Source organism: Nyctibius grandis, chromosome 4 (assembly GCF_013368605.1).
Source record: "Nyctibius grandis isolate bNycGra1 chromosome 4, bNycGra1.pri, whole genome shotgun sequence".
In the NCBI taxonomy this organism is placed as follows: Eukaryota; Metazoa; Chordata; class Aves; order Nyctibiiformes; family Nyctibiidae; genus Nyctibius; species Nyctibius grandis.
In genome coordinates this window covers 15,423,013-15,485,229 of record NC_090661.1, presented here as the reverse complement: position 1 = coordinate 15,485,229, position 62,217 = coordinate 15,423,013, and the positions used below count along the sequence as shown (strand labels likewise).

Below are 62,217 nucleotides of genomic sequence, written 5' to 3'. Positions count from 1 at the left end.
TAATTTAGATGCAATTTGATTTTTTGCTATGAAAGATTTCATTATCCAAAACTAATAAACAATCATAATTGTACCATCTTTTAACATGACATATTTGAAGTAATGGAAACTTCAGAACCATCTCATATATTTTCTGATTATCAAACTTCCAGTTTTGGTGCATGGGATAGCTTTGTATTTACGCACAGTAGAGCACAGGAGTTCATGTAACAGAGCAGACTAGCAGTCCACCACGTTTGTTATCCTTTCTGTGGTGTGTCCTTTACCTGATGATTCAGGGCAGTTTTCACATCACCAAATGAAGTTAACTCCACACTGTTGTACTACATGGAGCTGTTTCTGACTCCTGGAAAATTTATCTATGTGATAAAAAAGTCACCTTCTTTCAAATGGACATAACTTTCAGCTTGTAAAAGATGTATTCCTGTAAAGTCTTATAGAACTGATTGATAGATATCAATGACTGTTATAGTCTATGTGTAGATTCAAAGGAAACATACGTGGCATTTTATGTGTCCTTTACATTTCACATATCTCCTTCCTTTTCAAATATAAGACAATTCTGTTTTGCATATGCAGGGAAGAAATTCTATAGCTGTGTGTCTAATGCTTCGATAGAATAACTTTTCAATATTGTGTGGTACTGGAACTTAGGTAGAAGACAAATTATTTGTGTACTGTAGTTGCATTTCTAAAATAAAATTGTTTTCTGAAAACAGGTTTTGTATTTGTTTGTACACAGGCTTAAAATGCATTCCTCTCTTATTCCTGACACCTGATCTGAGAAGTCAGTAGTGTACATAGAATTGAAATGTTTCAGTACAGCAAAGCCATCTTCTGAAAGGGGTAAGAGCAATTTCTAAAGGAGCTGGTATAGCTTACGAAGGTTATCACACAGAAATAATAAAACAGATTCCAGTTTGTATTTGGCAGTATGGATTTTTTTTGTCATGCCCTTATATGCATTCATACAAGTTTCCACTCTGTTGGAAGGAGGAACAGGTAAGCTACCTGTGCTTACGTAAACCCCATTCTCTCTGGTGTTATGTGGGTAAAGCTGATTCTGCAGGGAGACTAAGGGACACAGGTTAGCTGGTCTCCTCCGCTTGCTTCCAGCCTTGATTGCAGAAGTCTTTATTATTGTGTGCTACATTAGGGAAAGTGGGAGAAGAATCAGCCCAAGACAAAATTACCTAAAAAAAGATTAGTCTGAAATAGGCTTCTTTTCAGGTACTCTGAGCTTGATTCTTGTGCAAGTTACTCTCAGCAGGCATGTCAGAGGCTACATTTGTAAGCAACAATATTCTGTTAGTGGGAACGGCTGGTGGAAATCAGACTTAGACAGTGATACATCAGATTCACTCAGCTTACCTAAAAATAAATATTGATATTATTTGCAGTAGAGCAATTTATTGAAGAAAATAATATTTTTTTGTTTTTTTTCCCCTCCAGTTGTTAGCATGCTTGAAATTCTACATCTTCGTGCTTTTCTTGACTAGTAAGGCTAGTGACACACATACCTACAAATACAAAAGAGAAGTTTGGGTGTGAGCTCTGTGCTGTATGAGAAGCATCAGTTGTAAAAATCAGCCCGTGGGAAAGGCGCTCGGTGCAAGGCCAGGTAACACGCGGGGCGGGGGGGCTTTTCTTTTACTTTTTCTTTCTCTTTTGCTTTGGCCTTCAGCAGCCAAAGCCTGGGGTCGCAGGGAGGTTAGCGCTGCCCGGGGGCTCGTACCGCTAAAACACCGAGGTGGCGGAAGGCGGGGTATTACACGCGGCACCGGGCGCGAGCCCCGGGCGCGCCTCCGACCGCCCCGGGGCGCGGCCTCGCCGGCGCAGCCGCTCCGCGCAGCGCCCGCACCCGCGCACCATGGAGCGCCGGGTCGCCCGTGAGTTCCGGCACAAGGTAAGAAAGCGGGGCCGCGGGGTCGCCTCCCGGGCGAGCACAGGCTGTGGGCAGAGCTGCGCCCCCACGGCCTGGAGGGAAGCGAAGCGCTGGGCTGGGGCACGGCTGCTGGCGCCAGGAGGGCCTGGGCCGTGCTGCAGGTGCTGGGCGCTGCCTGTGTGCCAGCGAGCGACGGGGACGGGAGAAGCTCGGGGAGCTTGGCGCTACCGTGCCAATAGCGCGGAAAAGCTGGTGGCAGCCTCCTGTGAGAGGGTGCTTGTAAAACTTAAAAACCCTTTAAAAGCGAGGGAGAGAAGAGGAAGAACATTCACCGATGCATGAGCTTTTCCAGGGCTTGATACAATTTATTTTATTTTAATATCGTGTAAAAAATGTTGCACCCGATCAAGTTCAGGGAAGGCAAAAGTGCAGGTGCTGAAGTCCAGGCCCAGGCAGTTCACGTTTGCAGTCCTGCGCGCTGCCAGCCGGTGCTCAGAAGGCTTCAGTTGCACCTTAACATTCACGAGTGTAATTGTGCCTGTGCAGTCATGTGCAAATGCACTTGGTACATGGAGCAACTCAGTCTGCCTGGCACGTCCTTTTGTCGTTTACCCAGTTAAATAAGTGCTCAGCAGAGTTCAAAATTGTATAAGCAAAGTAAGCTCCAAAACTCTATTTACAGAAAGGAGGGGAAAAATGGTTTATGCATTTAAGAGATGTTTTTGCATAGCCATGTAGGACTCTCTCAGACTAAAGTTTTCAGTGCTATTTTGTGGATGTTTTTGTGGGGGAGGTTGTGGTTGGTTTGGGGTTTTTCTTTGTTGTGTTTTTTTTTTTATTGGCTAGGGAATGGAATTTCTTCGAAGTAGTGTAATGTGTTTTATGGAAGTATCACCTGATAATAAAGCCATTAAATTCTTAAAGCAATTAAGAATTGTTAGGATGAAGTAGAGGGGCTGCAAAAAAATACCTGTTTGGCAAACTGAAGTTCAAAAACTTCAGTTTTTGAAAGACCTGGACACTGTGTAGTTATGACTATAGCCATCTAGCAGGTTATTTCTGCCTTGCTACCTATTACTGTATAACTCAACAATGGGTTGTGCAACATAACTATAAAGACGCTGGTTCCTAGGCAGATTTTTGCCATCTTGAACTTTAAACCTTTTCCCTTTCATTGCTGCTATATTCATAAATCATTCTAGTCCCACCCCTGGTAAAGTAAGACTTACTGTCAGCGTTTGTTGGTGCAAATAAGTAGGATGTATGTCTGAGTGAAAACTTTATTCCAGAGGATACTGGAACAGGTATTTTCTTTAAATTATTTTGTATCTTCCTGCTTCTAGTGGTCTCTGTGGCAATTAATGTCTTGGATACTTACTTTTTCTGTGTCAAAGCAGTAAAAATGCTCAGCCAGAGGATCTGAGTTTCTTCCAATGATTTGCCACTTTCATATTTTTTTCTTTAATCAGTTCTCCCTATCAGGCAAGCAGCAATGCAAAATATATATGATATATGCAAATATATTGGTCAGTTCTTCCGTTTCCCTCAGTAGTTTTTCAAAAGCTGTGTAGCTTAAATAGAACTTTGTATTATTCTTCGGAAGCTGGCAGATTGGGCTAGTGCTACAGTAGTGCATTACTGTAATCGGAACTTTTTCCATGCCAAAAAGTGCTTTTTTCCCCCACAACTTCTATTCTACTGAATAAACTTAGACTTGTTGCCAGACTTTATTTTTCTTTTGTATGTGCCATTTTTGTGATGACTCCTTATTAATTTCTGTGCAAAACAGTGCAATTTATGTAGTGAGAAACAGAGCATAAGCAACTCTCTATTTGTGTTCGAGGATTGTAAATTATACAACTACTATGAAGATATCCTTAAATAATCACAGAAGGGTTGAGGTTGGAAGCCACCTCTGGAGGTCATCTGCTCCAACCCCTCTGCTCAAGCAGGGCCACCTAGAGCAGGTTGCCCATGACTCTGTCCAGATGTTTTTTTTTAATATCCTTGGTTTAAAAGCTGTGAAATCATCTATTCTGTATCGCCACAGTTATTTTCTTGAGAAACAGGGAAATACTAAAATACTTCTGGGATCCACGTTATATCAGTGGTGGCGTGGTGTATTTTTTTTTTCCTTAACATGCAGGGGCATGATATTTTAGCATTTATGAAATTAGAGTCAGCTCTTAGAAGCTGTTGATGAGCCTAGGTAAAGTATATGTCTACAGTAAGACTCTGTCCCAAGGAGGTAATGAATTAGGAAAATAGTTTGAGATGCAGGTGGCTACAGTGAAGTGATAATTGGTGGAATAGAAGGCAACAGGAGAAGAATGACCTAATTAGAGAGATTGCCAAGGAAGATTAACCCAGCTGTAGCATTCTGAACACATAAGAAGTCACTTGTGTGTGTGTTTTTTTTCAGAGGATGTGGAAGTTGCTGGTACAGGGTGAGAAGTGCAGGAATCAAACTGGAAGACTGAATGTTGTGTGAGAAGAAATGGCAGAATTTAGATATGGCCCTCCAGTTCCTGAGAGGGAGCAGGGATGTGTCTATCAGTTAGCATAACAGAAGAAAATCATAATGTTGTTATTGGTTGCTTTCCCAATCAGGAGAAGAGATGATGATGGTTTTGCTCTTTGCTGTGTAGGATTGATGTGCTTAAACATTTAGTGTTCTTCATGAGACACTGTTCGTACAGCACCTTAGCTAGCACTAGGGTTTGAGTTCTGTGTACCAGAACTGAAACTGATTTATGTGTTCTATTTTTCCTGATGGGGAAGGGAAGAATGAGTGTTGGACTTAGTTTTACATGTATCACCTTGCCTTGAGTCTGTGTACAGTATTGGTGAACCAGTCAGTTTTGATTGCAGCCATTTTATTTCCTTTTAATACAGACTTCTTCTTCTGTGGTTTGAAATTCACTGTGAATAAATTGGTTTACTCACTAGTATTAATGTCAAGCAGTCTTGTCCTGTATGTAGCTTTTGGCCTTTAGGTGTTTTGAAAGTATCTTTTTCCAGAGGAGACAAGTAATAGGAAACCACCTGTATTTGGAGTCTTGCTGGCTTTAGAGAGCCAAAAGGGACAAAGGGAATATGAAGCATGTCTTTAGTTCAGAATATAATGCAAACCATTGCAAACCTAGAAAGAAAGGGCCTTTCTTTAAGCATGCAAATTGTTCCTCAGACTTCATGTTACAGTAATATTAGCCTTTAGGTCAGATGTAAATTGTTTTCTTAAACATTAAGCTTGTCTGAATTTAAAACTAATGTGATGTGACCTCTCACTGCAAGTAAGATCACTGGGGGTCTCGTGGTCACTGAATATATAAATTGAACTCCTCATATGAGAATTCTTGTTTTGTTTTTTTTTTTTCTTTATTTTACTGTAGTTATCCAAGAGCAGGCATAGTAATATGACACTGGTTTAGGTAAACATACTATTAGTGGGGGAGGAAAGAGTAACTAGCAGGTTCTATCAGTTAAGAGCTGGAGCAAAGAGGAACAGAAGTGTAGCAGTTTGCATAATGTTGGAAGTGAGATCCTGAAATCAGTGGTTTGGACGACAGAACATAGATTATAATCATCTCGGTGTGGTGGTTTTATCTGTGACAGCATGTGCTATATTAATGAATGGCCAAAAAGGTTTCTGAAAACATTTATCCAACAGTACAGTGATTATCAGGTAAGGAAAATATGATATTATTGTAATAATATTACTGCCGAGGGGAAATCTAGCATACAGAATATATCGGTATTTACCACCTTATCCAATTGTTGTAATACTGATTTTGGAAAGTCTTGTTATAAGTTTCACATTGTGAGGTAATACTCTGTTGCAAAAATGTGTCTGTCTTTAAAAAAAAATCAAAAAAAAGTCTTTCCCTATTGAAATCTTTGCTTTATGGCTTAAGAATTTGTGAAAGCTGTATGTGTTCAATGTTTGTGGCTGTTTAGTCAGAGATTTACAATAATGTCCTTGGGTTTTCAGGTGAATCTACTAATTGACAATGAAGCGGAGAAGGATTACCTTTATGATGTGCTACGGATGTACCACCAGTAAGATCTAGCTTTATATATGTTTGTGTAGAATTTGACTAATGTTTTTAAATGTAAAGAGTGAATATTCAAGATTTTAAGTGGTCTTTCTGTATGCTACTAGAAAAGTAGTTGAAGTAATAGTTTTTATTCTGTTTAATGAAGTCTTACACTTTTACAGCCTGCAGACAAGGAAGGAGCTTGTCTTTAATCACCCATAAAGTTACTTTGGTTTTATGAATTGGCAGTTTTGTAAGAGAATTTGATTTTTATTGGGGGGGCAGGGGGGAAAGCACTTGGATGATAAAACTGTTCTTAGGAAACAGGAAGAGACCATTAATCAAATTCATTAATATTTCCAAATAATGCTTATTTATCTGCAACACAGGTTTTCACTGAGTTTACTTTTCAAAGATTTTTACTAACTATTCAGATAAAAATTTGCAACTGTATTATCTGAAAGCTGAAGAAATTTAGTCCGGGAATCTGTTTGGCATGTTTAACAATTCTGGCTTATTGTGACATAATGGGAGAAAATGGTAAGGTGATAGGTCTATTACCAATCCTCTCGCTGAACTGATTTAAACCACAGTTGCTTAGGACCTATATCATTGCAAATGAGATCAGCATCTGATCCATTGTTTTTCAAATACAATGAGATTGTATTTTCCACTCATCATAGACAGGTGACTCTGATAGACGTTGTTTCCAATCGTATATTAATAGCATCTCAGCTGAGTGAAATGTAGATGTTTCCATCTGATGTTTGCACTGAGGTATAGTTATGAGTGTATTCAGCTGCATATCTGATTCAGTTTCACTCAGGTCTGTCTAATTGCTTCTCCATTCATAAAGCCTGTTGTTTGGAGAGCCAGTTGATTCGGTAGCTCTTAATTATTTAAAGTCTTCTTGCAGTTACAAAATTAACAATGCATATAGTAACTTTTCTTTAATTTCCAAAATTGCAATGACTTGAGCAAAATTTCTGATATCTCTGTGAACATATGTTGATGATGTATCACTTTTTTTTAATACATTATGAAGTATTTGAGGGCAAAAATATGTGCAGTTGCTGTTTGGAGTTAACATTTAAAGTCTGCTTCACTGTGAATAGCATTTCCCAAAGTATTTGACCTCTAATCCCATGTAATATGCATTCCTGATCTGTATTTTCAGTGCATATGCCTCAGAAATATTGTATGCCGGGAGGTGTAAATTATGGGAAAGGAAACCTACATACACAGGATGTTGTGTAGAAATAGCTCCACTGAATCTTAGGGAGCTGTTAATCCACTCTTGCAGCTGGGCAGTGAAGTACATTTTCTAGACCTATCTCAGTGCTGACAATATTAAGGAGACTACTTTGCATAGCTCTCATAAAACAGTTGTTCACAGCAGTTTAACTTCTGTGGATTTTGTTTATTGGTTGATGGCCCTTCGATTTTGATTTGAAAAACATTTTAAAACTTAAACCAAGTCTTTGCTCTAGCTACTGAGTACTGTGATTTTTTCTTATCCTGCATCAAAACAGTTCGTCAGTCCCCTAAGCTCAGGAGAGGAAGGAGTTTATACCTAGAAGGATTGCTTAGAAGGATTGCTAACTACTAAGGAAACAAAAATCTAGTAGGCAGGTATATCTGATTTGGAAAGTTATTTCCAAATGGTTCCATAAATCTTTCGGGAACCGAGAATAAAATCAAAAATGTCATCTATAAAAGTGATGTTCGTGACCTTAAAAGACAAAGTCAGTTATTTTCAGTTATTTTGAAGGAGGTAGTTATTACTCCTCTTTGCTTACAGAAGTCTTGCTTTCTCAAGCTATTTTGCTTTGGTTAAACCAATATCTACATAAATAGCTTTTTTAGGAGGTTGAAGGGACATGCAAATTTTAAAGCCACGTGTACAGCAAGTTATTAAATTATGGTTTATGATGTGTTGATTACCTGTATCTTGTTTTCTCACTGTATTTTTGTAGATCTATGAATCTCCCAGTGCTTGTGGGGGACTTAAAACTTGTGATTAATGAACCAAGCAGATTGCCTCTGTTTGATGCTATCCGCCCACTTATCCCATTAAAACACCAGGTGGAATATGATCAGCTTACACCTAAAAGATCACGGTAAGAGAATGCAGAACAATGCACCTAACTTAAATACCAGCAGGAAATACTGACTGAGTTTTGAGATCAATTCAGAGTAAAATATCAGTCACCTGTGTAGAGCTGGGCATAATTCTTTTCACTTTTGCTATATTTGCTAGAAGTACAGTTTTGAGTTACCTGAAATTGTTTGCTAAGTAGTTTAATCTAGCAAAAGCAGGGTAAGGGAGTCAAAAACAATGCTTTCCATTTGAAACAATCTGTTCTAATTTTTCCTGCATTTAATAATAACAAAAATTCTAATAGCTCTAACTGTCTAGAAGCAGACAGCTTCAATGATTGTGGATGTCTTTTCTTATGAAAAACACTTGATGGCTTTAGCTAATACACATCCATCCAAACTTCAGTCAACTTGCTTTTTTCATGCCTAAATGTTATAAGAGAAAAATAATGTGTAACTCTCATATGAAACATTATTGCCACTAAGTGTTATGCAGCTGAACAGTCAAGTATCTTCCATTTTTGCAGAAAGCTGAAAGAGGTGAGATTGGATCGTTTGCATCCTGAAGGACTTGGAATAAGCGTGAGAGGTGGAGTGGAATTTAGCTGTGGCCTCTTCATCTCACAGTTAGTTAAAGGAGGACAGGCAGACAATGTTGGACTTCAGGTAAGAAAATCATATTCATGGCTACTGTGCTGCAAAAAGCCTTTTGCTACAATGTTAGGGAAGCAGGCAGTAAAAATTGTTCTTTAATATTTAGAAATAGCTATTGTTAAGGTGTTCTTTGTCTCTTGTAATAAAATTCATAAAATATGTAAGTCAACGCCATAGTAAATACCATTATACCAATGGTGAATCAAATTATTAAAATTGTTCTTTTTTTTCACCAATTTTAATGATATGTAAACCTTTTTTTTGTATTTGGGATATGATAATTTTTGAAGATAAAGGGCTTTCTGGAGGGTTCATACTTCATGAGTAGCAACAGTTAAACGTAAGCAGATGGAAAGAAAGATCTCTAACTAGACTGTGGAAGAGTGTTTTAAGTTGCCAAATTTTGATTAAATGTAGAACAGAGCATATAAATACTAAAAATGTTAATTCCATCTTGCACAGATATAATTTGTGTAATGAAGTGTTTGTTTGACCTTCATGTATAAATTGTGGGGGTTTTGGTTTATGCAATGGAAGAAAGAATCTATTTTTAACCACTGCCAGTGTCCTTTGTACTGCACAGAATTGCACTTTCAGTAATTACATTTTAGATAGATGAACTGTAACAAGATTGGCAAAAATAATTATGTTTAGAAACACTTTTTTTTTTTTCCTACAGCAGTACTTAAGCAATTTGCAATAACAAAGTTTGGGGTGTTTGGGTTTTTTAAGTGTGTCATTTCTTGCTCTTGTATATCTTGGTGAAGAGAGAAGTGAGCAATTGCTATGGCAAATGTCTGCATCTTTCTATGCTTTCGAAGCTGATAAGGTGTATTAAAGGTCTGTGTTTCTGAATAGAAAGGCCGATATGCCTGGCTAACTTCAATTTGTCCAGTGTGAATAGTTGCTGGAAGTGTTGATGTTTGAGGATTATATTTAATATTAGTTCAAAATGTGTTAGACTGGCATGATTCATTACAGTGTTTAATTAAACTAATGTGTTTTGTAGATACGCTTCAGTGTAACCCCACAACTCTCTTAGATTTTTTTTTTTTTTTAAAAAAAAAGCTTTGTCAAGAAGGCAGTCAAAGTCAGGGTACTGTGTTTGTATAATTCGTGCTGAGAGCTTTCTAAAATTTAAAGAAGAGTTCCTCTCTCTGTTTGCATACATGCACATGTTCATTTGTTTGTGCATTCATACCTATATATACCATTCACTAATTCAGAATCATCTTTGAGTTAGTCCCATCTTCTGGCAGCCTGCCATGGACAGGCATGGGACCGGCTCCCTGGATGCTTTTAGAAGCTCCTTAGCTCCTTCTTGGAACAAAACCACAAATTCAGGGAATACACCCCCACAAATTCTGTATTTAGTTAGAATTGAGAGGTTGGCATCGGACCCCACAAACACTGTGCTCAAGGTGTCGGTAGCCTACTTTTAAGCATGGGATTTTCCAGTGGGTAACTCCAGAAGAGGGCATTGATGCACCTTCCCAGAGTTTGCACTACGAAAGCTTGTGTACCTTGTGCACTGTGTTACACAGTGAGAATGGGAAGTGTAGACAAGAGGGTTGTTCCTGGATTGTGATCAGCTCAGTAGAGATATTCCAGCTGCATCCTTCCTCCACTGCTAGAAAACTGAGAAAAAGACAAAAACCAGTCACTTACATGGCTTTTGAAAACATCTGGAAAATGCTGGAAGGCATTAATGATGCTGAGCAATAAAGGACTTAATAGCCACTGTCTTAAACTGTCATGCTAGTACATTCATCTTAATGCTGTGTTGCAGCTCTGCTTCTCTGCTTGTTTCAGGCTAAGGTTTTGATACAATCAATAGATAAGGAGTTATGCCTAGTTGTTGTGCTACTGTAAGGATGTCAGGTTTTGTTTTTTCTCAGTATGCCAAAAGGCCCTACTGGCTTTTTGTGACTGAGGCCATTGTACTACATGTTGGTGACAGTGAATGGGATTATAAAGGATCTTTGGGCTGGGTTGTACAACTTGGACTGCAACTCGGAACATGGTTAGAGTTTGGCAGACAAAGTAGGGACAATAAGGGGGAAATGTGCTTGGGACTGACTATGAATTTGGTAAGAGTTAGATTATATGTATTAATATGAACAGATGGTGCTTTGCAGTTCCCATAACTGTCTGACTTCCATTTTTTGATAATGTGGTGTTAAAGCTCAGCCTAAAGTGCCTTCATAATAGGTGGCACTAGGCACTTTCTGAACCCCCACTGAATAATAAGAGCTGACAGGCAGCCCATTGTTCTAAATTGGTGCTTCTGAAATTTCACCCACCTGCTTTATTTAACTAAATCTCTACACATTTTCTATCCCCAAAATGCTGTCTGAGAAGGGTATAATAATCTTCTATTATACCATCAGTTTTATATTCTGCTCCTTTTTTAAAAATTCAACTTCATTTTGCATGATTTCTCCTTGAAGTAGTTTCCAAGTTACATTAAAATGACTGAATTAATCATGAAGGCTCACTGAGGTGTTTGTAGTTTTGGCCTTTTTTTAACTACAGTTTCTCTAAAAGGCAAGTGTTTTGTCCTTTCATGAAGAAATGTACTTTGTCTTTTTTTTTTTTTCCCCCCCTCTGCTTTCTGAGACTTAGATCTGTGGGGATTCTGCTGAATACAAAGAGATGGAGATTGGTATGAGTGATGAAAGTGGAAGAAGTATACAAAATGAGAATTTTGAAACAGTGATGTTATTATGTAAAAACCCTTCAATTCCCTGGAAGCACTAAGTATTATATTTCTTATGTTAAAAGTTACAAATAAATAGGCATTTTACTTGGAAAAAGTGAGGTTTGCAGCTTTTCTTTTGAAAGTCTGTCATCTCCCTGTTTGATAGGGAAAGGGGAAACGGTGATATATAATAACAAAATAATTATTACTGTTCTACTCTGCTCAAGCCTGCAGACTTTTATCTCTACTACTTCTGGTTCAGAAGGTTGATATGCAGTGATACCACTACAAAAGTAACAGAATACATGAAAACAACTATTAATTGCTTCAGTGTATGAACACTTTTTTGCAAGAAAAGCTGTTCAATTGTCCTAAAAAGAAGCAGTTTGTTACATGCCTATGTCTCCTGTAGTTCAGCCTAGACTGGGGTATTTCTAAAGCACTATCAGTCATAAATTGTCAGTAACAGAAATGTCATTAGGATGAGCGAAGAGTACTAGACTGTCTTTTCATTTCATTTCTGAAGCTCAGCAAAGAGGAGTATTAAGAATATCTGTATGGGAAAAGTTTATTCCCATATGGGAGGAAAAAATAAAATACATTCTTGGCTGCATTTATAATTTTGTGTGTGCCTCTTAGGGAGATGATATAATACTAACAGCTATGACTCGCTTAGTGAATGATGACATCCTCAGAGCAACACTAGTTCTGGTAATACAGAAGCTATATGGAGACTCACAAATAGAAATGCCATTTGTAGTCCTAAAACTGGAATCTTTCTGTGTGCTATGGCATTGCAGTTAATAACAGTAGGTTAGGTTACCTTTGTAAAAAGCTGGGTTTGTGCAAAACCAGGCTCCATGGTCTTACAGCCTGCATGATGTGGAAGATGTGAGTAAAGGAAAGATCTTGAACTAAACTAGAAACAACCAAAAAACTCACCACCAACAAATATGTAAGATCAACAGAAAAGTCAAGGTCTATGAAATGAGGTCAACGTTGCATACTTGAGGTTAAATAGTTATACATGAACTTCTGGTATTTTTGCAAGTGAGTAATCCAGAGAGAGGCCGGAGATGGGAATGGAGGAAGCTTTTTGAGCATTTTACTATTGAGGAACTCAACTTTCCTTTGAAAAGCACAGGCCACTTGCTTTCCTACCATTTCCTAGAATAACCAGCAGAATCCTAAATAGGCTGAGAGTCTTTATGGTTTGTAGAGAATATTGAGTCTTTATGCACAGTGCCACAAGTCTGACTTAGCTCTGCGCCATTTTGCTTCTTGGCCGTACAGTCACATTGCCAGTGCTAATCCAGTCCTAAAAATGCATTATTTGCAATGGATTTCCTGAAATGTCAAGGGCAATGGAGCAGCTCTAGATTCTTGGTTTTGGGGTGAGAAACTAGCTTAGAATTTAGCAGGGGAAAGAGGAGTGCAATGGCACAGCTACCAGGCCTGTGGGATGGGTGGTTGGGAGAATGGATGTGGTTTTGAGCATTTGGAACAAGTTGGTTAAGTGAGCGTTCTCTCATAGTGAGGGCTATCGGGGTGTGACACTAAACTGCAGAACCCATGTGCTTTTCCTTGCCTGATTCTGCATTTTTACCACAGGTTGTATGTTCAAAAGCCTTCAGTACTGACCTATTTCTGCTCTTAATAAAGACAGTATTACAAATCTAACTGATTTAAATGAAAACAGTCAAGCTTTTAGGAGTGCTGCAACTGCACACAGGTCATTGCCCTGGGTGAGATTTTTGGCTGACCAGCAGGTGGAGCAGAAGTCCCACCGGTTAGGGGCTGGGGACCACAGCCATGTTCTGCCTCTGCAAGTGTATTCTCTCCTGCAGGACAGTCACATATTGCATTTTCTTTGCTTTTGTAGTCTTCTGATGCTGAGTTGTGTCAGATCAAAATCTTTACGTTTCAGTGGAGAGAAAACTGCACTACATGAACTATGCTGGTACAGTGGATGTGTTGTTAATGTTTTGTGTACTATTGAATATGGCACGTCCCAGAAGCAGTAGAAAAGTTTGTGAAAGTGAAAAAGATAAGCAGGTGGTTTGTTGTTTTGTTGTTTTTTGGTTTTGTTTTTTTTTAGCTGAACAGATCACAGTAGGAAGATTCGATAATATTTATTACATATAGAAAAAAGGCAAAGGTGATGGCATGCCCAATGTCCTGTCACCCAGGGGTAGACCTGTCACAGGGTTACATTGTTAATGTGACAGTCTCTAAGACATAGGCCATATTGTGGAATTCCTACTTCCAGTTTCACTCCCTCCTCTCACATAAATGTGGTGATGTGTATTTAGACTTTTTGTGCTGAGCTGTACAGCACCAGAGGAGGAGTCTCCAGCTGTGCCCATTTTTTCCCTAAAACTGTCAGCAAGGTACAAGGAAGCTAGTCCTCGGTGGGCTAGACCATGACTTCTTCACTTTTTTTCGGGCACAGATGCTTCCATCAAACTTGTGCGATGGAGAAAACAGGGGATAGACTGTATGATTTGGTCTGTATGGCCACAGCAGATCACTTGCTCAGTCTGACTAAGACTGGTGGTGTTACCTTCTATCTTTTTCAGTCCATTGTATACCCAGTTTGTGAGACAGAAGGCACATAGGTTTGGAAGATAATCAAAGAGGGCCTGTATCTGTACAGGGACCCAGAGCCAATCCTTTAGGATGGAGGACAGAGTGCAAATTACTGCTCCTTTCAGTCAAGTTATTTTCATCTAAATTTGCCTTGGGGATAGCACTAGTTTTGTCTCTGCTATTCAGAGTGCGTGTTCTTGGTCTGTTTTGTAGCTGTCTATGTTCCTGTCACCCATGGAGCCCAAATATATGTATTGCATACACATGGAGGCCTGAGTAAGCTTAGGAATAAGCACTTGACTTCCCTTCTGTCTCGTGGGATCTTCCTTCTATGTTTCTGTCTCAGATTTTCTCACTTGTTTCATGTCATACTACAGGGGGAATGCCACAGCCTAGAGGCCACAGTAGGGTGGCAGTACCATCTTCTCAACCATAGTATATGATGGGTTGCTGCTGTGAAACACTTGAAAATCTATCACACATGAGTAGCATTTTCTAACTAGTGTAGATGAACCAAGAAGACTTAAGCTACTGCACCCAAGAATAAGCATTCATTATGCTAGTACATGACTGTTGCAATTGATCAGATGTTGCACCTGAAATGGAGGTAAATTTCGTTAAAATAATGCATTGTTCCAAATCCAGAATCAAGCAAGGTAATAAGACCAAGTTTAGTTTCCTGTTGATCAAAATAGTTACGAAGATATCTCAGAAAACATATGGTAAAAGCAAGCTTAAAGTGCTGAAGTATAAAGGAAGAAAATAACTCCAAAATTACTTGAAATATGGACACTTGTATTTAAGGTAATCTCTGCAGTACAAGTCTGATGTGTAGAGACTCATTTTTTTGCTTTCCACTAGATATTATTTATAAAATTGTTATTTGGGCATTAATCTGCCCTTTTGGTGTTAAATATTAAGTTGAAACAAATACAGGTAAATCTGATCTAGACATTACCTGAAATTCAAAAAGTATTCAGGACTCAACATTGTCAAACCTTTGCATCAAAATGATTGCCAGATTGCACCACTGCTTAAAAATTTTTTAACGTTAATTCACAATTTATTTTTTCTTCTCCCTTTCGTTTTTGAGGTTGGGGATGAGATAGTTCGTATAAATGGATATTCCATTTCATCGTGCACACATGAAGAAGTCATAAACCTCATTCGTACTAAGAAAATAGTGTCCATAAAAGTAAGACGTAAGTAACGTAAAAGATCACCTGTATCGCTAAAGATTGCTGTTAATAGATTGCTAGTGATCTGTAGAAAGTGTTACTTAACAGAGTATTTTTCTTTTTCAGATATTGGCATGATACCTGTCAAAAGGTAATGGTATTTAATTTGAAAACAAATTAGGTTATTCATTTTCACATAGCCTTTTCAATTGCCAAAGAACCTCACTGTTTATCTGTATATTTGAAAATGTTTGAATGGGCATCTCTGTAGCTGATTAAAATGTCATGTCCTTTGTGATAAACAAGCAGATGTCTTGTTTGATGAATCTGACCTTTAATGCCAGTTGCCAACTTAATTGAACCAATTTCTGTTTCCTCATTATTCATGGATATTACCTGGAAATTTCACTGTCAATGCACCTAGCTTAACAGAGAGCTCCACTGCTTCTCTATGTACATAACATTTGAGGATTACTTCAGAGCTTAGAAAAAATTCAAATTATTGCCCTCTTCCAATTTTTGTTGAAAAGTTGAAACTTCAAGTGGAATGTTTGAGAAATCTGAGTGGGAGGTGTGTCTCTGCATAGACATATATAAAAGCTGTTCAAGTCGTTATGATTATTCTCACAGTTTTTCTTCGAGTTTCCCAAAATTGTTTCACTTGAAGAGGTTTTCTCAATTTTGTGTTTGACCAGCTTTACTAGCCTTAATAATTGTATTCTTGTTTAATGTCTTATTTAAATTGCTGGAAAACTAACCAGTTGTGAATGGTGTCCAAAGGAACTTACGGATGCAAAATAGGAGGTCACATTCCAAATGCTTCTTGAATACATTCACATTTATTTTGTCCCCATTATTTTATATTACTTTTTCCTTCTAGTTCAGCAGATGAACCCCTTAAGTGGCAATATGTGGACCAGTTTGTGTCAGACGCTGGGGTAAGAGATCAGTATTTATTAAGATGGCTTCTGGGAAATCTGTAGTCGTTCTGAAACACTTTCTCCTCTGACCTTATCACAGAAGTTACTGTATTTATTTCTATGATGCAATATCTTGTTACAAGTATTCTGGGAGAAACATCTTTTGTGATATGAAATTATTCTAGAATCATTAGGTAAGGAAAGGGCAGGATGCAAATTAAATATCTGTTACTCATTAATTGGTACTTTTTTTTGCTTGAACTTATTAACTCAACCAGGCTATAATTCTACTGTATAAATCTTTAACAGATTATTTGGTCTATTTTAGCTTTATTAGTGGAGGAATGACAGGTATGAATGCAAGTGATTTCTGTGGATTGCAGCAATGAAAAGAGAGATCACAATTACTGTTCTTTTGCATTCAGGAAGAAAGACTTAGTTAAATAGTAAGCACTGTCATGGGATTTTCCAGCTCTTTTGTCAAGGAACATCTAACTTATTATTTTGCCATATCACTTTCCTCTAATTTTCAGTCACCCTTTTCTGAAGACAAAGACTATTTAAACAATCTTCTCCAAATGGAAAGATAAGTTCAGTCTTTCACCTCAGCCATGCAGTTCCTCTGGAATAACTGTACTTCACATTCACCTCCAGTAGGACCTTAGAGGAATCTTATCTTGATGTTGGCAGGGTTTGATCCTGCCTTCATGAAGTTTTATATATAAGACTTTATTTATAAGGCTTCAAAACAGAGTAACATCTGCTGCATTTTTTAATCCCCCTACAGGAAGGAAAGGGCAGTATTGCTGGTCTTGCTTCTTCTGGAGGGAGGGACAATAAAGAGAAGAAAGTCTTCATTAGCTTGATTGGTACAAAAGGCATGGGATGCAGGTGGGTACATGTTTCTTACTTAATGTCACTGGTTTGTTAAGTGAGACATCCAAGGCAGTTATTTCCATCCTTCATTGATATGATAGCAGAAAAATGGAAATCCATGCTGGATCAGGAAGGCAAATTGGAACAGGAGGATGTCTGTGGCACACATAATTGGACAAGGCATAAATACCTGTGTTACAAGTTCTGACTTAAAACCCCCCAAAAAATCTTTTAAATTTAAAAACAAGAGCAAGCTAATAGTGACATAATACAAGTTGTCATGGAACTGGATCTGTTAAATGCTGCTCTGTGAGGTAGCAAGTTCCAGCACTGTCCAGGGTCAGGTTTACTCCCTGAACTTAGACTGCTTTCTGTGACCCTTTTCAGAACTGAGAAGCTATCACACAGTTAAATCCAGTCTCTAAAAGTAATGTTGAATTTGCAAGATTTTTAAAAATATGAAGAGATGCTTCTCAGACTGCTGTCTTTGCAGCTAGGTATGGAGGTTTTGGGGTAGAAGGGATATTGTAGGATTTCTTATATATTTATGAATATATAGTTGAAATTATCAAGATTGACTGCACAGAATATTTTCTAAATTTTCTTTCATATTATTTGGAAGATCTAAAGGTTTTAAAAAAAATTATTTACAGACTTGGAGGGGTGGTTCGACATCACCTGCTGGATATATTATCTACAAAAATCACTGCTGTGTTTGGGGCCAGCTTAGACTGCAGCTTGAAGTTTCCAGGCTGGATGTTGGCACTTGTTTGAAACATCCTTCTTGTTTCTAATAAATAATCCTGAAAATAACATTGTATTGTACATATAGTACACTGCAGTTCACTGAGTAAAAGTGCAAACAGTTAGTAATTCTTCATTGTATTACATGTTTGCTTTGCAATGTCGTTAGTGTCCCAGTCCCTTCGACAGTGTAGGTCAGTATACTATGTTAGTTTCAACATCTAAGGAAAAAATCCAGAAGCTTGAATATTTTTCTTTTAGCTGCTTCTTAAATCACAGTTTTGTGATATAAAGGATAGAAAAACAGGATGATAAACCATTGTGTGTGTACTGGCAAATTTTGGTGTTTTCTGTCAGAGTAGGTTAATACCACAAAAAACATTCTTTAATTGGAAACAAATTATGAGACAATAACTAAGACTTCTCACTGTATTACACTGTATTATTCTATAAATGTTATCCTATAAATGTTTGGTTTTTATATTACACCAGTATTTCCAGTGGTCCAACACAAAAGCCAGGCATTTTTATCAGCAATGTTAAGCCGGGTTCTCTTTCAGCAGAGGTGGGCTTGGAGGTAAGTATGCCACCTTCCAAGGTAGGAACCACAAGGAAATCTTTTGGTATTTACTACTTCAAGGATTTTGGGTCCCTGTAAAGTCACTAGCTGCATGGTTTGTTTTTTTTTTCCATGGAAAAGAAATACTGTGTGGTTATGTTTCAAATGAAGCAAGTTTCCTAAATGTTAAGAACATGAGAAGTGCCCTCCTGGGTCAGACCAATAGCCCATCGAGCTCAGTATTGAGTCTCAAACAGTGCCAATAGAAAATGCTAGTATGGGAGGATGTGCAGGCCTGGCCATTTTCCAGTATGTTCCCCTTGTATTCTGCCAGTACCTGTGATTGTTATATTCAGAATGTTAGAGAGTATATCTTTTTTCTGTTTTCATTTAATATATGTACTAATTTAGCATCTGTACTAAAATTTGGATTAATTCCTTTAGGTTGGTGATCAGATTGCTGAGGTTAATGGAGTGGACTTTTCTAATGTGGATCATAAAGAGGTAAGATCAGGTCTTCCTAATTCCCTGAATATGTACCTGTCAGCTTATTAAGCCTATGTCTAATTTTCCTGGCTGCAAAAAATATGTTTTGATATTGGGCTACTTAACCAAAGAGGTTGTGTATTGAGCATGGGAATTTGGAGATTTGGATACCTATCATCCTGTTTAGTTCGGGTAGGTCTTGTGGAAATTCCAGCATTGACAACTATCATCTTCCATCCTATATATACATGCCTTTTATCACTTAATTCAGACTGATTTTTATTTTGTTTAATTTGCAGGCTGTCAGAGTGCTCAAAAGTAGCTGTACTTTGACTATCTCTGTGGTAGCAGGCGCTGTAAGTAGTATCTCTATAAAAGCAGAACATTTGTGAAAATTACTATCTGGGCAAATAAATGGTAAAAAAAATAGATAAGAAGTAAAGCGGTGTTTCATTATAATGTCTATACCACTAAATTCTGTCAAACCAGGGTGATGTTGAGTGGCTTTTGGTTATTTCATTGTTAACTATACACAGTATTCTCAAATAAAAGTTTCATGACTGTGGGCCAGTGCAAAACAGTTCCCTTGACAAGGAATGGAAATAAACTTTATTATAATGGTTTCTCTTGTTTGAAAGCTTCTGTTCTAATAGATAGCTGCTTCTGCTGAAACATGAAAGGTGAATTGGAGTCAATTAATTTTTTTCTCATGAATAGCTGATGTATTAGTCTTATTCCAAATTAATTCCTCATGTAACTGTTTATCTGATCTCTTCAGTGTATCAACACATTGAAAATTGTTCAATTTTCCATTTCCACTCTTCTGTACAACAGAACTATATACCTTTGGGGCCTAATCTAAAGCCAGCTGCAATTAATTAGATCTTCCCAATGACTACAGTGTGGCTTTCAATAAATGTTTTAATGTTTTTACTGCTTTAATACTTCTTACAGTAAAATGGTTATATACAAGAGGATACTCAAGTTCCATAGAATAATCAAACATGGTATTTTCTGATTGCCTTGCAACTGAATTAAATAGGGAAAATAAGATTTAATAAATGTTTTAAGCTACTTTCTAAGGGCTCATGTGTACTATGTAGCTATATTAAGGAATTCATGATTTAATTGAACTACTCTTACAGTAACAAAAGATGCACTTGCCCAAAGGCTTCACAGACCTTGTTTAAACAAATGCATCAGACAAGTTAATTAAGTTCCAGGAACTCAACATCCTAAGGACTTAGTTTCAACTCCCAGATATGTTACCAACTATTAGAAAAGATGAGATTTACTCCAGCATGTACCACTGGAATTGCATCCTTAAAATGCATTTTTTGCTATGAAACTCTTCTGCTCCACCCTACTTCACCTAGCGTGTCTCTCCTCAATACACATCTTTTTACTGAAGAAGAGGTTGCTAAAGGAAACAGCTTCTCTACTCCTGTTTTTTGGTCATCAAAGACTGTGGTGCAAAGGCGTTTCTTCACTGCCTGTTTTTGTTTGAACTGTCTCCTTTGAGCCTTAGAGACATGAAAAATTCTACACCTTCCTAGTTAACATAGGATTTTAATTTCAGTAATGAAAATTAAATAAATATTATCAAAGTGTTCTACATAGCACCATGGAAATATCTTTCTTGAATAAAAAATGGTGCTGGTGTCTTAATTGTAAAGCAAATGAAACAGGAACAAAACCAACTGAAACACGTCAACTGTAAACCTTTTGGCAGTGCACGTTCCCTGTATTTGGGTTCCCTGAATGATGGTACATTTCCACAGCAGCCAGGCACAAGAGCATTAAAACGCAGTAACTGTGTAGCTGTCTTCCACACTGGGATTAATTCAGTGCGTTGTTCTCTAGCATGGCATTGCTCAGTCAGATTTCAAGAAAGTATAATGTGGAGGTTTTTTCTGGGCAACACACTGAGCATGTCTTTGGTGTGACCCTTACACTGTTGTTGCTGACTTTAGTAGTTGCATGCCTCTTCTGAAGTGTTTAGCACGTCGTAACTTTGAGACTGAAACTGGAGTAGCTCTTCAGAATGAAGTGGTCAGATCTTTCAGGGTCTTTGAGAAGGCATTCCTCAGAAAATGTAATGTTGAGGAAATGGCAGATGTGCTAGTACGTAATCGGTTTGGATTTATTTCCTAGAAGAACTACATTCATGAGACTTTTTCACAACTGATTTGGGTGGCGGTTCTGATTGCAGGGAAAGGAGCTGTTCATGACTGAAGAGGAAAGGCAGAGAGAAGCACATCTCCGTGAGCAGGAACGTCAGGAGTTAATGCATCAGAAGCGACTTGCGCTGGAGACTAACAAAATCATCAAAGAGCAGCAAGAGAAAGAGAGATTGTAAGGACTTTGTATAGGACAGTCTGAAAAATTTAGCTTGGATTTGGAAAGGGCATGGAAGGCAGGAACAGCTGTGAGAAGATTCCCAACTCAGATTGACTTAATTTTGCTGTTGCAGAGTGTCTGTTCATAAAACCTTATCCTGTGGTGCTCTTGATGTTCTGGGTTTTCAAAGCTGATATCATTCAAACACATCTTGAGTAGAAGGGTACTTTGTTCCCTGACTGTCATACCCCTGTGATTCAGTGTGATACTAGTTATTTTCCTGATGCCGTTCCCTCATCCTTTATTTTTAGTAGGACAGTTACAAATTTTATACTCTTACAATAACACCCTATGGAACTGTCTCAGAAGGAGGTAGTGACTTAGAGTTAAATAGATTAAATAGATGCTGTTGTTATCCAGATGGTCATGAATGTCCTCAGGGTTCCTATGAAAGTATATTGAACCCTTGGTACCTTAAAGACAACTTTTAAAAAGGAGCATTTTTCCTCAATGCATATGTATTTACTGTCTATGTCTTTTACTAACTGTATGCTGACACACTTGGTGCAAGTTCTTACTCAGAAAATATTATTTTTGTCATTGTGTCCTAATTCCTCTTATTATAGAAGAAAACTGGAGATTTCCCAGAAGGCTGCAGAGGAAGAAGAGAGGTATCGCAGAGAAATAGAGCAGTAAGTAAAAACTTACATAGGCAATATGCTGCCTGAAAAAGCGTCCTTATATATTAGGTCTGGCTGAAAACATTCTGCATATTTTCTAATAAAATTGTATATATATCCATTTAGCTAAACGCAGGGTGCAATGCATAGAAGTAAGTACATCACAGTTACGGAATAAGAAACTGATCTGAAAATCAGCACCTGGAGAGGGTTATGGTGATAATAAATTCAATGTGAAATTGAAGTTGGGTGCTTATTTTAAAAATATGTTACAAATGTGTAGAGAAACTTAAGATTAAGGGAATTCTATATTTCAGAACTTGCTTACTGCGTTTTCACTGAACCACTATATTTAATTCTAACAGAAAAAAAGAAATGAATACTGCAAGGAAAGGGATCAGGGAAGAAACAGAAGAATGACTAAAGAGTTGGAAAATGTGTGTACTCGGGGGCTTAATGACATATCCGCTTAGCTTATATTTTAAAAAACAAAACAAAACAAAAACCAGATAGTTTGTTCATGATCTGTAAGAGTGTACACAGCGTGGAATTTAATGTCCTTTTCAGTCTATCAGACAGTTCTGAAAACAAAAGCTATGTAGATTCACACTAAAATGACTATGTGATGCTAATTGTCTTGAGTAGAAATTTGTCATCATAAATTTTAAGTAGGCTTTTGCTTTTCTAAGGAGAGAATGAAATTAAAACTGTGGCACTGAAAGCAGGAAGTTCTATAACCTGTTTTCTTCAGGAAATCTGATTTTTATCATCACAGTCTATTCTGGTTTTAAAAATCTGCGATTCTAGGAACTAGACACATTCAAAGACTGTATCATAATAAGCTCAGTACTATAAATGTAACTTAAGCATTTTTTACATGTGGAACTTTAAAATTAACTGGTATAACATTGTTATCACAGTAATTAATTTCCCTTCTAAATGACATTGGGAAATTACGTGATAGTGTGAAATTGCACAAAATCTGTTTTGATGCAGCCTTTTAGAGCGAAGATTGACCCTGAAGTATTCAGCTTTCCACCTTTGACATCTTAAACAGTTTTAAATTCATATTCATTCACTTAAGTTCCTTTTCAGGTACCTGTATTAGCTACAATTCTCTGATAGAAAAAGTGCAGGGGTTTCTGAATCTGTGAGGTGTAAAAGAGAATGTGTTCCACAGCTGTCACAAGAGAAAAGTCTTCTGACAGTCCTGCTGTGGACTCTACTGCAGCACGTGAATGAATTCTTTCACATTTTCCTTTTCTAATTCCTGGGGAATAGGTAACATCCTGTTCTTTATTGTGATCTGCTGTAGAAATTCCTGCAATAGCCATGGAAAACTGCTATAACAGCAGACCATCACAGGTGAAGAATGATTCCTTTCTCCAAATCCAGATTGCCTGTCTGTTACAGTGAATGCTATCTGCAGTATCCTGCTGAACTAAGTGCATCTTTACTCGCTCAGTGAGGACTTTCATGAGTAGAGTACCTTGAGGGCGGTTCATTGTAAGGTCTAGCGCGTCTTCCGTGCATAATTTCCTAGTGCTGCTCGGGCACTTGTTAAATTTTTCCGTATTGCAACCTGAACTGGCTAAGTCAGTATCAGTCTCCTCGGTGTAGGGGAGGGAGGATGGTAGCATGGGAACTTACATATTATAAAGCTTTGATTTAATAAGCAATTGCAGACAGGCAGTTTCACTAGAATATAATGTTTTCCTGTATTAACAATTTGTGAGAATGACCCTTTGCTCCATTTTTAAAATCCTTTCTGCAGGAATTCCTTGTATAAAGTCACTGTGCCCTTTATTAGTATCCCACATACATTTTAGGAAAAAATTTCAAATGTGCCTAAATGGCAGAGGTCCTTAATGCTGTGTACTTCAAGTTACATTGTAACCCCATAACTTTTTTTTATTTAAAATTAAATGTAATAACAAATCTAAATATTCTGTCCAATGTTCCCTGCTATTGACTATTTCCTATTTCAGGGTCAGGTTGGATGGGGCTCTGAGCAGCCTGGTCTAGTTGAAGATGTCCCTGCTCTTTGCAGGGGGGTTGGACTAGATGACCTTTAAATGACCTTTCCAACCCAAACTGTTCTATGATTCTATTCTATGATGACTGTGCCTCCAAATTTAAATACTGACCTCAGCTGCAGATTTAATAGTGATTTGACCACATGTGGATATTTTTTAAATTTACTTTATCTAATTTAGATATGCAAAAGATAGTCCAAGTATAAGTCGCATCATATATATATAAGACCTGGTAGATTTTGGCACCGTATATCGATTTACCAGTTCAAGACGGGCTGGAGCCAAGAATAGATCTTGGATCAGTTAAAGGCACCATATATGCAGCTGCAAGCTTTAGGTTATACGGCAGTTCTCTTGTGACCTACTTGGGATTTGCTGAATTTTCCTTCAAAATGTCCTTTTTTTTGATCATAGTGCCTTTCTAGGTACATTCTAGGTAATTTCCTTGTCCTGAAGTGTGACAATTCTTTTTTTTTTTCTTTTTCCATTTTTTTTTCCCCTCTGCCTGGAGTGCTGAATCTAATGTGGTTTGTGTCTCATCAGTATTTAGTTCTTTTTGAGAAGTCATTTTTTAGTGTAGCCTAGGAATGTATGTTTAGGAAGCAATCATCAAAATGGAGATAACATAAAGAAGACACACACTTTTTAGATACAATTTACCATCATGATGTCTGATTTAGGCATGTGTTAGATGTTCTGTCAATTAGTATTTTAATTAAAACTGACTATTTTTCTAATAGATACTTCCCAGTTCTAAAAATGAAAAATTATTAGTTGAGAGATGGTTTTTGGCTTCAGTTAAGGTGACAGTCAGTATTGTACTGTATCACTCTGGGCTTAATACCTGTGCAGGTCTTAATATAACTGGCCATAGAAGTGTCAATATTAAATAAGAGTATTTTACTCAGTTACATTATATTTTACAGATTATCTTAGTAGGTTAGTAAATGAAGCTTAGATTGATGAAAGGAATTTGGTTTGGGGGAAGGGGCAGTTTATTGTGATTTATATTAAAGAGAAAAAAACAAACGTACTATACACTAAATAACTGTAATGAATTTATATTGATGCTTTTGTTTTTATACTCAGAATTCCTAGTTGCATTTTTTTTCCCTATAGGATAACAGCAGAGGAAGAGAAATTTAAAAAGGAGTGGGAAGAAGACTGGGGTCCTAAAGAACCTCCCAAATCTCTAAAAACCGTAACTGCAGAAGTGCACTCTGCCCCTCATTCCAAACACAAAAGTAAGTAATTGATTTCAATCTGCTCCCTAGGGAAAGTGTTTATTTCAGACACATTACTAAGCTGTATGGAATATATCACCAGTTTGTGTCCAAGCCAAGCTAGCTATGACTTGGTTATTTTGAGAAGACTGGAAGCTTATGATAGATTAATTTAATAGCTCTTATTTAAAAGGTACGTAGCTCGCAAAATCTACATCCACTCGAACAGTCATGGTTTTTAACAATCACTAGCAGCAGGAAAAAGAAAAAAGCTCACTACAAAATTGTCTGAAGTGTCAATCTCTTTAGCTTGGCGTTTTGATGCATTGCATTCCATGTTGTTTCTGTTCAGCGTTTTGCTTGTCAACCTTTTCACAGACAGTTCTTCCATCAGTAGACTTGTGCTCATTTCCACTATATGCCTAAATGGAAGTAGTGCTGCGTTTTTCTGTGATATGTGCTTATGTTTTTATGTCCATGTGGATAAGCTGATATTTAAATGCTAAGTTATATATATATGAGTACTTTCATCTCAGTGAAGAAAATATTACTTATAGTAATAAGATCTAGTAATATCTTAAATAGACCATTTGTCAGAGTGGGGGGAAAAAAAAAATCGTGCTTATTCAAATGTGGATTACATTCAAATGTAGACTTTGAAACACCTTTTCCTTGCTTCCTGTTTTTTCTATTCCCCTCCTTCTATCATTTTCCTTACTGAATCTATCTCTTTTTCCTCCCTTGTTCTCCTTTTTCCTGTCTTTTTCCTCTTTTCATCCATTGCAGAAAATCTTGCACAAGCAGGCTGTAGGCTGTACAGCCTGAAAATTGATTTGATAACACTGCTTAAGAATTAGTCGAGAGACTGAGGAGGTACTGTTTGTACACTGCAACTTTTCCATGAAGAATTGCCTGAAGTGTAGGTCTGACTTAGTTGTCCAAAGGAATTTAAGATGCTTGGAGCTTAATTTGCAGTTAAGAAGCTAATTTGGAATCTATAGATAGTATGTGGAGAGTGTACTAAAATGGTATTAGACAAAGGAAAAAGTGGAGAGTGCTTGTGGAGCGGGTATTGCATAACTTAAGGGAGACCTGGTTTGGTTCCTACCTGATTACATTATTTTTTTGGGTGACTTTGGGGAAGTCACTTAACTTTTCATGGATGAGAAACTGAGATGGAGAAATGTTTGTTCTGCAACCATCTTTTATCCATTTAGTTTTCTGATTCTTCAGGACAATATTTTCTCTGCATAGTATTTACCCAGTGACAGTGCAGTAGAAGGCTGATACTTTTTAAAGCCAGATATCCCAGAACTGCTGGTGGTTTAATTACAGGAATAGCCACCTACCTCTGCAGGCTTCCCTTCATAGCAGAGTGTACTAATTGGCCATATTGCAGATCCTAACTGCTCTTCAGGGTTAAAGGAGGTTGGAAATTGATTTGATTTTAGCAGAAGCTCAGGTTTTTCTCAATTATGTGGAAAAATATCCTGTTGCTAACTTTTTTATTTCATGGAAACTTCTGGTCACATATTGGTGATCTCTTTTTCATTTCATGGCAAGCTCCAGTTAGACTGCAATTTCTGTCTCCTCATTCCTTTCCTCCTTTGTTTCTCTAGTAGATTTAAAGGGAGTTGCACATGACCAACTTGAAACAGATGACATGGATGAAGTGATCATGAAGCAGGACAAACAGGTTTGCTGCTCAGCCTTAACTTCCTATCCTGATTCAGATTCTTCCTGTGTTTCCCTTCCTCCTGACAGTCAGTCTTGACACTGACCTGATCATTTGATTTTGCTAGGGCAATATGTGTGGTCCTTTGGTAAATGAAAGGTTATGACACTGTTGCTGTCATTGCTTTCTAAAGATACCTTGGTACAAATACAAAATCTGTCAATCTGACAGAAAGGTGAATTGTATTGAGAGCTGTATGTTATCAGTGTTTCTTATATAAAATTATGGTAATGGATTCTTTTGTATGTTTTTACTTAGCAATGTGGTTTTTAATATTTATGCACTTGGTTCGAAATATTTTATCCTAGGAAATGGAGCTTTTCTTGTCTCCTCAAATGCCACTGTGTTCTGCCACAAGCTTGAATGAGTTAAAATACGTGTTTCATTTTAAGAAGGCTTGTTAAAACTAGTGTAAAGTAGGACTGTGACCATAGAAATCTTAGCAATGCATATGGCTGTATGGTTCTGTATGAAGATTACGTGTTGCATTTGCTTTGCTTAACATAAAATGTATATCAGTAAAATAAGGGTAACTTGTGTCTAAATGTACTAGCACGATTGATCAAGAAGTCATCTAAGAACTTGTCATGTAATATCAGACCTTTAGTGTTGCACCTTCAAATAAATTTTAATCAGTTACCTATATCAGCATGGATTGATCTGAATCTTGACAAGTCCTTGACTTTTCTTCAAAAAAACAACTTTTCCTTTACCTTTTTGTAGCTTTTGGATGGTTTTATCGGTATGAAGGAAAATTTCCCACAATCCGCAAGGTACAAAGTTTGATATGTGGATTTTTTTGCTGTGTATTTCAATTTTAATTCCTCTTTTTTTCTTCTCTGTTATTACTCGACATTCTTTATAGTCAAATGCTTCTTCTTTTAGTGTGTGCACAAATTAAGATGCATTTGGGTTGCATCTGCCTAGGAGTTTGTCCTTTTGAATATTTTGGACTTTTTAAGTCCTGCCAGCTGCAGTGGGAAGTGTATGTCAATACTTTGCAGAAGGTGTTTAGTACAGGTGGCCAGTGCATGTCTTTATGTTCTCCAAGAGTCCTCAGAATAGTGTATAAAAAAAGACACAAAAATTCAGTGGGAACCAAGTATACAGTTCCCAGTTACACCTTTGCAAATCTCCCAGTAAGGGGAGTGCTGAAGGCAAAAGGCTTTTAAGCATGTACATCACACAGAATGAGCGAAACCAGTTGAAAATCTTTAAGGTTGATAGAATACTTTCATATCTAAAGAGCTGTTGCAAAAGTGTTGCAAAAGTATTGCAATTTCAAATTATTAGAGTTTCAAATAATACTTTATTCGTGCTGCTGCTTTATTCTTTTTATTTCTTTGAATGTTTATTAGCCATATTATAGGGGTTTTGTGGTTGTGTTGTGTGTTTTGTGTTGTTTGGGTTTTTTTTGTGATGGCTGATGGTAATTAACTGGGGTAGAAGTGAGGAGGTCAGGGTTGTATCTGCCAGGTGTGAAGTATTTGTGTCACTGTTTAGGACTGTAACCTTCTGTGTGGACAGGAAATGCCTATTCTCCTTAATAGAGAACAGGAAAGGATGGTACACTCCAATACTGTTTTGTACTGCTAGCAACTGTAAATCATCATGGATCTGTAACTGGTGTGAAAGCCAGTACAGTTAGGATTTCTATCTGAAAAGTATACATACCTGTTATGAAAACTGGGTCTCTTCACACAAATAGGTCATCTGTATTGCTGCTGATAAAGATAGTTTAGAGAGCCTCCAAATACCTTTTCGTATAGGAATGACGATCTTACCCAGTTCCTGTTGAACTCTGCTGCACAGTGTGGACTATAAGCTTGAAAAAGATGTATTTTTAATCTTTTCCTTTTAGAAATATTTTTAAATCTGGAAGTGACGAATTTTCATCCTACTCCAAATTGCTAATTACTTTTTTGTGTTGTTTTAGAACCAAAATTTCACTCTATACTAAAAATGTCTAATAGGAAGTAAACTGAATCCATGGGGAAAATGGATGGAAAGGATGACTCATTCTGTTGTATCTGAATGCAGTGAATGCAGCTAAGATTGTCTGATACATGTTCATATTCTGGAACACTTTGGCATGTGTACTGCTTAATGTGCCTTTAAATTCAGTAATTTTTCAAATGTTGATACCTAACAGGTTGACCTGTCAGATGTTACATTTAGTAGACAGTACTAAATGTATCTTCTCATTTATTAGAGAATAAGACAATATCAGCAATTGTTATTAAGGTACAAACTAATTAGCCTTGAATAAAACATGCCAGCAGAATTATGTTTATGTTAAAACATTAGTGTGAAAAGCTAGATTTTTTTACTTAAGCTTTTTTTAATTTTTGTCTCTGATTATTGATTCCCGCCCCCACCAACACCACCACTACTTAACCATGAAGCAACAGACAACATCCCCCTGAACTCAGCATTACACAGTTCCAATTAAGTACTTGACTGGCAGAATTGACTTTTGTAGCTGCCAGGGAAAATGTCCATTTTCCCAGGCTTTATTATCAATATTATATGGAAAAGGTGGAAGGAAGACAAATAATTCTATGTAAGGTGAAACATGTCCATGCATTGAATTCCCAAAATCACCATGAAAAGTCAGTAGCTGATGATAACGAGCAGAGCAAAATCAAACCCAAAGTTTAACCTCTCTGGGCACTGGCGGTAATCGACAATAAGTGGCCAGCTGCTCCTCCTTTTTACTTTTTGATGAATAAAAGGAGAGCATGGGCTTTCAAATCTGAACTAGGCCCTACCAGTACAAATGGGAGAGTGTAGCGGAAATGTGACATCATTAAAATAGAAATAAGGAGCAGGGTATATTTTGAAGACAACAGGAACAGAGGGTCCAAAAAGACTGTAGTTTTCCCCTTTGGTTGTACTCTACATGTAAAATTCCAGAGTTGCTTTGTGCTGTATTAGTTCACTCACGTGAATAGATTTTATCCAGCGCTTGTAGGAGCTTCTTGGTCTTCGTGATACAGTGTTCTTTCCTGGGAGCAATTCAGTTTCTGCGCTGATCTAAGTCTTTCCTTTATAATTGCTTATTTGAGTTGTATTAAGGCATGCAATGCTGGTTTTAGGACATATGCATGAAGATGTTTTATGCATAGAATATTCACATCTACCTATACGTGAGCATCTGTCGCCTGAAAGCAGTCAGTCTTGTGTTTATATAAAAATGCCAGAACAGAGAGATGGCAAATCAAGACCTAACCAAAACTGTTTGAATATTCAAAGTTTTGTAGTGGGCCTGTGTGCCCTAATGTTGTAACTTTGCAGAGGAGCAAAAAAGTTGAACTGTCCAATCTTGTCCAACTTACATTAATGTGCACAGGCCCTCCAAATAAGGTATAATTTCCTGCAAATTGCTGGGGAAATGGACTTCAGATTTTCTTTTAAAAGACCATCCCCATGCTTGCACAAACTGTAATTAAATTTTCAAGGCAGGCACTCATGTACTGAACTTGAAGTTTGCGATGTTTTTAGCTGATGTAAAAATCTGTTTAACTAAAAAAAAAAAAACAACAACAAAAACCCCAAACAAAAACCACCAAAACTTCCCAGAAGGGGAAAGAGCGAAAGAAGGCAAAAAGTGACAGTCTGTGTGAACAGAAGAAGAATAAAAAAGAAATGGAGTTTGAGCAAAAACTTGCCAAAGAGAAAGAAGGAATGCTGGAGAAAGAAAAACAACTGAAAATAAATCGTCTCGTGCAAGAGGTATGTTGTGTTCTCCTATCAAGTGCAAAATTATATTGGAAAAACATGAGCTGAATCTTTAGTGGAATTATCTTAACAGGACACTTGTTTAATTATATCAAAGATAATGAGGTTTAAAAAAATTGCTGTTGCACTGCAAAACTCTGTTCCCGAGTTTGCTTGTTTCTACAGTCAGTTTTTGCCCAAGTGAGGATACCTCTGCAGTTAATGAGTGTCCATGTGTAGTGATGAATTTAATGAAAGACGGCAAAGTGGGAAATCATTCTCAAAAGCATAATAAGTTTTAAAACTAATTTAAATGGCATTTCATACTTTTGAAACATTTTTATTGTAACTATACCTATAACCTTTTTTCACGCACTGATGTTATGGTTAAGGTATCTGAGACAGAACGAGAAGACCTGGAAGAATCAGAAAAGGTGCAGCACTGGGTGGAAAGACTTTGTCAGACACGGTTAGAACAGATTTCCTCTGTGGAGAATGAGTCTCCTGAGGTAAAATTCTGGCTTCTCCATATATTGCATGATCTCTAAATAACTCACTAGTTGTGTCTGAAAAGCATCAGGTTTTTACCAGAGGAAAATCTGTCTTCATCTTTCCCTCTCAGCCTTCATTCTAAGAGGGGGAAAAATATCAGTAATTGATGAATTACAATCTATAGCACTTGCTGTTCCTATATTTTATGGAAATTTTTTTATTATTTTAATGAACTATTTTTATTTTGTCCTTAACAATTTTATTGGCTGATGAGCTGTTTGGGCTAGGTGGGACATGCTACCAATAATAAAACTGAGACTAGAATACCCAGCCATATGTTTTAGTATCCTGTGCAAATAAGAACATAATTGATGATGAGCTCTTGGATGCTTCCTTGTATTGCATGGAATAAAGGTACAGGTTAAGAAAATGACAAAAAGATAAGGAACTCCCAAAGAATAGGGTTTGGTTTTATGTTTTAAATAGTCCCCTTAAACAAAGGGAGTTGCAGACAGTGATTGTGCTTTAGAGCCTGATGGTTCTAGATGTGGAGTGAGGCTTTCCCACCACCCTGCTGGTCTGGCTCTCTTCCAAGCACAGCTGCTTTTAAGAGGAACACTGCAATCTGCTGAACTCCCCTGGGATCCCCAAGAAATTGCAACCACAAAGTCCCCTTGGGGAACGCTCTCGCACTAATTTCCTCCAGGTCATTGTGGAGCAGCTCTGAAAAAAGCAGCTGGTCTTCTCTTCTTTCTGGCCTCAAGCTCAGATCCATGTGGCTCTTCAGTGCAGGTCTCTATGACAGTAGAATGATTATGCTGAGTTTTCTCTCACTACCCAAATTTGACTGCCTGTGTTATGCTAGGTCTTTGTCCCCCTTACTTCGTAAAGTAAGAGGGGCCATTACAGATTAAAATCGCTGTTTTATTTCCAGAGATCTACCCTGATTTAAGACAAGACTCTGTTTTATTTGCTCCATCAATTCTTCTATTACATTATATATTGATATTCTATTACAATTCTTCTACAAAACTACCCAAGCAATTAAACTCATGTAAAACAAAATCAGAATGCTTCTGAGAGATAAATGCAGCTGAACAATATTCAGGAACTACAGCCTTGAACTACTACTTGGGTACAAGAGCAGTCAAGATCTCTTGACCTCTGCCAAAGAAATACCTTTTTTTTAGTACCAAAGGGTGAGTATGGCAGATAAGGAGATCCCAAAGAATGTCCACAGAGATACCCACTTGAGAGAAGTACTGTCATATTAGACTAATATGTGCCTGTGTCTGTAGGAGAGCTCTCCTCTCTAATATTTCCTCAGCTGAGTCTACAAAATACCGAAATGAAAGCGTATTGACTGGATTTTCTTAAATACTTCAGTTTGATCACTGATAAAAGAAATGTTAGCAACTCTAGCAGCATATGTAGAATCTTTCTTCACACACACAACCTTATCTATTGAGTGAGCTGCTCATTACGTTCAAACTCTGGAGTTTGTTAGCCCCACAATGCATCTGGTGTTGATAAACAGAAATTACAAGGTCCAGAACCTCCTGAGGATCTGAATTTCATAGCACCCTAAACTTTTTGTTTTCATAGCTGCTAAAGCTTATTTCCCTCTCTTGTATTAATGTCTGGTTATGTTTGCACCAGACTTTAGCCCCGTTCTCTTTTTTAATGGCATGGAATTCAGGGGGCCGACTTTGATTACTTTTATATAATCACCTTTGCAAGGGTCAGTTCTTGCTTTTTCTTGATAAGAGCAAGAGAGGCAAGAGTTGTGTTATCTGTGATTTGTTGTATGATTTTACCTTCTGAAGACTCCATGCAGTTGGGTTTTTTGTTTGTTTTTTTTTTGTTTTGTGTTTTTTTGTGTTATCCCTCCTGCCTCAACAGCCAAGGCCTACTGTCACAGCGCTCCAATTTTCTTGTTTTTAAACTGGAATCCCAAGGAGTGCTTTTAAAAAGACTTTCAGAGGAAAAGTTTATGTATATTCTGTGTGGGAGGAGACAAGAGCTTCCTGTGCAGGAGCAGTTAGACTGAGTGACGTTCTAGGATTTGCCATTAATTTCTTCAGAGCTATTGCAGACAGATGAACTGTTAAGGGAGATTTCTGTTCCGTTGCACATAGTTGGCAAGTGGACGTCCTTCCGCTTCTCCTTGTGCCACGTCAATGCGGCGTTTTGCTGGTGGCCTGCAGCTTCATACCACAGATCTTGATGATATAAACTTAGATGAAGTTGACAAGCCTAAACAACGTGTGGCACCACCTCCGCCACCACTGCCCACTGTTACTCCAGCATCATCAGCTCATCCACTTCCTACATCAAATGTTCCACTTTCAAGAGGACCAGCCCTGGCAGTAACACCAGCTTCTCAGGTGACCTGATGATCTCTTTGGATGCATGCACCTTTACCATTCCCCTACTTGGCCTCCCTCCTCTGTTGCATCAGCCACTTTATCCACTGGATCTACCCATCTGCCCTATGCAATGTTAAAAGAAGGAATGAGATGGTTTCATTATTTCATAGTAGTGAATGCAGTCCAGAGGTAGTTTTATTTTAATTTTTTTTTTTAATTTAAGTTGAGAGGGTTTTAGTCTCTCCTCCCTAAGTATGTTGTAACCCTACCAGCTGCAAGTATCTTGGGTAGAATGTATCAGTTAAAAAGGCAATTTGGATTTGAGTGTTTAAAGATAAAAAAAATGCAATGGCAGGTAGCAGATTTGACTCATAGCTAAATTTGAGAAAAATGTCAGTGTAGTAAAAATGACTTGTGAAAGTGTTTTAAATGTGTCATCAAATTGCTTTTTTAGGTGAGAAGAGTGGACAAAGAAAATTAGCTTACAATCAGAAGCTCAAACTTTTTAAAACATCAACAGAGTATAAATTACCAGTAAAATACTTCTAAATGAACAAGAACTGGTAGTCAGGTTTGACTTTTTTTTCACACAGAGGAGTTAGGGATTTCTTTGAGAAAACATTCTGACTTTCTCCTTATTACAATCTCAGTCCAAAGAGGATCAAATATAACAAATCTTGTGCCAGATCTCACTTTAAGGGAGAAATGGCAGCTGTTTCATCATATTTCCCATTGCTAAGCACTGTAGTGGGATTCAGGTACTTGTTTTTGTGGCAAAAGGTTCTTATTTTTTTCAAACAGCAGAAGAGGATCCCATACACTTACTTCTTTCCCACACAGTTTTCTGCATGGATTGACTGACTGCATTATTGGGTTTCATTTTTTTTTTTTTGCATGTTTACTTGGAAATAGTAGGCTTTGTGTTTGCATGATTCTGGTTGGGGGTGGGGAAGGATATGCAAATTAATAACTTCTCAGGGGAAACTGGCAGATTATTTCTTGTGAATAGTTGCCCTAGTGTGGACTATGAATCTCTTCTTATAAACTTAAGTAGACCTCTAATAGTGCTCGATCTATGTGGTTTGTTTGAAGTGCCAAGAACATGCTAGATCCGCTGAAATGGAGGTGTCTGATGTTCTTATGGATAACAGGTTTCCCAAGTTATTTGTGAAATGATGTTAAATGACACAAGTGTACAAACTACTAGCATTCGGAGGAGAAATACATTCTCCTAATGCTAATAGAAAATATTCAGATAAACGAAGTAGTATAGGAACTGTCATACTGGATCTGACCGCAAACCCATGTATTCCAGTATATGTTTCTGGCAGTTTTGTACTGCTAAATATGTTAGAGAAAACAAGTTAATAATTAAAGAAAAATACATCAAGTAACAACAAAAAAAAATAACCTAGCCTTCAAAAGTAAGTCAGTTTTCACTGACTATAATTAGTGTATATGAGGAAAGAACTAAGCTCTTAGTAAAGTATTAATACTGAGCCAAAGCTGCTTTGTTTATAAGTAGATGACCCGGTATTCCTGATGTGGTTTCCGGAATAGAAGAAAAATCAGAAGCTGGACAATTTATCCTTGTGCTTTTTGAAAAGTCTTTTTTTAACACCACACATAAGCAGAAGCAGTGCGTTTATTTGACGTCAGCAATTAAAGATCTTATGTTTATGCCTGCTAATGCTGAAAATATGACAATTGTTGTTGCCCCATAAGTTTACTTTTCTAATATTACTCTAACTGGTGAATCTTCTCTATGTTGCTAAGTTGTTTGGGGTTTTTTTTGGTTTTTTTTTTTTTTTTCCCAGATCATTTAATTTCAAATTTAGCTCAAACAGATACCTGACAAAAGGAATGAAATTCTATCAAATACATTCTTGTCAACTAACTATTAAAATATCTGGCATAAATTTTTCTATTTCTCAAAATTATTATTAGCTATATACTTTATATGAACCTGGTACTAAGTCTGTTACTGTTTAGGTTGTAAGAAACACCTCCAACATCGGCAAAGTATCTTCTGTGTCAAGCAGTCCACTGGTATGTCATGTACTGTTAATAATGACTGTAGTTTTATGAACTTCTCTTGTGATGCTAACATGAAGGAAGTGTCAAGGGTTTGACTCTGCATGGCTAATTTATTTAAAAATTGGCACTTGCGTTCATGTGTGTGGATTTATTGCTGTGTTACAAGATACCTAATACCAGGTAGTGGAAGTGACTCCTAATGGTCTGAGGACTTCATATTTCAACACTTCAGCAACTACAGTCCGTGTTTGCGTGTTTTGTATGTCATGGAGCATATACTTTGTTATTCTGTCAAGACAGACAAAAGGAGCTAGGACCAAACTATATTTTAAACATAACGGGTGCTAGGAAGCAAGCTTTCTTCTTAGAAAACCCAATGTTTGTTTCATAACTCTTTGCACTGATTTTGATTTAGGATGGCTGGATGTTGGGTTTCCCCATTCTGAGGCACTCTAGAAAAGTCTGTCTTTAAATTATGCAACTCCAGGAGAAATCGTCCAGTTCCAGTGCAACTTTAACAAGTTGATATCTGTGAACCTCCTGATTCTTCTAGGATCAGGAAGCTTGATGATACACTATGTTTTGTGGTGTGGAACAACATTAGTTGAGAGGTTTCTACAGGGACGTTCAAAGATCTGGTTCCAAAACTTTTTTCTTGAATTATTTAAAAAAAGAAATAAAAAAGACAAACAAAAAAAACACCCACCCCAAAAATTCCCTTATGTAAAAAAATAATAATAAAAAAAAAAGTGTCTTAACCAATTTGCTGGAAACAATTCAAATAATTTCAGAGGATACAGCTTGTACTATATGAATGATATCTGGAATACATCAGATTTCCTATGAGAAACACTGACAAGAGTGTGCTGAGAGTTGCTGGGGTTAAGTCAGAAACTAAACCCACAGGGCTCATTTTTGAACTCTTCTTGAATAAAACTATGCTTGACGTCAGTGAGAGTTTTGACTGAGCAAGAAGTGTACAATTGGGTTAGTACATGCTGGATGATTAGGTCTCAGATATCTCTGGATATCTGTACTTTGTAGAGTCAAGGATAGGTAATTAGCGTAACTAACCCTTGCTCTTAAGTCAAGATGAGTTAACCTGAAATTCTTTATGGAAAGCTGATCACTACAGTCCTGGTGAATTTCATCTTAAAAGATCCATTTAGTCATAGATTAGTTAACATCTCATTTCAGGTTCACTATGTTCTTGCACTCAATTTAACATTTTTTTCCCTTGTAGTTTCTCATTCCGTTCATTGCCTTTATGGGATAAGTGCCAAAAGCAAGGATGAGATTTTTCCATAGTCTTGCTTGTGAAGTCATAGTTTAGGGGAAAAAGCTACTATTTGGATGCAAGAGAAATTATGTTTTGGTTTGTTGACTTTGTAAGTCTTAGTTAAAATAGTTCTGTAAGCATTTTGTTGTATTAGTGTCATTAAATTCATCACCATAAACTGTTTGAATTGAGGTATCTTGGTGAAATGGTGGATTTGCACAAACTATGTTGTGAATCGTAATTTTCTTAAATTAACCCCGTAGCATCTTGCTCCAAGTCCACCTACCCAACGACATCCAGGGGTACCAATAGTCTCCAAACCAGTCATGCTGCATCCTGACCCAAACTTTATGGTCAGGCCAACAATCAAATCAGAGGCCCTGGTAAGCCTTTTAATATTTTTTTTTCTGAGTGCTGCAGTACTGTGGGATTTGTTGTTGACTTCTCCTCAAAGAATCAATGCTTGTCTCATTTTCTGCTAAAATTCATGTAATTTTCAAGTGATCACTAATCACTAGGGTATTTTTCCTTTTTTTTTTTTCATGATCTGAAAGTCACTTTTAGTGACAATTTTTGTAATGGAGTGTATAATTCCAGAGCAGTGTAGAGCCCTAGGCTCTGCAGATCTTATTTTTCATTTATTCACATGCTGACTTTTATTTTTATAAATTCTCAATTTATTTGTGAAGAATGAAATAGTAAAAATTAATTACATTGTATTTTTCCATTGTAACTAGGTATGAACATACCTGAAATGTAGATACATATCTCATCATTTCATTTCCAGATAAAAAAACGTGTTGTTATATCTAAGACTCCAATATACTGGTCGAGCAGTGTTACTGCGAAGTGGACTCACAATTAGATTCTTTTTCTTATTTCTTTTCCATTTCTGTTTCAAATGTAAATAAAGAAAAAACTCTTAGGCTAAATATTTTAGGACCAACCATGTAGCATCTTTGGAAATTGTGGTATATAAGGGAAGGTGAGCCAAGGCTTACTGAAAAAGAAGAGAAATACTGCTCTGACAGGTGATAACTCCCAAGTGGCAGCCCTGAAAATCCATCTAAAATAGCTAGTGGACCAATTAGTAGTATTTATTCTTGAGGGTCATCATGACTTATGCTGTTACAATTAGAGTTGTGCGTCTGTTATATGCATGCATGTGGACGTGTGTATATATACATCTATATGAGCAAGGCAGTGTATTGCAACATGAGCTTTCTAAGTGATGGAAAAACCATCACATTTGCATTTCATTTATTTAAGTACAAGCTTATGCTATGTCTGACAATAAATGATGGGCACAATATTCCTAACTGTCTTTCATTAAAGTGTGATGGATTTTTTTGTCATTTTCTGCTTTAATAATTTACATACTTTTGTTCCTTTATTTTCCCAGTTACAGTTTGAACAAATTTAAGTGATACTGAGTAACCAGTTTTCCCACAGACATAGTAGTCTTGAAACTTCTATATTATAAATGGATTGAAATGATAAATGAAAGCAGTTTTTTTAAGTTGCTCAAGAGAAGGCAGGTACAGAAGCTAAAAATAAATTCAAATCCCTCCAGTGTAGATATTTCCTTCAGTTGTATGCATTAGAGCTTTCATTTTGATTGTGTTCAGTAATTCAGCATCTCTAAGCAATATGAAATCCTTAGGGGAGGAATGAACAGAGTAAAATCATAATCTGCAGTTAATACAGTCTAGCTCTTGAAAATAAATACCTGACGTGCAAATATAAACTAGTTTGCAAAACTGATAATACCCTTATGTGTGATCAGACAGTCTTGGTACAAATTGAAAATGTTACTTGTTTTTGGTTTTGTGTGTGGGGTTTTTTTTTGTTGTTACTGACTCCTTACAATTAGTTTGAGAAATTGGCAATAATATCCACCTCCATAGGGAAAGTTCTTATTATTTGTTATGCATGCATGCACATTTTTCAAATCACAAGTCTGCTAAAATGTTTCAGATGTCAATCATCTTCATTCCCAAACTGCCTTATATTAGCTGGAAGATTACAGTTTCAGTGGGAGCAGTATTCTGATAGGACTTTAAGAGAAACATCAGTCTATAAATGGGTTTTGTAGACCTGTTGTTACCTCTTACTTCCATTTATGACTTAATGCAGTAAAGAGTATTCATCCTCGCTGCAAAGAAGTCACAGTAGTATGTGGAGTAAGACTTGCAAGGATACTGAAGAGGGAGGCTACCTCTGTTAGTTAAAAAAATGAAAAGGCCAATGTATGAAAAAATGGACAAGGAGGTACCTGCCTGTCTCCAGAAATTTATAGGAATTATAATTTGATTTAATGCAGAAGGAATGTTTTTTGTTTGTTTGCGGTGGGAAGAAGTTCCTTATTTAAGTCCAATGGTTCAGATACGGGACCAGTTCAGCTTCTCTTAGTGAAGTATCACCAAAAGCAAAGTATCTTTTGCTACCCTATTTCTTGTCTTGCTAGATTTCACACGCCTTATGGAACTCCAGTCTTTATGTCTTAATATGCATAATGCACATAATTTCTTCCAACTTGTTTTTATGTGAATTTAGCTGTTCTGAGTACCAAGCTCTAGAAACTGATCCTGATAGATTTACTTGATTCAAACAGCTTATCAAGTGAGCCTATACTCAAGCAATTCACTAGTAAAGAAGATGAAAAGCGTGAACGTAAGAATAAAATAAACATGCCAGAATGGGTAAAACCTTCCTGTTATCTGGAAGGTAGTTGGGCCAGATAGGAACAGTGAAGTCTCTGTTGTGACTTAAGTTTTCATATTAACTGAATTCAGGTCAGAATTCCCAAGTCTTAATGGTTCATGAAAGTAAAATTGTTCTCACTTATAAATAGGGAAACAATGGGTGAGGATTAAACCTTGAGTGTAGCCTTGAGTGCTGAGGGCTGCTCTGGGTCAAAATCAGCATGAACTTTTTGTCTCTGCTATGCTAGAGTGAATTGGAATATAATCATGGCAAAGCTAATTAAATTTTGGCTCAGAGAACAGGAGTGGATTGTTATGATTTAGTGGCGGGGTTTTCAGAGAAGCAAAACCAGCATGAACATTAGTCTCTGCTCTCCAACTATCATAAACATCCTGTTGTGTGAGTTAGAAGGCTTTGATGCACTTGCTGCTACTAAAGATTTTTCCTCCCTCGCCCCTTTGTGGCTGGTGCAGGATTTCTGAAAGGAAGAATGAATATTTAAGCTCTCCTCTAATTTGCAAGATCTGAAGCCTGATTCTGCAGGACTGCAGTCAAGGGACCTGAGACAGGTGCTTAGATACTGTGTGGTAAGATGTGCGATGATTGGAAATTTCGGTTATTATTGGCCACAGCTATACCAAAACCATCTGTGTTGAAAAGGAAATACATTTTTTTTTAAGTGGCTAGAGAGGGGCTGAGGAGTTTTGTGGAAAATCTTGCCAGACTTGCCCAAAAGTCCTTCAAGGCAAAAACTCAGTCTTTGTATTAATTAAAGGAAGACCACAAACCTTTCGCTAACTCAGGAATAGACACATTTTTCCAAGTAATGGTATGTCTATAGGACACTGATAGAATTAGTAGTGAAACTGATGTATAGTCATTTGCTTTAAAGCAAGTTGAGTTTGGAAATGTGAATACCTAAGTTTAGTCTGTAGAAAGTTGTTTTTGTTTCAGAAGACTCAAATAAGTTACCTGATTTGATGCAGGGTTTTGAGTGGAGGCTGGAGAGGTGTGAGGAGTGTTTTGTATAATTTTTTTCTTAGCCCATTTTATTTTTGAAAATTTTTGTAGCATAATAAGATGTTCCATATTTTAAGTGATTCCAAACTGCAGTGTACTGTTTTGTTAATGCCCTGGAGGCGAAAGAAAAACAGAATCAATATGGGATTAAAATCATTGAAGCCCAACACAATAAAATAAAATCCAGCAGTTATTTCACAATATAATCAATGTTATGAAATTACTTCTAGATGTCCAAATTGAAGCAAGACCCCTCAGAAATAAGTCAATTTCTTTAAGCAGAAAGAACCTGTACTAGTAATTGGTATTTAGGTAATTGCTTCTTTCAGGATGAGCCCAAATACACATCTCTCTTCTTTCAACTTATCAACTTCATGAGGAATTTAATAATGGAATTCACCTTTCAGTATAGGGAATCCCTGGTAGGAGAGCAAATCTTAAATGTATGGCATATATTTATTGTGACTTTTCAATATTTTGAAAATTACTTGTCTAGCATTTTGTCCATGTTTTTTTTCCAATTATTTTTTCAAAAATCATGGGGAAGAGACCCCAGCACTGTTCTGTAGAAATTAGGGATAAAAGGCATCATGGAAAATATTTTTAAGAAATCTTGTGGTATGGAAATGTGCATTATTTATGTAGTTTCTCTGTAATTCTTTCTTCTTTGCATTCAGTACTATTTCACTGTGTATGTTCTCTCATTTGAAATGGTATGGGGAACAAGCACTAACAAGTGCAAATGTGATTCAGTCCCTAGAAAGCAAAAAAAGCAGTGAGATTATTTGTGATTAAGTGATACTTATTTACAGCAAAAAGTTAATATCTGGTTTGGCAATTTTCTTTCTTTTGCAGCCACAAGAGATGTTTAAAAGGATGGTGGTTTACAATTCATCATTTAGATCTAACAAAAAACAAGTAAAAGAACATTTTCCATGTTTTGTGTGGTACTTCTTGTTTTGATCATAGGTTTAAAACTTTCCTTTCTAATCCTGTTACTCAGTTTCTAAAACAGAGGATGCGAGACAGCCCCAGTGCATGAAAACTGCTAGTCTTTGTAAACTTTCAGTGTGTGCCTGTGGCTCCTGCTAGTCTAGACAGATGAAGAATGAGAGGATAGTAAATCCTTCAGGTTGAACCATCTGTAACTACTTACAAGGTTAGTGGAATCTTTAAGATAGTTGAACACAGATAACTGATCTGATACTGGCAAGTTTGGTTTTTTTTTAATATTCCTGAGGTTTCTTAGTTTCTTTCAGTCTCAAGTTGCAATGCTTTCAGTAATAAAATATTTTCTCAGTTTAACAAGTAGATCTGTTATCGCAACAGTTATTCGTAGGAAGTCAGAGGAACTGGTGGTGGAGAACACTTATTCATATATCCTTTTTGTATTGTGTAGGATTTTTCTGCTGTATTACTACTTCTATTGCTTTCCTCTGTCATAATGATGAAGTTTTCATCTATTCCTCTTTGGTTGACTGGTGGTTCAACAGATGGTCCCTTGAAGAAGTGAACTTCATGCTTAACGTCTTTGCTGCTGTTAAATGTGCCAGTTTCTGTGAAAACACCTTTAAAGTTAGAAGCGTTGCCATGTTATATGAAAATGTTGGTGCACAGTTGCGAGCTCACAGTTTGAGATTTTGAGTGGTAAACTATTAAGATTAATAATGAATTTTTTTCTTCTTTTAATCAGTTTCAGTCTAGATCTAGAAGGGAAAATGGGATTTGACTGAGATAAATAGAACTTTGAGATTGTTCACTTGCAATTGAATGTTATAGTATGTTCTATATATAACAGTTGTGTTCTCAGCAAATGTGGTTTTTGGAAAATTTTGTTGTATGTGGTCATGGGTTTCTCTTTCAATTCTTTTTTGCTTATTTCAGTCAGGTCTCAATTGCTGTTGGCTACTGATACTAGAAACTTCAGTGAGCAGTACCATTGGCTTAGGTTCTTCTGTTTTGTTTTGGGTTTGGGTTTTTTAAGTATTAACTTTACCTTTCATTTAGAAGGCCAGACAGATAGTTGTTTCAGTGCATTTTGATGTTCCAGATTCTACTTACATTCAGTCATATGAATGTTATTGTAAGTCAAGAAGGGATTAGAATGGTCTTAACTCTTTTGCCTGAGATGTCACAAGTAGTGGGAGCGTAGGCTCAGCACTGTGCTTTCCACTCAGTGTTGCTTGGTTCATTAGACCCTCCTTGGATATGGAGTGCGCTCTCTGCTCTCTGAATTTGTGATGCCCGTTTCTGGGAAGATTTATTACAATTCAGCAGATGTCTTCATTGTATCATAGCTGTATTTGTACATTATTGGATCCAGATTATATCACTTCTTTGCTTGCAGGTTTCTGGTTGTGGGGTTTAGGGGTTTTTTTTTCCTGTTTAAAAATTATTTTCCCAGGAAAACTTTTTTCAAGGGCAACATCTGTTTTTCGTGAGGGCAATCTGGGACAAAGAGAGTTCAATGACTTCCTTTAGGTTACATGATGAATTAGTGGCTTGGCTGAGGTTGGAGTTCTTTCCTCTAAGTTGCTTGCTCCAAGACCGTAGATGTCTACTTCAGCCATGACTCCAAAGGTCGATACAAATTCAGCTATTCAAACTATTAGTTGTTTGGGTAGCTATCATTGTAAAATGTTTCGCTTACAGTTTTAGTAAAACTATTCATAATATTAATACACTTTGTAAATGAATGACTGATTGGTTTTTCCCCCCAGGATGAAATTCTACCCTCGCTGAAGTCTGTGATCAAATTCCCATTTATTTAGTTCCTCAAAGTTAGCAGTTAACAAATGTAATGCAACGCATACTAATTTAGATGCTAAATAAAGGTCTCTTATGTTCTATACCCAAAAGATGTTTTTAATACATATTTCCCTATGGAAAAAAACCCACTTGTGGCAGTAAGCAAAAGTTCTGCAGTTACGCCCTGAAGGATTTACCTCTCTGGAGCCTGGGGAGACAAAGTCGTGCTTCAACCCTTGCAGATGTTTCTTCTGTCTCAGAAAAAAACACAGAATGAGGACATGATTTGCTTAAGTTGGTCTTCTGATCTCAGGGAAAAGGTGAAGAGAGGCAGCCTGCAGGAAAGCAGTACGATTCAGTATGCCTGTGTGTAATGACTGCCAGTCCACACAAGAGTCATCAGCACCATTGTTGCATGGTCTGTATAAGTGTGGTTAGACAAATGGGCAGCACTGTTGTACATTTTGAGGGTCTGCTAATGCAGAGTTGTGTCATAGTGCTCACTGACTTTGTCAGAGACGGTGGTGGTAAGAATGAGATCTGACCCCAGAGGATTATTCATATTCATGTCAAAATTAGGCAACTGAGAGAGATGATAAAGATGATAACAGGAGGAGGAGGAGGCATTAGTGTCTTCTGATGCAACTTTGTCCTTTAACAGCCAGCCCTCAAAGATACCAGAGGAACCTTAAGCTGTGCATTTAATTTACAAGTGGAAAGAAGCTTAGTCTGAGAGTGGAATAGACTTTATCATCAGATGAATCCAGTAGAAAAGAGGGCAATAATGAATATATCAAGCTTGATCACGCCCTGAACTGCTGGTCTGTGTCAGATATTGGCTTGTCTGCTGCGTCAGCAAAGGGTTGTGTGGTTCTGTGTTTTTCCTATATCCCCAGGTTATGGCAGCTTGAAGCCACAAGAGTGATACAGCATTTAGGTGCCTCAGTAAAGATTTCTGTTAAGTCCTGAAGTCCTTACTTTAACATGCAGAATAAGCAGAGAGTTTTTATAAATCTCCAGCATCGCCCATACAGTCTCACCCAGTAACTACTAATCCTTCTCAAGGAACCACCACCCAAACAGCATTGATTCCTGATTGTTGACTCAGGAACTCTCATCTTTGCAGAAAAGGTAACTCCTGCTTTTTCCCTGCAGTGTTGGTCTGACAAGGGTAATGCACTAGCTTTTGAAAATTTAAGAAGTTGCGGGTCCTCTCAAAGCTTAAATCTTGCTCTACCTAACTGCAATATTATCTTCCTCATTTCAGACACTCTCTGCCAAGACTTTTAAGTCCTCCACAGAACCTTATGAAAACAAAATCAGTTGTCCTGCATTCGCTTGTGGTGTGGAGCCAACTCCCTGAAACTCCATGGAAAGGAGAGAAGGGGGCTGGAAGAGGGTCCTACAACCCAGACACAGTGGAGTAGTGTTGCTGACAGGCGAACTGGAGCCTGTCACTTCTGCCTTATGTTAGATAGTGGCCAACATAGTGATAGTCTCAAGGAACGTTACTCAAAGAGTGTGGCAGAACATACTTGCCCGTGATGCTTTCAAGATTTGTTTCTGTTCTGTCAGGTGTAGAGAGGAACCACGGAGCTGACAGAGTGGTAAACTGTTCCCCAAAACTGCTCCATAGTATGAGCAGCTCAAACTGCTGATCTGTCATAACGTTTTGAAATGTCTTCTGACTGTCAGGATGGACTGTTTGCTGCCTTTCTGTGCTTTTCTCCCATTTCCTGTCTTCTTTCATAGCTTACAGAATTATATGTTCTCTTACTAATAAATAAAATAGAGTTTGTGTGTTGTGTGTACATGAACCTGAGGTTTTCACAATTAAGTATTGTTTTATTCTCAGGGCTTCCAGAAATATTTGGAAGATTTTGATCCGTATTCAATGGTAAGGAGAGAATTCAAATGTCTTACTGTTTAATGTGAAATACACTGGAAAAAACACATCCTCGAATTTGAGGGCTGGGAGGGGGTAAGATTCTTTCTTGTTGGTTTGCTGGGGCTTGTGTATTTGTCTTTCTAGTCATGTTGAAAAGGGGCTTTCTTACAGGAAAAGATGATCTGGTGTTCTGATCTTCCTCTAACGCTATTTTGGAGGAGGGAAAAGTCCCTTTTCTCCCATAAACTACATAGATCAGCATAATTGTGTTTCCAAGTTGGAAATGACTAATTGTATCTTTTCATAGTTTACCCCAGAGCAGATTATGGGAAAAGATGTACGGCTATTACGAATTAAAAAGGTAAATACTATATTATTTTGATTGATATTTAAAGGGTTTATGTAAGCATTTCATGTACAGTCCCATTTACTGGGAAGAAGGAAAGATTAAGCGCCTGTTGATGGCAAAAATTAACAGCCTTTTCTGAACTAAAACTCTCTTTTTAACAGGAAGGATCATTAGATCTTGCAGTCGAGGGAGGAATTGATTCTCCAATTGGAAAGATAGTCGTGTCTGCCATCTATGAGGGTGGTGCTGCAGACAAACATGGTGAGCAACAATGAGGAATTTGAATGCTGCTGCAAAGTGGCTCCTTATGCTGGCTGAGAGTTGTTGGCTGGCTTCATAGCTCTGCCTGGTACTGAGAGCCACCCTTAGATTGTCCAAGGCAGCATGTTCTGTCTCAGCTCTAAGGGCAGCTCAGAGAGAGAAGCTCATGGTTTGAAGGGTGCTGCTTAAACTGATAGTTACGTAAAATTTATAAATAGTGTTTAAGAAGAAATGGTCACTGCTGCTGTATTTCTATCACTACAGAATTTTCAAAAATGTGGCCTGAAAATGTAGAGCTGTTCTCTTAATGACTCCCCTTTTTCCAGTCTCTTATAAAAAAAAAAACAAAACCAAAAACAAAAAAAACCACACACACACACAAAAAAAACCAACACAAAAACCCCCCACACAACACCTGATTCTCTGGTGTATTCTGTTAATTAAGAAAAGCAGAATATGGTCTCCATTATTTCAAGATTTCCAAGCAATGACATTTGTAGTAATTCTACGTGCAAAGCACTTACCTGACCATGGCTACACTACACTGCTTAGTTTTGTTCTTAATGCTACTTTCAATACTAACTTATTTTGTAAAACACCTGGCTTTACTCCCAAAATCCCACTAAAGGCCTGAGCCTTCTGGCTAACAGCTTAGCTCTCTGGAAGGCACAAGAACGTGCATACCAAACATCCAGGCTTTGCTCCTGGTGGCCAGTATCTCTCATAATTTCCTTGAGAACTATGGCGATGACCAGGTAGAGGGACAGGACAAAAATCTCCTTACGTTGTCTTTGCTGACCTTGTCTCAACCTGCACCTAAGCTGAAGTCACTCTTGCTGTGAAAACATCTCAGCCACTTGATCTCTCAGGTACTCTTTCTCTTTGACTCTTCACTGTTGTGAGGGCTTCTTATAGCTAAGGCTGTCCCCTTACCATCTGTGTTTTCCCCTCTTCAAATCCAGTCCCAGTTAGCTGATTGTGCTTCACTCCAGATTAGCAAGTCAAAATCAGTTCTAAGGACTAAACATTACACATGCTTTTGCAAAGGAATTACAGTCCTGCAAACCCTTGACAAATGCCACTTATATCTTCAGATCTTGTAAGTAATGCTGCCATTTTCATAGTAGTAACAGCCTACAATCAACCACAGTTTGTAAGCTTTATAGATGGATTACCCAGACAGGCAAACTGCTACTATGGAAAATCTTGTTGAACGTAGTTTCTTACTGGTCATGATCAATAAGAGTTTAGTGTGGCTTTTCCATGCCTAAAATTACCTTTTGCTTTTGCCTGTAGGAAACTTTCTTGTCTATGTCAATTTTTAGTGTAAGCCTTCGCATCTAGTGAAGACGCTTTTCATTATACTTAGTACTGCATAAATATGAGACAGAAAAGACAGATTTTTTATTTTTTTTTTTGCTTACGTGTATGTATACCATATTGGTCTTTTCACCAGGAGGCATAGTGAAAGGGGATGAAATACTAGCTGTAAATGGCAAGATATTAATTGACAGCAGGCTGGCAGAAGCACAGGCAACTCTAGCAAAAGCTTGGAACGTGGGTGGGGTAAGTAACCTGGAATACTTAGTCATTCTACCTAGAACACTCATATGAGGTATACTTTTCTTTCATGACATTGTCACATCAACACAAATATCCCATGTGCGACCAAAGTGAGCTGAAATCTGCAGAAGATGCTGGTATATAGCATCTCTGAAAATCATGTGTGTAATTTGCTGTGAAAGTTCATGGCATTTAGGCACATGTCAACATTGGTATTTAAACACATTGCATTCTGAGTGTTTATAGTACATTTATCTGTAGAATCTCTCTTTGATATTGAAAATGACTTGCAAGCTGATTGGAATCTTATGATAATAGCTTATCTTATCTTTGATTTCCTAATGTACAAGTAACACTGCACTTCAGCTACAGTACGTGTTTTCTCAGCAAGAACTGTATTAATTGCTAAGATGACCAAATACAGGATGATTCTTGGAACAATTATTTTTAAAAGCTTGTTGCAAGACCAGTAGATTTTTCTTTAATTTCAGGATACAAATCAAACAACTCAATCTTGAAGTGGTCTTTCTATAGAAGTCTGTAATAGAGATCTTTCTGCTACTCCCTGTGGTTTTCCAGGAGCAGATTGCCTCTCTGATTCTCTATCTGATATTCCATGCTGGTCCACTAACCATCTCTAAAAGTAGTATTTAGCAGCACACGTTTGCCTGTGCATTTCTTTTTCAGGATTGGATTGACGTAGTCATTGCAGCATCACCTCCAAAGGAATACGATGATGAAATGTAAGTGCATAAGTTTTCTTTCCCTGGAGATTAAAAGGTTAATAACAATAGTCTATACAGTTTGCTTTTTTTGTCAGACATATTTCAAGTATTTACTTCTTGTGGACTACATAACCTTCTGCATCACATGGTTGCTAATTTGATAGGCAAAAGTAGCTATCATGCATTACAGCAGTGGTTCCCAGACTTTTCAAAATGGTGGTTCTCAGAATTGGTTGTACATGACTACACACTCATACTTTTCGTTTAAAGTTTGAGGATTTTTTGGGGGGCTTTTTTTAGAAATTACTTACTTCAATCTGGATCATTTACTGTGGTCCCATGGATCATAATTTGGGGAAACAAATGCCCATAAGCATTCTTCATCACAACCAGACATTTAATTCTGCTTTGTGGGTTCTTTTTTTATTAGATTGCAGTTACTATCCTTGTCTAAGCCAACCTAAGTGTAAAATTTTCAAAAGAGCTAAGTGATTTGGGTGTCTTGGCAATTTGTGATGTTCACAGAGTCCATTTTTCAAAGATAATCGGCATAGGTGTGAAACAGAAGAATCCATGGCTTAAAGTGTGATAGAGCTATCAAGTCAATACAACTTGCTTTACTTTGGACAAACAGTGTCAAAAGCGAGACCAGTGTCTTCTAGCTTGACTGAAGGGAAAGATTTGAAGATATCCTTACTACTAAGTAAAGTGGCAGAGGAAAGTTTCATAGTCACTGTTAACCTGGACTCTTGTTCTATGTAGAATATTAGAGTATTAGTTGCTGTAAACAAGTATAGTTTTACTGGCTAACACCAACTGAAGATTGCTGTAAAATTGTGTTTAATACCTGTGCATAAACTAACAAGCAAGGAAATAACTGTCACTGTTATTTTTGTTTTCATATCCTGTATGTTTAGCCCTACTATTCCCTCATCAACAGTCAGTCCCAACACACACAGAAAGGTTTTTGAAGGCAGTGCACCCGTGTACAGACAAGGGTATCTCCTGCAGCTGTAGCCACTGCAGTGTTCCCTAATGGTGAATAGCCAGACCTGGGTTAACATGACTGTCCATTGTGAGGCTGCGTTATTTTTTTTAGCATGTGCCTGCCTGTGCGTTGCATGCCACGCTTGCTTTTGTTCTTGGCATGATGGAGTGTTCTTTGGGCTTTTGCCGTGCCTGTCCTATTAAAATATAAGTATTTAGTTTCTACTTGATAATGTCCCTTAGAGGTCCTCTGCAGAATTGGCTTATCACCTGCCAGACTGTAAAATAAATAGGCCCTGCCTAAACAAGTTGGATTAATCTGATTTTTTTTTTCCTTATCTGTGGACCACTGCTGTGGCTTTGTGAATTCATAAGTACATAAGTAGCTACAAATTACTTCCTTGTTAAGGCTTGTCCAAAGAACAAGTTTTCATTTGTATTACATGACAGTGTGCTTGTAAACAAGTATTCATGACTGGTTTTCACTGAAGTTTGCCTGTGTTAATTTGTCACTATACAATGGGTTTGTCCTGAAATTATCCTTGTGTCACAAACTTAGTTTACTGTGTATGATTTCTCTATGCTGTCGTTACTGTAAGTACAGTCATAGATCTCTAGAAGAACCAAGGTAAGATTCCTTGTTGCACGTGGGTGTTTGTGGTCTTCTCAATTATTACTTACAATACAAATCAAAATGACTCAACTGAGATACAGTTATATAAAATTGTGCTTACTAGAAAGACTGAAAATTGCACTACAGCTAACAGCATCTTTTTCACTATTGCTTTTTCTTTTTTTCTGCAGGACGTTTTTTTAAAGAAGGCTACGCTGGAGAAATGAAGTCTTTCCCCTGCAGAAACCTGCTGCTCTGTAAATTAATAGGAAAGCGATAACCATGTGAAATGCATCTTTATTTGAAAGAAATGTGAGCAATCAGACCTGTAAATTGAACTAGAGACTTCAGATTCTTCAGGTAATTTGAGTAATTTCACATCATTCTATAGATATACAGTAAGAAATTTTTACAAGTCCATTGAGAAGGACTTCCAGTGAGCATAGTTTGGTCTGTGAGAACTCAAATCTATTTTTTGCTATTTTGGGGGCCAAATTTTGAAAATTATCTTACAATTTTCCTGGAAATAGACACCAAAATGACAAATGAAGATAGAACACAGATGTCTGTTCCCACATGCAACACTTGTGATTACACGTTCACAGGACAGTTTGGGTGTGAAAAGGATTATATTTTTACTCTGTACATAGTGATTTTCCCTGGGGAAATGGAATGTGTATATATAGGTAACCTCTGTTCTCACTCATATTCTTGTAGATCTCAATGTCCATTTCTGTTGCTCAGTTGTGAGTTGATTTGAGTACAAAACCCCAGCTGGTGGAAGAATTGGTAATACCAGGAGTGCTAGAGTTGTAAGGAATAATTCTGGTGATGCTTATACAGTATAAGCAATCTTCTCTACCAGCAAAGTAAACAGCTAGCAAGTAGCCCAGATAAAATCATTATGTTGAGTCACAGTTATACTATCGAGTATTTGTGTTGGTGGCAAAAATTACTCCCTCATATAGTCATGGGTGCAAAATTTGGGTGTGATTCACAGTCTATAGTTATGTACTTTGTTCTCAGTGAGGCTATATAGGTGACTAAACTGTGCAGGAAGTCGCTAAGTGTAACATTTCACTCTTGGTGACTGTATATCTTCTGTTTAAGTAAATTCCTTAAGCCTATAAAATCTATACTAACCTGGCTTTAAATAAGTGTGATTACTGTTGTAGACTTAGTAATTTCTTTATATTATCAAGATATCTCCTTAGAAATGTCATTGCCTTCCTGCCTTGTATCTGCCAGTTTGTGTTATGTTTTTCATATTGTGTTTAGATTTTTCTTACCTGGACTAATGAGAGCCAGTTTATAGTTCTTTGGCATATCAAATTCCCACTGAAGTCTTGCCTTTTCAAGGTTTGGAAACCCTCCTTTCTGTAACACAGAAAAATAACAATTACGTTCCTGAGAACTCTGTACTTATACGGAGATGATTAATTACGTTGACTTTCTTCATTTGCAGTATTGTTCCAGTATGCCAATTAATATGTCTGACAGGGTACACATGTTAAAATTTTAACTCTTGCAACTAATCCAGAAATAAAATTGCATTTGCCAAATGGAAGAAGTCTTGTTTCCTCTTTGTCTCTTGGTTTGTACATCATAGTAATAGTTAATCTGCTAAAGTACACAAATTTGAGTTGATCTTTAATAACAGACCCATTTGCAACAGAATGCCACCCTTGTGGAATTCAAAAGAAAATTCCCTCTGCACAGTAGGGAATTGTCACTCTGCTGAGCTGCAGTAATCTTTTACTGAGGTTTTTATGGGCAAATCTGGTCATTTAGTAGTTGGCAAGCTACTGAGTGCAGCTGCTCTGATTTATTTCGTTTGCTAGGACTTTGGGTGCATCTACCCAGAGCTGTAGACTTCCTAACCAACAGACTAATCTAAATGCATCAAGGTTAGCGCCAGAGGGAAAATTGCAGCAGGATGTACTCCTCCTGCTGCTCTGATTCGCAGTTGCCTACATACTGCAACCATCTGGACTGTATGACAATGCAGATAGATGAATGATGCTATCAAATGTTCTCTTAAGGGATGTTCTGATGCTACGTACCCGCAAATAGAGAGACACCGCAATGCACCAGTAATGAGCTTTAGCCTGCAACCAGTGCTCAATTGTGCTAATTGCTGTGCCAGCACACTGAGAAACATAACACAGAAAACTTAAAGGTTAGATATTAGAAATATTTTTACTGGTCTTATTTTTTCAGAGGCAAAAAGAGCACAGAAGACTGAGCTGGGAAGTCTGTGGGAGTACCAACAGTTGAGTTGTAGCCGTGCTTCTTAGTCACAAAACTATTTTTCTTCTCCCTATCTACCCTGTTAACTTGATTTGCTTGGATACAGCTTAAAATGCATGAGAGGCAGTTGGGGAAATAGTTACTGCTCATTACTTCATGTATATAAGAAAGTGTTACTTTGTGTGTTTAACCTGTGTTAGGATGGCAAAGTTGCTTTAGGCAATGCAAGGAGGTGGTGCTAGAAAAAAGGAGGCTGACACTTCTGAAATCTTAAAATGATCGTAAGCCATTAGTCAGGTAGGTTTTTACTTTATTTCTGGGTTTCAGTGCCCTGGGACTGGATCACATCTTTAATTTGCCACCTAGTTCAAGGAGTTGGAGAAAGCTACAAGAAAATACAGTTTTCAAACAACTGCCCTTTCAGTTATGTTGGTGTGTATGAGCAGAGTGTCACAGATGTAAATCATTTAAACAGGCGCCCATTTGAGTTGCTACTGCATTGTTTTCTGGTGGCTATAATAGTCACTACATGTGCCTGTGCCTCATCCCTGTTCAATCAAGCCCGCTGTGAAAAGATAACAGTAGGGTAAATGGGACTTTCTCTTTTTTTCAGCCAATGCATAGTTTCCTTTGGGAGTATGGAAACTCTGACCTGATGCACAAAGCAGGAAGAAGTCCAAGTACTTCACTGACAGTATCATGAATGCTTCAAAGTGCTTTTAACATAGATGGTTTTTTGTTTTTCATTTGCTGTAATCTCAGAGGGAATATGGCTAGTTTCTCAGAGCTGTTTGTTTGGTTAAGACCGCTAAAAACCACTATCTCTCTCTATGGGATAATAACCCAAAGGAAGAGTTTCTCAGAACTGTTAACGATCATTCTTATTCTCTCAGGAATTTCTTGGCCTTGTTAGTCACGACGTTGTCTTCAGCATACCCTCACAGTTGCTGAACTGGAGCATGAATTACATTAGAGGCTTGTGACTTTCACATCTGCTCCGTGAGCCTGTGCATGCATGTGTGCAGGCAAAAAAATGTGAAGCCTTATGGATCAGAACCATGGCACGCATTACAGGATAGGAAATACCATTGTTTATTACTCATATGGGTATTAGCATTGGGAAGTTTTTGATCTATTTATTACTGCCATTCTACCACTTTAAGAACTCATAATTTAGCCATTATTTATGATATGACCATGGCATCTTGTAAAACTTGTAAGTACGTTTCAAATAAGTTATAATTTTTAAAAAATGCTTTATTCATAAACAAATTTATTATACATAAAGGAGTGGTGTATATGTGTACACACACCAATAAGATTTTTTAAATCAATTTAATTTGAGTAGCACACATTTACAAATAATCTCAACATTTCACAAAAATGAGATTTAACCTCTGAATATAAGTTGTTATAAACGCTCTTGCCTTAAAAACAGGACTGAAAACCATGGTTTCATGTCAAAGGATGTATATCTGGTTGTAAGGAGCTTGGTACGCAATGGATGATATACGTTTTCTGTATGCTTTAACTGTATGTTGACTTTGATAAAGCAGGGACAGACTAAGGGTAGCTGCTGTGGGATTCTTAGCCACCTTTCACCAAAGAAATGTCCCACTGGGATCTGTGCTGATGTGAACAAACTGGCACCTGTACACCATCTTAGGACCAGGTCTAGTGTAGAGAAGCCAGTGTGTTACCTTTAAGGAGCTGACCCTTAGGATTATAAGTCAGATGTGTCTAAAATCCGTTATTATCAATTCACGATAAGCTAATAAGTGTTTGATCCTGATACTGAGTTTGTCCTCCAGTGTTTTTCTGGCCATGTGCCCATTTTATTTTTTGCCATTGTTCTTGTTCTCAGGGGTTTTCTGGGTTTTTTTTCCTGACCTTCAAGAATTTCTGGAGCAGATTCCAAAATTCCCTTCTTGCAGACTTGAAATCTGAAGAGGCTCCAGGTGAGCTGCTCACAAGTCATGCAAGCTATTTTCATGGAGATTGACTAGGGTGCTTGCTTTCCTTCTTCCTAAGGAAGACAGCAAAAAGTTTGCCTCTGCTGGAATACTTCTTTCTCTATTACTAGATCTGCATTCGCTGCATTATTGAAGGAAACAGATAATTGTACAGCAGCACTTTGGTGGGACTAGGGGTCTATCTGTATTTACAACAAGGTAACTTTGGCTATTTTTAATCTTCACTAAAAGCAGCCAAGATGAAAGAGGAAGTGGAGACAGATATAGGATAAGCAAACAGTAAGATTTCTGTTCTCTAAAAAGGAACTTTTTGAAATGTGAAGCATGTTCAGCTTTAAGAGAATCATGGATTATAGGTAAGGAAAAAAATGTTCTCTGGACTGTAATGCTGGATGTGTATGATAATGACACCAAGGAAGGTGCTAAACTATTAGTTTAACAACCACTGGAAGGACGTTTTAAGGAATTAATTTTGAGCAAGTACATCGCAGACTGGTGGCTCTTGGATACTTAAGTCTGAATGGCTGCTGTTCAACTCAAGACTATCTACATGGAAAAAATGTGGAGTCTGATGTACCACAGATAGCTGCTTCATCCAGTACCACAAAACCTGCTGCATGATTAGCAATGGATATCCCTTACACATTTGAAAGGTAATTGTGCTTGATAGATACTTCCCACTTATAAGGTAACCATAGACTAGAACAAACAAGGCTCTGATCCAGCGAAGCACTTAAGTGTACATGCTTAAAGTTAAGCATATGAGCCAATCCCCTTGACATAGGTTGAGTTCAATACTACTACTCAGGCTTAAGTACTTTGCTGGATTGGGGCCTGAAGTCAAAATCTGAAAGCAAAGGAAGCCTCAGCCCTGGAGATGCATATTATGGAAAGTTGTTGTTATTAATGCTGAGGTTGTAGTATTCATATTGAATTTCAATTCATCTTCATTTTCTCAGTCTTTAAAGGTTATTCCTCCCACCAGCCCCCACTGCTCATTTTCTTGGCTTGTCCTCCTCTTATCTTTTCTCACCATTTCTCTTCCAGACATCAGTAGAACTCATTAGTCTTCAATAGCTGTAACAGAGTTTGTTTATATGGTGCTTAAAAGAAAGTTTGGGAGAGAGAGAATGAGACCCTCCCAACATAAACTGAGTAAGATAGAAATCAGACAGCTTTTTGAGGACAAGGACTTTTCTAAACAATAGGGAAGTGAGAGGGAAAGTTGCTAATGGTTATTCTTTATGCAAAGCTACCCCACCTCCCAAAAAAAAAGGTTCAAATTACTTTTCTCTGAGTTTTTGTTCTTTTCCCTCTGCCTTTCTCCTAAGCAGTTATGGATGCTTTAGCAAGAGGGGGACTGAGACCTCATCTTCATGCTGGCAACAGCTTGAGGCTTTTGAGCGCTAATGGCACTTAACAGAGTAGAAATAAGACTGGATAGAAAACATGGGAAACACTGGGCACAAAATTAAGCTTTTATTAAAATCTTGTGATAAGTATTTCCTTGACAGGGTGAAGTAGCTTTTTAGGGTTATCCTTTGAAACTAAGTCGATTGTAATTTTTCAAGTAACACCTTTTTTTGTTACCCTCCTTCCCCCTGCCAGCATAAAACCTGAAATTTTCAGGCAAGAGAACCAGAAGCACTTTTTGATCAGCAGCAATTCCAACAGCAAGGAGGGACAGAGAGAAAGAGAGAGGAGGAGAGATGCTGTTTCCATTTTGATTATTCACAAAGAATTGTGATGAAGCAGATCTTTGAATGTGAAATATCAGCCTGGTAGGACAGAAGAAATTGCATACTGTTCCTTAGAGAAAATCAGGCAGCTCCATCTTAGTGCAGAAGAGTGACATGCATAGCAGGAATCAAAAACTGAAGAGTTCTTCAACCTGGGTGAGAGCAGTTGCTTATGACAGACATCAAGCCATTCACACAGAGATTGTAGCTGGTTAAGAGAACAGAAGGTATTGAGATGATTGAGGTGTGTTCATTGTGCTCCTGACTCCAGGTTGCTTTTTCTTCACATAGGGGAAGGCAGCTTCCCCATCACATACCTCATAGATCTGGGTATGGGCAAATTTCTGGTTTTGAATAAATCAGCATTGTTATAAAGAAGTCAGTGCATGTGGCATGCTGTGGTCTACAAATCTGCAAATGATCAAGACACAAAGTCCAGACTGACCGAAGGACAACAGAAACAAGTCTGTTCTCCAACATATAAATTTCTCACCAGTGATTTCAGCATTAACAGGTGGGTACAATATAGTTTATAACTTTGCTTTTCTTCTTGGAGTAGAGAATTTGATTGCAACAAATTTGTGTGAACACTCATGGGACATACTAAAATGGAGTAGGTGAGCATGTTTTGTGGTTGGCTTGTTCACAGGGAAAAGTTATTTGAGTGTATTAAGTTGCTCGGCTCACTTGTAATGATTTGTCCTAGGCTGTACTGCTGCAGGAAATACTCTTTTTAACTATGTCAATATTCACATTTTTATGCCTCTAGCCAGACAAACAGATGCAGAGACATTTTTTTCTGTTGTTATTGAAGTACTTCATGAATTACATACCTTCCCAATGATAAAATTGCCCAGTATTGCCTTTTCTAATGGTATATTTAAACCCATGTGTACAGGAACAGATATGTTTAATATCATAGATATGTTTAATACCATAGTAAATAGATGGTGAAAAGTGGCTGGATTTATAAATGACACAAAGGGACAAAATGTTTACCCTTCTTTACACTAGAACAATGCAAGTGACTTTTATATGAAGCATGTCACCAAAAAGAAAGCAGATTACACACGAGAATTAAATCTCATCTATTCTTTCTTTATTAATGATGTAGTCTCTTAATCATGGGGCAATGACCAGTATAATCAGCCGTGTTCCCAATAGTGGAAGAGAGCCAAGTTTTTATCTAATTCTAGCATGATCCGTTCCTTACCTTACAGTATCTTGAGCCTTTATGGCCCAAAATACAAGTAAATGGGGAAATGGCTAGTGCTTTTTTATTATGTGGTGATACCCTATTTGAAAGAACAGGCAGTTCAGCATTTGTTAAAGAAGCCTGGGCCAGTTTCAGGATTGAGAGTATGTAGAAAGCAATCTTACTTTTTCTGCCCAGTTACATGGAGCATGTGCTGAGGATGTATCCCTGGCACAGGGGAGAAAATCATCACTTGTCAGTGCTCTCCAGCTGGATGTGGTTGTTCTTGTCTCCACTGCATTGCTGTTACGCTGTAGATGAAAAACAGACAGCAGATGATTGTACGTGAAAAACTTCCACGGCTGAGCCTCGGTGCATGACATGCCTCTTCGCATTTGGACTGCTGAAATGCAGACACGCAAAAAGTTTCCACTAGCTTATATTGCCTTCTTATCACAGAAGAAAAATACAGCCTGGGAAAAGCATTCTGAGCTGGGCTACTTACAACCATAAGAAAAAGAGAGAATCAGGAATAATTACATATGGGAGGGAAGATTAAGTTCTGGGAATTGTCCCCTGCATAGGTGGTTCTGACACATCCACTTGTGGTATCAAGTGGGCAAACAGTGTTTGTACCTGCACATGGCTGCCCAGGTGCCTACTGAGGAGCCATGGACTTAGGCTGAGAAGTACCTGGGACTGTATTAGGACATCAGGCTCCTGCCAAACTATTTCCTACAAATTCTCTACAAACTAATTCCTGTAAAGTGAGTAAGGCATTTCTCTTTACTGTTTTATAAACTGGTCTCATAGACTATTTATTATAAAAATTATAAAACAAACATAATGTTCATTCATGTTAGTTGTCAATTCTCGATATATCCTCAGCATGATTTTAGCTTTATCAGTCACAATTGTGTGCAACTTTGAAGCTGTCTTACAGTTTTAGCATACTGAAAATTGACCGGTGTGCTCACAAGTCAGGGTTGTTTTCTAAACTAATGCTATAGAGTGAAACAGTGGAACATATGTTGTTATGAAAAGAAAACATTCAACTTCAAGAAAATAATTTTTTTTTCTTCCCCAGAAAATCTTCTACAACAAAAGAATACGGCTTCTCTCTTAAGAAGAGATGTACAATACAAAGCATTATATTTAGACTTGTATTACCACCAGTCAGCAAAAATTTAATACATGTGCTGAAGGGGAGAATTACCTTTGAAGGAAAAGGGATTATTCTCTCTATAACCATTGTCAGAAAAAAGCAACTTTTCCAACTTCTTTTTTTTTAACCAGAACAATTTATTTTTTTTCATTAGAATGTGAGTTTTCATATTTAGGCACATAATATTCCTACCAATAGCTCATACTTTCCTGAGAGCCAGTTCTTATAGAGATCTGCAGCTGCTTTACATCCTGCAGTGAAGTGGATACCTAGAGTTGTTTGCTGCCGTTTGTATGATAATAGTGCACGTAAGTGCCACTCTCAGACTTCTGATACATCTTAAACATGATCTCACTTCTAAATCTTCTTTTTTCTCCAAGAAATTCCACAGAAAAAACAATCATAAATAGGAATAAGATTAGATGTAGTATTTTATTTTAAATGCTGCTGGAAATACATCTCTCCACTATTTTCAACCCATTATCTGACACGTAAATTTAGAGGGATGTTGTGGCTGTACAAAGCCCTTGTTTCTATTATTCACTCAACAAAAATGCAACTTGTAAATGCACTGTGTAACATTAAAACTAACCTGAATATTCACTACTCCCACCCACCCCTTATTTCAGCCACTTAAGGAATTCCTAGTTGTAAGAGTGGAGTAAGAGTTCAAAATATCAGGGATCATTCCCTGAGGTAAGTCCTCTGTTATTCACAGCATGAAGGACCTGTGGTGTTAGCTTGAACAGCTGAGGTTTCTTTGGCATTAAGGAGAGACTCTACCTCCCGGGCTCCCAAGGACAAACTGTTTGTTGATCAGGGACTGGTAGCCTGGCTCCTCTCAGAGAAGCCAGTTTTCTGTGTACTAACACGATTGCCATGGTGTTATGTGCTGGGCAGTTGCTTTTGCTCCTATTTAGAATTTTCCCTGTTTTGTTTGGCCAAAAATACTAATTCAATGTGATCCAAACTTGCAAATAGTTTTAGCCCCCTTGATGCTGCGTTATTTTGCCCAGCTTAAGGGTTTGATTTTTTTTTTTTTTTTTTTTTTTAGTGCACACTGATTTGAAGGTTTGATACTCAGTTTGTCTTATTTATTCTTGTTACAAATTTGTAGGCAGGATCTATGGACACTTAAAAAATATTTTTTTCCTGCTATAGAGGGCAAAGAGGAGTGTCAAGTTTCATTACTGGAGAGAGTTGTGGAGCTGTCTTTTTTCCCCTCTTACAAAAGGTACTTGATTCCTCCTAAATACTGACAGTATAAAGAATCTCTATCCAGAGCAGAAGATCTCTGGCTGGTTTGAAGGCTGAGGCTGTGGACCATTTGCCATAAGTGAGAACATTCAGGATTTACTGCTGCCACACAACAGTGTCACAGGCTACAGCTACGTCCATGCAAAGCTTCCATACCTATTAATGCAGGTACAGTGCTTTGCTATACACAAACAAAACTCTATCCAAGAGATAATGAGCTTCAGGTTAAAATTATCATGGAAAAAATGCAAAACAATAGGGGAAAAAAAGCTCCCACTGGCAAGGAGTTCACTTGCTAAGTAGAAAGTTAGTAAATTAATTTTCTTTATATTTTGTATGTGTATTGATTGTTTTAATTCTCTTGAGCCTCTGAAAATCCCAAATGTAGTCTGCATGTGGGCTGAACTCAAGAAGAAAGCTTCCTGAAATAGGCCTTTGACAATTAATTAGTTATGATAAATCACAACAAGGAATAAACAGTCTTGGCTATACAGGATGAGTGCATACTCATGATCTTTTTTTTTTTTTTTTTAATGAATCCGCAATGTGATTTTTGTTTCGGGCATTGTTTTATTTTGAGAGCTAGAATAAATGCCACATTGCAATCTATTCAAAATGAATACATGAAAAATTTGTAGCGCGAAACCTCATTGAACTGCAGCACTCTTTCTTTTTGTTATTTTTTTGTATTATTTTGTCAAATAGTGGCACAAGAAAAATACATTCCAAATCCAAGTCTGAATTGATAGCTTTATGTTCTCTTGAATTTAATTGTTGTGTCAATTTTACCCACTGAATAAATAGAGCTTAACCTGGAACCATTCCCAGGTGGTGAATAAACAAATCAACTGACTACAACTGTCTAGTGTGCCTGGACAGAAAACTTTCCTATTCTGAAAAGGAAAGATGGTAGCTTCATTTTGTTTCTCATAATCTTTAACAAACAATTCAAATCTTAGTTTTCAGTCTAGTTTCTAGTCTTGGAAGAGTTCCTAGAAAGACCAGTGACTTTTAGCCCTGTTATCTTTCATAAATTAATTCTGGTTATGTGTGTGTTTGTTAGTGCATGTGGTTCTTGTAGTATAAACAGGCAAAATAATCTTTTATATACAAGAGTCCGTATACAAGGCAGGCACCATAAAGGCACTTAACTGAATCAGTAACTAAAATAACATTTGCTGAAGGATACCACAGTGGAGCCAGCACGCTAGTTGTTTATTGGCATGAGTTAGTCCACAGCACTCAACTTATTCTCCTGAGGAAAACACAACACTTGTACTACAAGTACTACACAGGGAGTACTCAAAAAATTAACCATTTAAATGCTGGAAAATAAACTAAGGTACAATGTGATCAGTGAGATCATGCGGAGATTGTAAGAGTACATCTATGTATAAGGATAGTCAGGAGTGAATAGACATTTGGTTTAGGCCTGATTTTTCAAACACTATTGCTGCTTTGGTTGCCTCAGTGTTTCTCAGCTCAGCTTAAAATATTTTCAAGTGTTGAGCACCACTCAAGCTAACTGAAGCTTGTGTAATAAATTACCTTCCAAAATACTTACAATATGAATCAGAGCTATAGGTGGAGAATATAAGTGGACAGGTAAGAGGAAAAGCAAACCTTTTACTGAAAAGCTGGCTCTTCTTTTGGAATGAGAAATGGAGGCCCAGATGAGAGAGAACTGATGAGTGTGACAGTAACCCTCTGCCTGGTGAGAGCAAGATGCAGAGTACTGTCACTCAAGGAAAGCACTGTAGAATATTGTCCTCATTGTTGTGAAGAGTCCTGGTGATGGAGGAGGGCAGTGGAGCATCAGGTGTATCCTTAGGTCAGGCTAGTAAGGGAAATAGCCTGCAGCCCTTCCGTTGATTCACCATGTGTTTTGTCAGGTATCACCAAATGCATGAGTGTTTCTTCAACACTTGAAAGGAGAGTGAGTGAAGAGAAGAGCAAGCTTTTTCCCCAGGTTCCGAGTGACGTGTATTGTGACTAAATCAGCACTGTAGTGGCTGTATTGAACTAGGAAGCTAGTGTTCAGCTGAGAAGCTAGTTCAAAGCAAGCATAACTGCCTGCGTGAATGTTCAGCCATGTGTTGGAAAATGTGCTTCATAAAATGACTTAATGATAGAAGTCATGTATGTAGCTGAAGCCACAAGATGCCTGAAGAGTATTCAAGGACTTAAGTATTGTTTGTCCTACAGTAATGTAGTGTGGCTTTGTCAATCATAGGTAAAGGAGGATGGCATTCTGTGAAGATCAAGTGGAAAAAAGAAGTGCTGCTAACCATTCTTGCCATGTAAAATATGAGAAACAAACCAAATGTTTGAATCAGTAATATGTATGCCACTGTTTTTGGTGATGTAACAAGTGGATGCAGAAGAGTTCCCTTTCATTAGTTTCAATGGAACTCTGTGGCACACACTTAAAAATAAGCTGTTCTAATCTAAGACGCTTATCTGAGTATTTGCCTAAAGATCATTGTCCAACAAAGAACTTGTGTTTTGTTTCCACTCTAAGATAGATCTGCTTACTCATAAGTTCTTTCTTAATTTTTAATGAGGACCAGCAATTAAAAATTAATAAAGTTTATTTAGAGAAAAACAGCCATTTCTGTGAACCTCTGCACTATTATGAGAGTTTATGATCTTTGGAAGAAGGGGCAAGCCATTCAGGAAGACTACAAAGATGTTGTGAGGCTATGCAGGGAGAAAATTAGAAGGGCCAAAGCCCAATTAGAACTTAATCTGGCTACTGCAGTAAAAGACAATAAAAAATGTTTCTATAAATACATTAGCAACAAAAGGAGGACTAAAGAGAGTCTCCATCCTTTATTGGATACAGGGGGAAACATAGTGACAAAGGATGAGGAAAAGGCTGAGGTGCTTAATGCCTTCTTTGCCTCAGTCTTTAGACCAGTTGTTCTCCGGGCACCCAGCCCCCTGAGCTGGAAGACAGGGATGAGGAGCAGAATGAAGACCCCATCATCTGAGGGGAAATGGTTAGTGACCTGCTACGTCATTTAGACACACACAAGTCTATCAGGCCAGATGGGATCCACCCAAGGGTACTGACAGAGCTGGTGGAAGTGCTCACCAAGCCACTTTCCATCATTTATCAGCAGTCCTGGCTAACTG

The 62,217-nt window shown here is 37.6% G+C and overlaps 1 protein-coding gene across 1 annotated transcript; it reads left to right on the top strand.

Annotated features, from left to right (window-relative positions):
- The first annotated feature begins 1,870 nt into the window (after positions 1-1,870).
- USH1C (USH1 protein network component harmonin) lies at positions 1,871-51,011 on the top strand. The gene is made up of 26 exons (XM_068398713.1): positions 1,871-1,906; positions 5,877-5,944; positions 7,899-8,042; positions 8,550-8,688; positions 15,060-15,168; positions 15,271-15,295; positions 16,025-16,082; positions 16,861-16,955; positions 18,177-18,261; positions 18,688-18,747; positions 19,029-19,085; positions 20,942-21,084; positions 21,696-21,761; positions 24,905-25,029; positions 27,467-27,516; positions 30,326-30,478; positions 30,856-30,972; positions 33,094-33,342; positions 36,904-37,023; positions 41,222-41,284; positions 44,970-45,011; positions 45,310-45,363; positions 45,513-45,612; positions 47,069-47,178; positions 47,863-47,918; positions 49,692-51,011. The coding sequence occupies exons 1-26, from the start codon at positions 1,871-1,873 to the stop codon at positions 49,702-49,704; spliced, it is 2,337 nt and encodes a 778-aa protein (XP_068254814.1). The 3' UTR covers positions 49,705-51,011.
- Positions 51,012-62,217: the final 11,206 nt, after the last annotated feature.

Bases quoted from the DNA above. Each gene is read 5' to 3' on its own strand.
- USH1C (XM_068398713.1), top strand. From the start codon at position 1,871: ATGGAGCGCCGGGTCGCCCGTGAGTTCCGGCACAAG. The intron at 8,043-8,549 runs GTAAGAGAATGC...CCATTTTTGCAG, and splicing joins CTTACACCTAAAAGATCACG to AAAGCTGAAAGAGGTGAGAT. The intron at 25,030-27,466 runs GTAAGTAATTGA...ACCTTTTTGTAG, and splicing joins CCCTCATTCCAAACACAAAA to CTTTTGGATGGTTTTATCGG.